The sequence below is a fragment of the Durio zibethinus genome, chromosome 22 (assembly GCF_047325235.1).
Source record: "Durio zibethinus cultivar Kanyao isolate XHJ-2024 chromosome 22, ASM4732523v1, whole genome shotgun sequence".
Classification (NCBI taxonomy): domain Eukaryota; kingdom Viridiplantae; phylum Streptophyta; class Magnoliopsida; order Malvales; family Malvaceae; genus Durio; species Durio zibethinus.
This window is the reverse complement of record NC_143183.1, coordinates 19,764,738-19,835,641: the sequence shown is the minus strand read 5'-3', so window position 1 is coordinate 19,835,641 and position 70,904 is coordinate 19,764,738. Positions and strand designations below refer to the sequence as shown.

Here is a 70,904-nt window from a genome sequence, read left to right as displayed (position 1 = left end):
ATTAATTTGATGAATACAAGTTTGTATAAACATTTGATTAACATCAAGACGCAAAATCTCCTTGGGCTACCCACTTGCTACCTTACGAACTAGCAAGTTTTTGTTGGGCCATGGAATTAACCATTTCTATTCAAATCGGGCTTATCGATGCCACTTGAATTAAGCGTAATTGATAGAAAAAAAAATCAATATTTGATTATGTTATACTTAATAGCACCAATGGAATTAAATTGAAAATTTAATATTTAGTTTAGTTAATTCATATAATCAAGGATATATAATATTTAATATTTTTAAATTTTAAATTTTAATATCTATAATTTTTTTTTAATTTAACACAAAAAAATCATCATCATATAAAAAGAGGCAGGCTTTTTACTGTTGTTTTCTGTAGCAGATAATTTCCCACACCTGTATTTTGAAGTTGTAAGAGATTTTGTTGATTGATGACAATGTCTGAATTTAAACATAACAATTATATTACAATTAATTAGAAGGTAATAATTTCTTCCAGAAAAAAAAAAAAAAAAAGAGAAGTTAATTTATAACTGCTGCTATGTACTATCTTATAAAAATAAGTGTGTGAGGCTATCTTAAAAAAAAAAAGTTATGATGAAATTTGCTTCTTTCAAAATCTAATTAAAATGTGTAAAACCTGCTTGCTCTCCTCTCCTATATTTTCCCATCTATCAAATTATATCTCCATTTCTTCTAACAATTAGTATTTCTTTTCTCCTTGTTTTTGTCATTCTTCTAAAAAATGTCTTGATGAACGGTAAAGATCATATGGAGCCCACAAATGATCAACCACACATGGTTTCCTAGAATCTAGCCTTAGCCATGGTTTCCCTTTCCCACTCCAATGGAGAAGGCTAATCGGACCAGGGTGAAGATTCCTACATTTGCCTTCAAAGTTATCTCCACCCAACCCATGTTGGTTCCACCTGTGATTCACTGCCTTGATGTTCCCTGCCAAAACCAGCAAAAATGGTGGCAAAGAACCCAAGTGGTATATCCTCTTCTGCTTCTGTAATTCCATCCACTCCTCAACTTTCTTCGTATACCCTCCTTTTCTCCATTTATCTACATCCACCACCATTACTCCTGTGTTGAAATAGCATGGACTCCTTCCCTGGAATGTTTTTGACAATATTGGATCAGACCAAAAAGCATTGTTGAAATATAGAGTCAAGTTCACATGACAATATTCGGGTGCTCCTAACACCTTGTCTTCCATGTCCACATCCCAAAGCTTTCCTACATCATCAACAACAACCAGGTCTGAGTCCAAATAAATAACCCTTTTTACATCAGCTGGTAATATATCAGCTAGATAAATCCTTGCGTAGTTTAATGGTTGGTCCAAAGCCTGTCGAATTGACTTTGATATCTTCCCACGAACAAGGTTTGAATCAAAACGATAGACTGTGAAATTCAGGTAAGGGAAGGTTGATTTAATGCTTGAAGCAAGTTCAGCATCGGAATAAGCACAAAGGAAATGAAATGACAAGTTGTCAGGGCAAGTTGAGTGCTGTAACATGGATAAAACTGCTGCCATTGTGCCACGGAGGTAATTTGCATCGAGGGTCATAGCAATATGAATCCTGTCAACCTCCTTTGATCCACATGAATCACCATTGCTAAATGCTGGAGCTTCCCTAAAAATGGGAAGTTCCATTGGAGAAGGGTTGTGGATGATGGTTCTGGCACGGATGGCGGCAACGGTGGTGGTGGTGGTGGTGTGGTGGAGGATGAGACAGGACAGGAGGCCAAGGAGTGAGGCTATATGGATTGATGACGCTCTCCACAAGGCCATCCTCTGTCTTTGTTGGGGTTCTTTGGGTTTGACTTCAAGGTTGGATGATGAAAAATGGAGCAGGCAATGAGATGAAAGTAAAAAAAAATGGGATTAAAGAGCAAAAACAAAAAAGAAAAAGGGTTTAAAGTAGAGGTTGGTAAAATTTGTTTGATGGTTAAGGATTGAATGAGAGAAATGGCTGCAAATTATACATAAGAGAAAACGAAGGGCCTGTCAAACACGAAGGAAGAAAAATAACATCATTACGAAAGGATAGATACCTAGATTTTTGGAGATATTTTGGGAACTTTAAGAGATTTCTTTAAATTTTTTTTTTTTTCATTTTGAGAGTAGTTTAAAGAAAAATTTGTCAATTTTTAGTGATTTTCTCTTTGAAGAACGGTGGAGAGTCAATTTGAGAATGCATATATGGATATAGATATATTTGTTTGGTTTGGTTAATTTAGTTTTCTGATCAACTCTCATTCCCACGTCCACTTGGGTCGACTTTGCTAAAATAAAAAGGCGTTTTTTTTTAGTTTTGTGAAAAACACTCCATAGTTAGCTATGTCGCATATGTCGTTGCCCGCCCGTGCACACCCGAAGTTCAGGCACGCTCAACAGGACCAATAGGATATTCATTATTTGGTTTTAATTTAATTAACCGATTAAATTAATTTAATTATCAAATTAATTTTAATTAGTTACCAAAAATAATTTTAAAAAATTTTAATTTTTAATTAATTCAATTTTCAAATTGAATTAATCGAAATATTATAAAACCTTTATAAAAAACTAAAATTGTATGAAATTATCTATTTTATTTTAAGTTATTAAAGTTTTTAAATTAATAATTTGATATTTAAATATTTTTATAGGATAATTTTATTTAATTTTTTACATATAAAAAAATAAAAATTTAAAATATAATTTAATTTAATATATTTTATTATTCAATTAATCAAAAAATTAATTGAACTAACTGAATTAATTTTGATCGATTAATTTTTAAAATTAAAAAATTTAATTTGATTAATAAAATTAAAAAATATCATTTGATTTTGAATAATTTAGGCGACCATATTACACGAAAGAGTACCAGGTCACACGTTCGAATCACACCGAACACCCCAGAGCACGCAAAGACAATAGACATGGACGTGAAGCTTATATAAGGCCCCAAAAAGCCCTAAGGCACGGGCCTAGAACCTTTTGGGTCCCTCTTAACACTCTTGTCTGACGCCCAGACTCAAGCTTTGGAAGGCCTTGGCTCTAGACTAACTTAGGCATGCTAAAATACACTCTTAAGGCGGCATCAAGTGCTAAGCTTAAAATCCAAGTCCATAATAGTCCTGTTTAACGCCGAGCTATCGGAATAAATTTGGAGAGTCGTTTGAAAGAGTTTGAATAAATAATTAAAATTTATTAAATAAATTTGAATATAATTTTTAGATTCATTTAAATTTTAAATTAGATTTTAGATAAAAAAAATTTAAATTTTGAATTTGATTTGACTTAATCTGAATTCATGTATATACAAATTTTTTATTTTTATATATATGTAAATTATATAAAAATTAATTTACATATATATAAAAATAAAAAATAAAAAGTATATATATTTTTTAAAATTTAATTGTTACTTTTATATAATTTTTTAAAATTTACATATATAATTTTTATTTTTTATTTATATATGTATGAATTAAATATAATCTTATTAAATTTAATTTAATCATATATTTTTAATTTTATTATATAAATTAAGTTTAATGGATGAGTGTGAAATTATTATTTTTTATTTTGCGCTAAACATGAAACAATTTTAAGATTCAAAAATTTGAGTGAAATCGAATCTAAATAAATATATAAATTATTAATACTAAATATGAGCTTAGTTTGAATCAATCCATAAATACCTTTATTTACAATAAATCTAATAATTTAGATACGATTTAAAATGATATAAAAAAATGAACACAATTTAAAGAGACAAAAAATGGATATGGGTTATAAAAAAGCTTTTGTTTTGATGTTATTTTGACATAATTTTAACACCTCTAATCCAAATTTTTTAAACCTGAGAGAACCGGTAAAAATCAAAGTAGAAGCTGAATACAAGCATGGAAATTGAAAGCATTTTGTTATACACAATTTTTATAAAAACAATGAGTAAGAAAATGGGATAATCATATAATCAAAGATGTAGTGGGATTGTTACTGTTTACTTATGAAGGAAGAAAGGGGGAAACTGATGGAACATGATTCTCTACACTTGGCATTGAATTTTTTAATTAAAGGAAATAAAATTGTTAAGTGATGCCTGCTGCTGTATCATGCATGCCACATTAAGCATATAATCCACTCATAACAATATCAACATTATAATCATTATGTTACATTTTTAGTAGGATAGACTTCTTTTTCTTATCTCATTTCCCTTTCGCTAGACTAATTGATTCTTTTGTCTACCAAGACAGCCTCATGAAACCAGTTGGTGGGCTCCCAAAGGGCCTGTTTGGGACGCAAGAAAATCCTTAGTACTCGAGGAAAATGTTGTACTTTTATCTATGCCAAATAATCAATTTACACCAATAAACAAACCAGTTTAGTAAACCTTACATGCAGGTAATAGATTTCATATCAGATTTTCTTTTTAATTTCGAGAAAGAAGATTTGAATGATATGCTATTTAAAAGAAAAAAAAAAATCATACATCTTCAAATATTAAAAAACTCAAAACGTTTATTCTTAAATAGACATAAAATGTATGCTTGAAGTTGATAAGTATTCCTAAATGAACAAGTAAAAAATGATTTTTTTAAGGGGCCAAACAAGGGGAGAATCAAGTAACAATGTTTGCAATGAGATATGCTTTGACAACATATCTTAGTTAAGGCTTTGAAAAATGGAAGGTAATCATAAGTGGTACACATTTAGAATCTAACATGCTGTCCTAACCACTTAATAGAACTAGTATTAATTAGAGTTCCAAGATGTCGGCAGTGCTTTCAATCTTTTGGACCACTGTCCCAAAAGCCTAATCACCATATCACATAACACTTTGCTCTTCCAAAAGCTCTCTCATTAGGGGAAAGTGAGAAAACCTGTAGGGAGCTTTTCAAAGAGATTTGTGCAGATAAAAAAATGTTGAAAAGGAAGGTGGGTTTTGGAGTCAGGGATATGTAGAAAAGTTGGGTTTAATAGGTTTAATAGTAATAACCAGCTTTTTCAAAGAGGGCAGAGAGTTTGGAACAGAGGGAACATGATGGCCTCCATGTTTACATATCCATGCCTGACCCCCTTGGCCCCAATTTGCCATTATCAATGGCATCAAAAACAAGTGTTTGGGGTCTCTCTAAATTTTATGAAATCTCTTGAAATTCTCTCACAATGCAGTAGTAGCAGACACTGGCAGTAGAATGAAAGAAAGAATGCACTTTCTCACTCACTTTTATATGGGTCCACTTACTGTTTTTTTTATATTTTTATATTTTTTCTAATCTGGGTTGGTCCAATTTTGGCAACCAAGCATAAGGAATGACGCATGGTTATGTCATTGATATTGCAGCAAAACTCTCATCCTTATCAGTTGAGTTAATCGGATATTTAGAAACTAATCCGTTACAGCTAAAATTAAACTTTTAAAATTTGAAAACATAGTATGTGATTGTCAATTAAAGCTTGAATCCAATTATCATTGGAAGCATGTTAAAAATTACAATCCAAAACTTTAACAAGGTTAAGCTTCAAGGATTGAATTTCTTGCAATCTCACCTTGGGATATTGACATGTTATCCAAAATATTAAGAGTCCAATGCTATTTAAGCATTAAAAATCTCACTTATCTGCATCGGAAGTGATTAGGTGAATGTTTGGATACAATTACACCTTCAATGAAGTGTAATTAAACTTTAATCATTATCAATTAAATTTAAATATTAATTAGAGTGAAATTTATTTAATATAAATTTTTTATTAAATTTATTTTTTAATCATAATTATTATAATTATTTAAAATTATTATTATTATTTTTAATTTCATCGAAATTAATCTCTGTATAAATGAATTATAAATAGCCGAGAACAAAAAAATCTTAGCAGGTAACATCCGAAATGGAGGGGCTGGGTTTCCATTGTCTCAAATGTAAGGAAAGTAGAGTAAAAATTGGAACAGAGACAGAGCAAGATTGGGTGGGACTGAACAACTCCTGTACAGTACAGCAGACTTGAACTGTTGGGGAAAGGAACCGAATAAGACAGGAGAGGCTTGAGACAGTACAGTAGTAATAGTGGTGTAAAGGCATGGGCAATTGGGGTAAGAGTCAGAGTGAAGTGTCACACAGGAAAATGATTCTTGCGTGGAGCAAATTCATTTTAACAGATAGGCACAAAGTTCTGCATATCTTTGGGGGGACTGTTTTAATTTTCCACAAGATCAAGCACGAGGAATGATGTGGCATGTATGGGGCTGAGGTTGATGGCTTGGAATATTGAATGCTCTATCTTTGTCTATATTCCATATGTATTTGATCTCATCCTTGTTGGTTGGATAATTGATTTTGCCTTTGCTTGCCTGGGGCTCGAGGCATGTATTTTCACTCATTTTCATGGGTGAGTGAGAAAGTGAGCAAGAGATTGTATTTTCCTTCTTTTTTTTCTGTGACTTTGTGGGGCTAACGTTTACAAGATTATGTTATGGCCACTTAAAATCTCTCTAACATGTCTTGTTTGCCTCAAAAATCTTAGCACCTACGAGGTATGATTTCTTGTGGGAGCCATATCCAACTAGATTAGGACAGTTTTCACTTTCAGCATCAAATTTTGAGGGTGTTCACTTCAAGCTACATCTTTGTCAACAGTGCAAAAATCCCCATTTATATCCCCCTTCTGTGACCACTTATCCACATAAATATATATCTTTCACTAGTGTAATTCAACCAAACATTACCCAAAAACTTGATTAAAACATGGACGCGCATGGTAGTTAGCTATTCCATTGCAATTTCTTCCAATATTTGATAAAAAAAAAAAAAAAACACTTGGAAAGGACTCAATCCCAACAAAAATGAATGCAATCAGATCATAAAACTGCTATATGCTGCCATGGAAGATTTGGTTTTTGACAAGTGAAATGTAGTCCTAATGTAACGTCATGTAAACTTAATGCAAAACCAAAATATCCCAAGTTTGTGACTTTGTGTAAATCAGGAAAGTGACCAATGGAGGTTAAAGAGAGATCCTAATTAAGAACTGACACCATTCAATCCTGATGATATATTCTTCACCCCCCAAAAAGAGCTGCTTGATAAGTTCAAAGTGATATATATCACAATGAAATGAACCCCAAAGCCTCACTCCAAGAGCATTTAGGCACTAACTTATCAACAGTACAGTGGAAGCACATTAAAAAACAAAAGAGGTGGTGGGCCTTTTGTACAATTTTAACAAAATTTTGTGCGCATGTTACAGTAGCACTCAGCGAAGGCTCATTCATTAGTGCTCCCAAAGAAAAAAACTAGCCATTAAGTTGTGGGTAGCATTTGCACAGTATTGATACATGTGTGGCGGCTAAAGGCAACATGTTTAATGCCCTAGGAAATGCAGATGTCGACCAACCAAGGACCCTACGGGGCTATTTGTCTAATAAAATATTCAAGGCTGGACCCTTGTGTGCTCAGATTTTAGGGCACATCTTAGATGATGTGTAGTTGCAATGGGGCCTGGCCACGGTGGTTGTCGGGGGGCACATTGAACTGATGAGTGGGACCAACCATGGAGCTTAGCTTAGGCTGCATGATTTGGGTTTGGGGCTTAAGTTTTTTTTTTTTTTCTCCTTGTCCTTCCTTTTGGCAAGATCCTTTTCTTTGTCCATTGAAATTACCCAAGTTCTTCAAAAGATAAATTAAATCCTAACAATGAAGATTTTGGTTGCATCTTTTGATGTCAAAGGTGGGATTTTGTTGAGAGTTTGGTTGAAACTTTTTAAGTAAGATTTGATTTCATTAAAATGGATATTATTGTTGGAAGTGTTTGACCATTTTTATTGAAAGAGACAGACAAAAACCAAAAACCAAAAAAAAAAAAAAAAACTTGAAAAGAGAAAATTTGAAAAGAGTTGGGGTTGATTGGGATGAACTTTTGTGTGCTTGAGATGAGATCGGTGTCTGAGTTTGGTGGATGCGCGTGCAGCTCAAGATGTGGGATTGTGGTCATAATGGTGGCTGCCAGCCACCCATAAGATTTATTCATGACGCATACATTCTGAATCATTCCCTCCCCCTTAAAACTGCAAATTTTGATTCTAAACTCACCATTTTCCATCATTGCCTCTACCAACCCCTTTTTCTACCCATTTCTTCTCTTCATTTTGTTGTCCTCCACCCTTTTTATTCTTCACAATTAGATTCATATATAGGTACAAGTAAATTTCTAAATTCATTAAAATTCGATCCGAAAAATCTTTTTGTGAAAATAAAAATCTTGAATGAATCATATTGATATGAGCGAATGCATTCTTAGTCCAAGCAAAATTCGAAAATATCTTTAACGATATTACAAAAAATATTAAATTTGGAGCAATCTATCTTTGAGATAATTTGTATTTCCCTTTGCATATTCATGTATCTGTCCTGTATATTTCTAGAGGGAAGTTTCCTTTGAGCTTATCATGTTGAATTATTATTATTTGTAATCTTTGGTGTAAACTGTGAAGTCTTGAATTAAAAGCCAAGACTAAAAATGTCAAGAGGAAGGTAGTTTAAGTCAATTAGGAAACTACTTCCAAAAGCTAGCCAAAAGGCACTAATTGCCTCCATTTTCCATTATTTTAATTCATGTTTATTTGCTAGCCTAGGTTCATCTTCATTAAAGCTACACAAAACACTACACCATCACCATTTTCAACTTTCTATTCTGCTTAATTGATCAAGAAATGTAATAATTTATGACCAGCAAAATTAAAAAATTGAAAGGTTGGAAGATTGGAGATTTAAAAACATGAGAATATACCTGTATTATCACAGTTCAAATTATGTTGTGACAAACTGAGGCATTAACAGGGAAAAGTTGTCAAAAGATTTGACAACAAATGGTGATTATGGACATAATTCAACCTTTTTCAAAGCTTAAAAAAGTGAAAAAACTATAATGTTTTAAAAGAAACAGCTTCTTAATCATAAGATTAATCTAATTCATTTACACAAGATCACTCTTAAAAAATAACGTTCAAAAAATCTGAATTCAAATTCCAATGCTTCAATTTCATCATCCAATAAATATGAATTCAAATCTATCTATAATTTTTTCCCCGGACTGCTATCTGTCTTGTATTACAAGAAAAACAGCTTCTGATTGAATTAGGAATATGGTTAAGAAGAATGCATTAAGCAATGCAAAAGAAGAAATGATGATAATGCCTAGCTACATGAAATTTTGTTTTTTCCTTTTTGGGTTCATGGAGAGAATAAAAATGATGTGAGATTGCTTTATATTTTCACGTACAGGGGCCTCCCCTAATTCAAGGATATTCTCATTATTTAGTTGCCACGCCTGATACCCTTTGTATTTTTTTTTTCTGTTTCTGCAAATTTGTGGTTTGCATAATTATTATTTTACCCTATAATATTGATGATATTTTTGGCACGTCTAGCTTTTCTTAATCAGCATAGATGCCTTCTCTCAGATGGACAAAGATGTCCATTTAACCTAAGTTGCTCTCATGTTTTCCTACTATAGTTTCCATTGCAATAAGCTATTCTATACCAAAAAGATTTATTTACTCACTAACAAGGTTTTATTAAAAAGATAAATATATCGATGAATGATTTATCAACCCACGAGTATTAATCTAGTTGGTAAGGATCCGATCTAGAAATATCTAGAAAATAAAATCTTGAATGCATAAAATTAATAATTCACCGTTAAAATCCGTCGAAAGAGGAAATGGAGTCACTGTAAAATTTTGTAGATTTTTAGTTTAGTGCAATAAGTTTTGTGTTCTGTTCTTGTCCTGTTTTATCTGGTTTGCTTGCTAATCCTGTAACTATTTGAAAATATCTATAACCAGACATTTCTAATTTGCAAGGCTGATGATTGTTTTCCTTGAATTGGAACATTTGGTCCAGCCTATGATTATATTGCTGTTCTGTAAAACTCCCATGCCAATGACTTGGAAACAGTTATTCTCCATAAGTTTTGACTCAATCCACATCAAAATTCTTTTTCTGAATGGGTTTAGTTTTGCTCTTCAACCCCCATTTTGACAATTTTTTTTTCTAATTAAAAAAATCGCGTACCAAAAATCTTTCAATGATTTGATGATCCCATGCTAAATTCCCCAGTTTGTTGGCTAATCAATGTTTTGTTGGCTGTGAACAGTAGAAACTTTCTCAAAATACAAAACTGGTCAATTCCTCCAATTTTGCTGAAGTAAAAAGAAAAAAGGCAAAACACTGAACTGCTAACTCATCTTGTTATGTTTTTTACTTACCAATGAAGCCGACAGTAAGAGTGTTAGAACAATTACACGTATGCATGTGAACTAAATCTGAGACAAAATTCTTAGTCACTCTCACAGAAATGCTCATGAACAAACAAGGATTATGCTTATGGTTACTGTGCTATGGTCTCTCCATTATATATCAGTTCTCCCCAACAGCATCATTCTTAAATTAGTACCAAGAATTATTCAATCGAAACACTTTGAAACGGATGAGCTAAATCACGTATAAAAAAAAAAAAAAAAACTACAAATCCTTTTGTATGCCTTAATTGTTCTTCCATAACGATCCCAAATTCATCAAAATCAAACGGTTAATGAATCTGATTGTAAATTTGAGATTATCAGAGATAAAAAACAGTTAATGAGATTGTTTCTGAATGGATACAAAAAACATTACTTCTCCTTTTACTGATTCAACTAACGTTGTGATTAAAGGATAGTAGAATATGGTAAGAACCAGAAGCAGTATGTTAGGGCTTCTTCTGCTCCACAATTGAAGAGATAAGCTAAAGGGCCGTTTATTGGTACTCATGAGTAATGGAAGAATAGTGATTCGAACTGACTGGGAGAGCTGCCGGGAGTGAGCGAGTGCATGAGCATGACAAGAACCTGAAATGCATGCGCGTGGGCATAAATCCCGTTCCATTGTATTCCTTTGTCTCATGAAAGATTTCTGATTTTCTTCTTTGAAAACAAAAGAAAAAAAAAAGAAAAGAAAAGAAAAATTTTTTACAACATATCATCATCTTAGTCACTTCATTATGCCTGCAATCATGATTCTTGGTTGCCTCACCCGCATGCCCCTTCTCTCACTTCCCCTTCCACCCTCCCACTCTTTCTCTCTCAACCCACCTATAAAATCCTATATGCTCCCACTTCTCTCTCTCACCTGTAGTTCTTCAACCACCATCAAATTTAGCTACCCTTTCTCTGTCTTCTCTCCTTGTTCCCATTTCTGTTTTCAAGTTTCTGTCTTTGGGTGTTTGTTGTTCTGTTTTGTCAAGGTTTAGAAAATGGCTGTTTCAGGGTTTGAAGGGTTTGAGAAGCGCCTGGAGCTCCATTTCTTTGGGGATGATCCGGTTACTGTTGACAAGATGGGGCTTAGGCTGCTTGATTTCGAATCACTAGAGCATGTTTTACATGCTGTCCAATGCACTGTTGTATCAGCTGTTGGAAACCATTTCTTTGATGCTTACGTGTTATCAGAATCAAGCCTGTTTGTTTACCCCACCAAGATCATCATCAAAACCTGTGGGACTACCCAACTCCTCAAATCAATCCGTCCATTGATTCACTTTGCAAACAATCTTGGCCTCACATTATGCGGGTGTCGGTACACCAGGGGCAGCTTCATTTTCCCCAAATCACAACCTTTCCCTCACACCAACTTCAAAGAAGAAGTCATTTACGTTGAAGAAAACCTCCCCAACAATCTTTGCTATAGAAAAGCCTCGGTTATGCCTTCGAAACTCCCTTCTTATTCATGGCATGTTTTCACAGCTAGTGATCAAACTCAACTGCCTTACTTTGCCTTGAAACCCCATTCCCCCGACGTGACCTTCACTGTTGAAGTTTGCATGACAGAACTCGACCGCCTTCTCGCACGTAAGTTCTACAAAAAGGCTGGGGATAGCAAAACAGGGGACTCAGCTGGAAAAGAAATGACAGAGTTAACAGGAATCGACAACATCAACCCTGGAGCTTTCATTTGTGACTTTGCATTTGATCCCTGTGGCTACTCCATGAACGGCATTGATGGTGACCGTTACTCAACAGTTCATGTCACTCCAGAAGATGGCTACAGCTACGCTAGCTTCGAGTGTGTTGGGTCCATTTACGATGACCAAGATGACATTGTTGAAACCTTGAAGAAAGCTGTTCAAGTTTTCAAGCCAGCAACAGTTTCAGTTTCAACAACAAGCAATAGCCATGAAGTTTGGACAAGGGTAGCACATGCCATGGAACCACTAGGACTCAAATGTCGGAGTTGTGCAATGGATGAGTTCCCTGCAGCTGGTACCATTGTTTTCCAAACGTTCACGGCCGCTCGCCGGAAATAACATCGGAAAAAAAAACCCAAAAAGAAAGGTAGATAAAAAAAATGGGGGGAGGGTTTTAAAAACTTTAAAACAGTCAAGTAGAGAGGTTTAGTTGGGGAAAATTTTTAATTGGAAAAAAAATCAAAGGGTTAAAATATATGATGATGTGGAGTGATTTGATTGGTTGCAAAGGGTGTTGAATGTGGGGTTGACTATTAAAAAAAGAAAGGGGCTTTCGGAGGGATGACGTGGCAGTACAGAAAGGTTGGGGTTGAAGATGTGGGAAATTGGAATCACCATGATAATGCACCCCACTTGGGATTGTCACGCCTACAGATTTTTGACGTTTATATGTAGTGGGGGATAAAAAAAAGTTCTCATGGTTTTGGAGGTTTATATGAAAACTTTCTCTTCTTTTCTTTTCTTTTCTTTTCTTTCCATTCCCTCCCTTTGTCTTCTATATTATGTTTTAGAGGATCAAGAAAACAAATTACACCTTTTTTTCTTTTTTTTTTTTTCTCTCTTCTTCAATTGTTCTTCTATTTCATGTTGTTCAGTTTGTTTAAATACATAACCTTAAATCTTAAATGAAAAACAATCAAATGAATGGGACTTAAGAATGAGGAGTAGAATGATTATGGTAATTTGCATGAGTACTTTCATAAAAATTTCTTTTCTAAGATTACGTAGCTCGCGTGAAAGTCATCAGATATTTTATTATAGCAAAGATTTTAAAATAAAATTTTTTGTCGTTTGCTATATAATTTGTACGTGATCATAATTTAACGTGAGTTAAATTGTGTTATCAAATAATTTTATGATAAAAAAGAGAAAAAGAGAGAACAAGAAATATGAAAAGATAACAACAAATGCAATTGCTTGCAATGTATGTGCATTTTTGGTTTGTTAAATGTACATTTGATAGTTTGAAATACAATATGATAATATAATATTAAAATTATACGAATAAAAGATACGGAGATAATACGACTTAAAATTTTTTTTAAAATCATAAATAAATTTAATAAAATCAAAAAATTAAATTTTGTATTTTTGTGTCGACATCAACTGTGATATATAATTTGTGTAAAATAAATAAAAATATAATATTTTACATAACATAATAATATAAATTGCAAGGTCTAGCTAAATACACAAAATTGCTATATACATCAAGGGGTTTTGCTCAATAATTGAAAATTCCCATGACCATTTGGTAATATTCTAAATTTCAAATTCCAGACTCCTAGTGAGTACCACCCAACAGTTATAATCCAATCAAAAACACGGCCCATGCCCTTTGAGAGGCCCAAATCCAATTGAGAAGCCCATTGTTTGGTCTTAGCTCTAAATTTTTGGCTGCCAGTTAACATGGATTGGGGATTGAGAACCAGCAATGCATAGTATATGATTAGTGAGTCAATAGTTTATGATTTATTACCCTAAGCAAAGTAGATTAAGGACACTCATGGCGCAGTGAGAATCCTTCCCATAACGCATCCAAATAAAACATAAACAGATTGAGATCAGTTTCGGCATGCTTCTAAGTTTTAACCTGATTTTGGGCTTGAGCAAATTTTTTTGTTAGAAACTAAAAGCCCAGTTCAAATGATAAAATGAAATGCAATAAATAGTGATGTGTTCATCTCAATCTTCAGTGTGCAATATGCAAGTACTAATCCCAAGTGAATCCTTGGCTTGGTTTAAAAAGAGGACTGTAAGAATCCTTTTCAAGTATTTTCTCCTAAAAAAACATGGGTGTAATTTGAAAGTAATAGTAAAGTTTCACAAATGTGATTGTCATGTCAACTTATATTTCAGTTAAGGTAACTTTCATCAGAAACATTCTACATCATGATTTACAAACTTTTCTACTAATGATTTTGACTGTGAAAGGAAATTTATGTAAGGTAAAATATGGTGGTGGTGGTGAGATTTTCTTACCATATTGAGGGGAATAAACCCTTTGATCTGCAGAGTCTGTTGCTGATATTCACAATCAAGGCATCAAGCTCATCAATTTGGATGCTTCAAATCAGATACCAGAAAAGAACATTTTCTGGTAATGCCTCTGTTCTAAATTGAATTCTCATACCAGAATCAAAGTTTATATAACTAAGAAATATTGAAAGAACTGTTATGGTAGGTATAAATTGATTTGATAAAAAAGATTGAAAGAATGTAAATGTCATGATTTATATTAATTTATGAGATATTATTTATTTTAATTCAATAAATTTTACGTTTTACAATTTAAAAATGATTTAAATATTTTTTTTATAATTGATTTTAATATATAATCAATATAAAATTCATGATCTTTTTCTACTAAATCATTCAATAATCATGACAAAAAAGCTATTGAAATTAAACACGTGGCCTAGCAGTCTAACGCAGAGTTAGTGGGGATTAATCACCTTTCGAATTAAACAAAAAAAAAAAAATCTCACTTCAACTAATTTTGTAATCATGATTTCTCTTGCTGTTTCTATTAAAAAATTTTTGTTGGAAAGAGGGCCCGGAAAGCTCTTGTATTGTAGCTTTATAGCTTTATAAATTGCAAGGTGTAGCTTGACTTTGCGTACACTTTTGAGCTTTCTGAATGCTGCTTTTATGAAAATTGTAAAAGTCAGGGCATGAATTAATTTCAGATACATTCTGGATAAGCTGGTTTACTCTTTGCTTCTTAACAAATGCAATTTTCTAATGTCAAAGGAAAGCAAATCCCTAAATTTGAGGTCTAGGGCTGCAATTTTTTTTAATCCATTTTTGGTCCGTCTTATGATTAAATATCCATGCAGAAGAATGGGTCTAGGAAATAGTAGAAACTAATCTTTGAGATTGACTTGGGATTCTTTTGGATGTATAATGGATCTACGGCAAGAATTCTTTTCACCGCACCATGTCACGAGTGCCATTTTATGATTGTATTATTCTCTCTCATCAGGTATCCAAATGAAAAATTAAATAATAATGTCTAATTAATGAAAATATGTAAGTAGATTGATTTGTAGACAATCTATTTTTCGTGTTTTTAGTAGAAGGAATTTAAAGATCAATTCATTGGAAAGAAGATATTGGAAGAAGAGAGAATTTTCATGGGGAGCAAGAGATAAAGAGTGGGGATATGCTGCCTAATAGGTGAAAAGCCTTGTCATTTACTCATCCAAAAGAAACATTAGATCAAAACATATGACATATCAGAAGTAAACGGAAAGCTTCTCACCTATACAATTCTGTACTATGTTACATTTCTGCAACAACTGGCTTAATCTATCAGTTTCTTCTGTTCCAGTCACCACTATTTTACCATAACTGCTATTTGATTTATTGGTTATACAAGCAATGTTATCTGCAATAGCTAATTCATGCGTCTGTGTAGCAGCCTCCGGAACTTCAATGTTGAAGGCTGTCTCTAATTGAGAAGGCTCTGGATCCAAGCCAATCCTCTGAGACTCGAGGGGACTAGAGTCAACTTCAATTATTTCATCTAGAGATGGATGGCTCAAACAATAAGGTGAAGTGTCAACCTTCAAGCTGTAACTTAAGTAAATCTCTAGACTTCGGATCAACATGATGGCACTGTAAAATATAAGATGAAGAGCAGGTCCCAGTTGATCAACCCATAAGTCACCAATTGTGATCCAGTTTGGCACTAGATTGTAGATCAAGCAGCACAATTCAAGCCATGTGTTTCTTTGTAGCATCGTAGACGTTTCTTTTGTAGCAAGAGGAATTCTCATCATCTTGCTAGATTGTGTAAGGTATTCTATCAAGCACTTTTCGAGTAGCAATCTGTGGTTATCAATATCTTTCCCCATCTTGGAACCTCTTTGCAACCATGATATGTCATCAGGAAAACTGGGAAGTCTACAATCTATCTCTCAATGCACATTCAAGTGGTGCAGTTTTTGCTGTTGAGCTCGACCCCAAACTTGGTAAGAACAACTTCACTGCTAAAAGCTCATCGCTAGAATCTTTCAGCAACATGGTCTCAAGACAAGGCCAATTGGTACAATTTGCTTTAACAGCAGCAGCAATTTCTCCCAATGACCAATCCAACGCTTCATTGAAGACTGAGATGCAGTGATTTGGACCTACTTCAGAATCACTCATCTTATCCAACACCTCCAATAAAGGACTCAAGTGGGACAAAACAAGTTCACATGTCTTCACACTACTAAGAACAGGTTGTAGAGGTGATTCATTGCCCAGCCACTTCAGTCCTTCCCTTAACTGTTCATCACTGAAAAACCCATTCAAGTGTTTCGGATGTTGCTTACCGACAAGGAAAAGAACCAACAAGCCACTTAATCGTGATTTCTCAATGTCATGCAGCCCCAATTCATTAACTATAACTGAGGAAGGATCTGAACCATCTACATTATAAGAACCACTTGAGACCAGCAGAGGTAAGCATGAACCAGGAAGAATTGGTGTCAGAAGATGATGAAGTTGCACCTTTTGGAGCTTCCGTGGTGTCAGATACAAGGAACAAAATTGCACTTGCTCCAGATACTGCCTCATCCAGATTATCACAATTTGCATCCTTCACAACAGACAAACAGCAGGTTAGATCCGTACCATATAGGCTGGGAACCCGTTTCTTCCATATGGACAAACCAGGAGACGTGACTGCTAAATCCTCATCACTACTATCTTCTGTGAAAGGCATGATCATAGAGAACAACCATGGGCCTGTTGCCAAATGAGTAACCTGGCTCTTCTGCATCAGTTGATCTCCTTGTTTGCTCTCAGGAGAACATAAAATAATTTTCCAGCATAGGCATTTCGCATCTGGGTTTCTTTGACCCAATATACCTGACACTACGTCTGAAACATTCAGCCTTGACCATGAGCTTTCATGTTTTTCACATCTCTCCCTCATTACATGATCAAAATCAAGCTTACCAAATGTGCCCCATAGCTACAAAGGATCAATAAAAGAATAAGAATAAATAGAGTGAATGGACAGAAAAATTTTGCCAACTAATGCAGTATGAATACACACAATCATAGAAATATGCAAGTAGCAATTAAAATGAATAAATATCACATCCACCAGCAATGGAATCGAAACTATCCTTTTCAGGAGGAAAGAGGGGCTGTGGTTCAATGTAAATGCCTCAAATAAGAAATGGCAACTGGAAATTAGAATTACTTGCACGGTTAATAATAAGAAAAACCTAGAACTATTTATACATTCTGGCAATTAAAGTAGAATAAGAAAAAACTCTTACATCAATGTTCTGCCGAACTAGTATTCCCAGTGGTAATGAACTTAGTGCAGCTTCAGCAGCCAACCGCCTTTGTTCACATAATTCTCTTTGCTTTGCAGCAAGTCAGCTCCACAACCTGACAGGAGAGATGCCAGTAAGAAAATATAACACTATGTAGCAGCCAAAACCAGATTGACAATGTTACAGACCTCAGGATCGACTTGAGTTTTGCTTCAGCAACTTCCTTATGTTGACCATTCACTACAATTTCCTGATTCTCAATTTCTAGATGACTATCCAGAAGCTTTATCTCCTAAATAATTAACAGCCATTCCTTGAGGCACCAAACTTTCCAAAGTATAACAATATTCATCACTTGGTCTCTCTGTCAGGGATTTTAAGTCACTAATAGCCATAGTTTGAGGTACTGAGTTCGTTATAATATAATCATATTTGCCACTAGGGGATCTCACTGCCACAGATTTTACATTATCAATAGCCATACTTCGAGGTATGGAGTTTTCGACGGTGCAATTGAATATACCACCAGGTGCTCTCTCTGGCTGAGATGCTTGCAACATAATTGGCAATGGAATTTGCTCCATGCCAGAAGTGATTGTTCTCTCTGGCAATACACTGAAAAGAGCATCATTGTTTGCTTTCTCCATAACCACAACTTTAGCTGGCAGTGACCTAGGGGAACTACGAGCCAAAGAGAAATTAAATGGTTTGGAGGCACCAGACTTGATAAGTCCATCTTGGAGCTGTGGGACATCTTTTGATGTCTCAGTCAGTGAATGCAGTTGCACACGATCCTTTGGAGAAGGAACAAGTTTAGAATCAGGCATTTCTTCATTAACTGCAACATCACCAGCTATTGTTCTTGATCTTTTTTGATGAACCAGTCTTGAACACTTGGTAGGATAGTCATTTTCAGCATTAAGAAATGAACCTTCCTTCACCATATATGGCTCTTCAAATTCCTTTATCAAAAAGCCATAGTAGTCTAAAATGCTTTCTATGTCCTCTTCCTAAAATTCACCACCAGAAGCAGATAAGATAAGAAGGAACTTAACATGAAGATGAAAAAACAAAATGTACTTTCCATTTTAAGCAAGAAACATTACCTCAATCCCAAGCCACCTGGCAACATGGGTAACAGGGAGGCTGCTGTTGTTCTGGAGACTAGAGTGTAGAGAAGCAAAGGCCTGGGTTCGCAACTGATCAAAGCACCATAATTTATCACCCAATGATTACAGAAAAGAGAAAAGAACTAAGTGTTATGCAGCACGGAAGAGTGAATGTCACAATTTAAACTTGAGAGGACTTGCCTTCCATAAATAGCACAAAGTAGTGAGACTCTAATATGGCAATGGAATGTGATATACAGAAAAGGCATTTGCTCCTGCAGGCATGATCCTTCCAAAACTGCTTTTGCTGCCAAGAAGCAAAGCAAGGAAAAGGAAGGAATAGGAATATAATATAGGATGGACACAAAACAAAGAATTTGAGAGATTTCTGTTGTCGGAGGGGGAGAGGTGGGAGGAGTGGGAATAATTCCTCATACTTAGCTTTTAAAAATGAGCATGCATCAAGCATGCTTGAAGGTAACTTGCCCTCCTTGCAAGTCTAAAGAAGGCAACAAAATTACCCGTTCTGCAAGCCCTAGAAGTGCCAAGAGTTAATAGTTAAACCAAGTTTAATACCACCCCAGTGGGAATGAAAGTTGAAGGGAGGTAACAACCTAGCAGCATCACAAGCAAATAGCACTTCTGGCTTTTGTCTTATCTCTGGAGTCATCTTAGCAAGCTCCAATGGGAGCTCCGCAGGTTCAACATGATGGGGAGTGCTTATTTTCAAAGCAAAGTTGAAGTTTGTATAATTAATTTACCATTTGTATTGACTTACTTTATACCCAGGATGCTTGTCAAGTTTGAGTGCATAATAACCTCTAAACTCCTTTTTCTTTTAGAACATTAATTCCTTTCTTTCTGTGATCACCATACATTTGGAATAACTGGACTGATGTTTTGTTCGTCTGTTCAATATTTAGATGTGCATCAAATCCCTCAGAGAAGCCCCTCCTTTGGTGTATTCTCATAATTCATACACGGCAATTATGTGAAGCCTTATCTGACAGCCACAGTGACCAGCATCACTAATTAGTCTAGAGAACAAATCAGAGCATGACTTAGATATTTGTCTCCAAATGCAACAAATTACAGCTTGTGCTTCAGGTACTGAGGTAAACATGGATGAATAAAAAATGTAGGCAAGATCATAAAACAGCTATGTTTGTTTGTTCATTCTAAATATAAGTGGGAACAATTTAAGTATGATTGTCATGTAACTCATGGAAATAAAAAGGTCAGAAGCTTTAGCGGCAGCAGTATCATGCTACAAAATGACGACACATGTTGTGTGTCTGAAAACCTTCCTGCAGCAGCAGCAGCTTGCAACTTGAATTGGGAAAATAAAAAGATAACAAGGGGCAAGAATCAGAGTGGCGGTACTCATTTAAACGCCCAACAGGAACAATTATAATGTGCAATTTATCAATGATTTATGCAATATAAACAGGAGTACTTTCCATCAATCCATATGAACTACAATGAACTTTTTCCGATAATATTTTGTTGGATTGGTTTTTACCCAACGTGCATAAGTATCAAAGAGTCACCATAATGGGCCAATAGATAAGAAAGACACAGTTGCAAGGACATACCATTTGCTCTAGCATAGTGGTAGCCCCTTGGTCAAAGATCTGCTGCATCCTCAGATCCATTCAAATTGCTCTCATCCTATCCCATAGGAAGTTATATATTCCAAGAAACCTGTCATCATATGGCTGATCTAGCAAATTCAGTAGATAATCTATTGTCTTTTGTAAAACTGGCATGGGCTGTATCAAACTTGCTTCTCTCTCAGCTGTCCTATTGTACTGTATAGTAAGTATAAGCATATCCGTCATTCCTTATCACAAACAAATCACAGAGAACAGCTGTTTCGTTTTAAATTACCTTCTTAACAGCAAGGGATTTGCTTGTTTGATTTCTATCACCATCCAAGCGTTCATACTGGTCCAGATCACCTTTTCTTTCTCTTTCTGCCCTTTCTGACAATGAAAATTCAAGCAAGAATTGGAGCACATTAACAGAGAAACTGCTGTCAGCTAGACAGCTCTTTCACATGTAATAGGATAACTGCTTTCACATGTAATAGGATAACTGCTTCACATGTAATCAGATAACACTGAAGCTTAAGAGATGAAATATACAATGGGACTTTCTTTGTTTCCAAGAATGGAAGTTTCTTCATCAACATTATAATTAAATATGTTTCTCAAAGTTTATTTCAAGCATTGCTGGTTTCAGGAGTCCAGGCACATTCCTGGACACATATCTGGACATAACCCAATGATAACTCTAGATGTTTCCATGCCCTCAAAATCAGATAAAACACAGTCATTCAAGAACTCCCCAGCTGAATCTGTAGAATGTTCCCCAACAAGTTTCTTCCTCTCTTCCACATTGTGCTGAAATCTATTTGCAGACAATCTTTGATTTGCAATATCTGGAGGACTCATCTGAACAGTTTTGGTCAATTCAGCTTAGAAACGAGATAATCGTTTTGCTTTGGCCTGCAATTCTCTGCAATCATGTGGAAGATTAAAATTAATAATAAAATGATCTCTATAATCAACTGTTAACATTAAATTTTTCACTCTATATTAAATTTTACCATTCAGTATCATCTTCAAAGGGACTGGAGTTTTCCTGAAATTCATCATGGTAAATTAAAGGAGGAGACCTTGTTCCTTTAGAAACTGGAGGCCCAGTGTTTATCACTGCAGGAGAAACAACACCATTCCCAGAAGGCAAGGATCTCGGACGAATTAGAACATCAGAGCCAGAAGAAAGACTATTTGACTTGGCACCTAACCTTGGAGGAGATCCTGAAGGCTTGCAAGAATACATAACTGAGTTAATGAGATGGAAAAGGAGGAGGAATGCACAAAACTACATGCAATCAAAATGGCAAGACGGTAAAGAAATATGTATGAATGAGCACATTATCTCCCAATTCCAAACAAAATTTTGAGCGAACCCCACCATACAACACTGCCGGTTTTGACTTTTAACACTTTATCAAGATAGTGTCCTCATGCTTATGCAAGAAAATTGAGGAAAAAAAGAAATCTTTTACCTTTTCAGATCATGGCTGTCAAACACATAAAACGAGGAAAAAAATTATTTATGTATCCGCTAAGATTGCATACTCACCTTTTAGAGCCATTGTGAGCAAACTGATGATGCTCCTGAGTAAATTCATCAGCAGGCTGTGGGGTAGGCAGCCTGCCTTGTTTTGGAGCTTGCATATCAGGCACTTCATTCACAATGCTTTTCCTGTTATCAGAGAGACCAACATGAGGTGAGACCACAGACCGGTCCTGATGAGCTGGCAAATTGGGATAGGTGGCTGGCAAGTTGATTGGATTGAGCTGCAAATGGGGATGAAAAGAAGGCCTGCATGAAAAATAAAACAGCAGTCAAAACTAGTTACTTCAGGGGATTCAGCATGAGGAGAGCACATATAAAATAATCCTTACAAGTGCCCGCATAAAAATCTCAACCATACAAAGCAAACATCTTCAATGAAAATCCAAGACCATGACTGAACACAAATAAGTAAGAGAATCAAAGATGTCGATGTACTAGGGATTGTATGAATGAAGAAATGGTCACTCTGGATTTTTAATAAGATAGTAATGTCAACTAGGGTCAAATCACATTCAAGCCACACGGCTTAAGATGGGTTTAAAAAGTGGATAGACGACAGTTTCTGAGACATCTTGATAGACACCCTTCTATAAGGTAGAAGGAACTATTACAACAACAACTAAAAAAAAAAAAATGGAAGTCATCTTGAAAAGTTTCTAGTAGAAAAAGGAATAGAAAAGGGAAAAACCAAGTGAAGATGTCATCAAATTGCACCACTCCATATCCAATATCAGGAAAAAGATGACACTATCTCATGCAAGAAGCTGAAAAAGGACAGCATGAACATGCCTTTGGATGATTGTTTGACTGGAGTTTCTTGGACAGTGTCATCTATAGATAATGATAGAGGTGATTCAGTCCTCTTTGACTCTTGAAATCGAGCAATCTTAGCTGTAACACTAGTTCCAGAATTCCTTGAAGCAACATATGAAGTGACTGCAGGTGGCCTGAGATGAGCTTGGGCATCATAATCGTTTAAGGAAATTTGCCCATCAGCTCATTTAGGAGGAGATTCAATGGGCCTGGAAGAAAATAAGAACTATCAAATCAGCATTCTAGGACAAATAAATTGCGATATTTCATAATAATAAAAAAACTGCCACATGAAAACAGATATTAGACAATACAATATGACATGCAATTTTCAACTCCTGATGTAATTTTCGATAGCAAAAACTTATTTATGGGTCATAGAACTGATATAAAACTGTCCCTCAAAGGTTGCATGGTACCTAACTGTAGTCATATCACCATAACAAAAGAAGGCAATTTGAGCAATGAAGAAAATGAACAGCAAATAAATAGATAAAAAACAAAGTTACAAATTAGCATAGGTTCTTACCTTTGGACTCCACCATACTGATATAATCTCATGGCAGGACTGGAGTTCTTAATAACTGATGCTGGTGAGTGAACTCTATCTACAGCTTCAATTCCCCTATGATCAGAACAAAATCCATAAGTTTTAAATCAACAGGAAAGGAACCAAATTTGCAACTAAAGCAGTGAAATGCTTCTAGATTCACCCCAAAAAAAGTAACTTCCACCTTCCAAAAGCCAAAATCATCCACCAAAAATAAAAAAAATAAATAACTCAGCACCTCCTTCCCAAATAGTATAATTGGTATAAAATAATTTAAATTTGCAGTCCAATTAGCAGTTTAAACCCTAATAAAGAATCATAAAGGTTCATCCTCATTTACATTCTTTGTTCCTTCCTTCAATGCAAATATTCTCCTAAAACCCCCAACTAATAAGAAACCATTAGAGAAGTACAAAAATTTAAAGATTTGAACTTTGAACACAGACAGATCAAATTAGAGACAGCCTATAAAAGAACAAAGTTTTAAGCACAATACCTAGAGGTTCCTATAGGGGCAGTGGATGAAGGAGGAGGGCATTGGAACTGAAATGGGTTTGTGGATTTTGGGGCAGTTGTTGGACCTGAATGCTTCCCAAATCCTGACATTCTTTCTCCTTCCTTGTTTCTGTGCTTTTAAGACATATCAAAAATTTTCAAAACATGGGTATAATTTACTGCTTTGGAGGTGAAGAAAGGATCTTCGTTTAATATTGGAGCTCAGTGATGTTTGTTTTATGAATCAAACCAGAAAAAAATTTCCTGTATAAAAAATAAAGTCATCGTTAAGTATTATCAGGCAAACTAATGAATAATGATAGTCCACAAGAAAAGTATACAAGGACATCTTTGATGGGAAATACCATAATGAAAAAGTACCAACCAAAAGGCATTGACCCACACCACACATGAAACTTCTAAGTGCATCTTTATCCAAAAGCCTTGAACCAAATTTTGGAACATCAGATCAAAGAGTTCACATCACAGCAGCACCAGAGAGTGTAGAAGATGCAACAGATGCAGCTACTGGTTTTGCCCTTGATGAGAATCCTGATATCCCAATACTTCACAACCCACCTACTGATGGTGATGCACTTACAAACACATCAGGCTCTGCTACATCCCCAGTAACTATATCACCAATGGCATGAGCCACCATGAATGCCCTGCAGCATAAGAAGAGAAAGAACTAAAACAATAGGCCATGTCCCTTTTCCCTAGTAACAGTGAGGATGCAAAATTGTGTAATGAACTTAAATATGATGAACCTTTTAAAAAACAGAATTAAGAAAAAAACTCTAGACAAGTTCTGTTTCAGTTAAAGTGTGAAACAGTTCTATGACGAATTCAAAGCACCAAACAAGCTGAGCAACAAGTTTAGTCACAATTACAACAGAAAAAATTACATGATAGGAAATTTGTGATGGCTTTCTATTCCATACGAGACATTTTACAGAAGGAACTGACAGGATGCAGGACAGAATCATTCACATTCATTCACAGCTATTTCTACATTAAAGATGCATAAAGTGATACAAAACAAGAAAATATAGAAAATGACTGTGAAAAGCCAGCTTAAAATAGAGGTGGTGAACAAACAGAATAGATAAGTTCTTCGCAGAGGAAAATGAAGAAACAGAAAGAGTTGTAGGGTTCTTTTTTTTTTTTTTTTTTAATTTGGGGATAGTCTGCCAGGACTATGTTTACTGAATAATATCGCAAGTAACTTAAAATACCCTGTGATGGATGGAAGATCAAGGAGTAAAGAAGATAAATATTCATCAGCCATACAGCATTTCCACAATCAGATCTCTTACACAACCTTGTATAAGCCTTTACATGTCTGGGCTCAACAAAAGGCAGTAGAAGAATGCAATAAGGACCCTTTATCTCCTTCCTCCTCTTTGTTTATGCAAAGGCCTACAATATGATCCGTAATTAGATCATCAACCCATGAATCCGATCCGGGCTCAACAGAAGGCAGTATAAGAATGCAATAAGGACCCTTTATCTCCTTCCTCCTCTTTGTTTATGCAAAGGCCTATAATATGATGCGTAATTAATTAGATCATCAACCCATGAATCCGATCCTTCTATTGACTGCATCATATGCATACCAAATCCACTAACTGAAGCCTCCCTATAAAAGACAGAAAAACAAGTCAAAATTAACAAAACACAGATATCGAAATTGAAACTAAAAATTGAAAAGCAAAACAATTAACATCATTAAAGTAGGATTATATCACATAGCTATATTTGGTTGTTACTTTTATAATATCTTTGTTTTCGAATCCAAATTCATTCTTTTAGTCTATGCTTCAAGAGGCAAAAATTAACTAGCAAAATAACAAACAAATGGAGCGTTAACTATAATGATTTCATTGATTTCTTTTTCTGCTTCTTTCATCTTCAAAGAATTCTTTGCATCGATCTTTCAGGCATCTATAATATGCAATTTAAGCTTAAAAACGGTAATCAAATAATAGAAGTTAATGTTCATGTCACTAACGAAAGAGATTTGAAAAGAGATGGTACAAGATTAGCTAACCTTATCTTTTTTCTCAGAGAACGCGGCAGCTAACTCTGAATCAGAGGTAAGCAATGAAAATACAATCCATTTAGCAGGATCGCCGACGGAGCTCTCGTTTTCACTATGGCAATCAGCTCGCCACTGCTTATCCACCACAGGAAACCTCCTGAACATTAAAATCAAATCAAATTTATATATTTTAAAATAATTTGGACCTTGAGCATTTCTCGAAGTGATGTCAAGCTTTATTTCCAAATCTTAAAACAAAAAAAATAGAAATCCCAAAAATGTTCAGATAAATGATAGATTTGAAATGGAAAACGAAATCCGATTAAACCTGGAGAAAACGACAGCTTCAAGATTGCTGATGATCCACAAAGCTCCGATACCGCAATCGTTAGGCATGGTTTTTTTTCTTTTTTTGCGAGAGAGAGAAATTGACAACGGTGAAACGAATGTGCCAAGAAAAAGGGCGGCTCTTTTGAATCTGGAAACCGTCAATGCTTTGCCTATTCTCAGGCACGTCGTTTACACCATCACGAGTCGACAAGTAATCGACAAAGCAAGATTTGCTTATTCTCTAAACACGCCGTTCTTGTTCGAACTAAGGGACGTCGTTTGCTTCATCACGACCGGGTGGCGACCAAACAGGAGCCCTCATTACCAAATTAAAATCACATTATTTTTTATTTTTGGCCATAGTACAAATCCCATTTGCTTGATGTCCATAGAATTGGAAAAAGAAAAAATTAAAGGAAAAAATAATTAAAAAAATTCAAGCTAAATGTTTAAAATTGAAAAAAAATAAAAAGAAAAGAAAATCCAATACTTATTTAGTGTTGAACAAAACTTACAATATCAAAAAACATCTAAAATTGCATAAAATTATTGCTAAAATTTCTATCACTAAAAATATATACAAGTTTATTAAAAGAAAACGCATAAAACAAGAACCCTGATACATGGAAAGTGACACCAAACAGGGAATAAGCAGGCAAGGCATTAGACAGACTGTTTGAAATGTGGACAGCTTCATATGCACAACTCCATGTCCTAACTATAGGTCCACGCAGAGATAGGAGAGGACCGAACCGGCTCTTCTTTTGGTTCTAGGGCTAACCTTCCATTTCTCCACCAGGACCTTCTTTATGTTGGGGCAACTAGAAACCACAGTAGCAACTCCGGCAGCAGTTATGCTTGGGCAGTACACCATGTGGCAGGACTCCAGCATTTGGCACTTTTTAACGAGATGGGAAAGACCGACGTCGGTTATTTGGTGGCAATGTGACAGCACTATATCCTTGAGTAAGGGACAACCTTCTCCTAACTCGGCCAGTGCCATATCCCCCAAATTCTTCCGTTGAGGAATCAATAAGCAAAGCAAGTATTGAAAAGGAATCCAAAGCAAAGTAAATAACAATCAGATTGAAGTTCAGTTGAGATTCAGAAAAGAAAATATTTTTATCAGAATACGGCATCAGAAGGAGCCACATAATGACCAGAACATGCAAACCAAGTAGAACAAAAGCACATGCGCATAGAGAAGCAAAGGCAAGGAGAATGAGGGGGAGAGCACACCTGGAGAACACTCACATCTAGGTAAGTGAGTTGAGGGCATCCTCTTGCAATGGCTAAAATTCCAGCATCACCAATTTGGTTGCAGCCACTGACATTTAGATGTTGTAAGGGGCATCCCTGACCTATGGCAATAAGAGCTTCATCCCGCACCCTAATAGAAAAAGGCTAAACTTAGATAAAATACCAGTAGGTGCACCATATTTCAGATAAAACAAAAATCACAAACAGCTGAAAACACGAAAGATGAAACAGCATGGAGAAATAACATTACCACACAAACTAAGAAGGAAAATACAATGATACACACCTATCACAAAATCGGAGACTAAGATCCGTGAGAGAGTGACAATGCTCACCAACAGCTATGATTCCCTTGTTTCCAACCTATCGACAATGAAAAGAATACAAGTTACAAATTTATATCACATCTAGTAATTGCTGAAACTGAAAAAGCAATGGCTGAAAGAGTATCCAAAAGAAATCAGCAGGTCTACACACGACAGAAACTCAAAAGATGAAGCACTAAATCATCTGTAAAATTCTTACTTCTAACATTTCTCAAAATATTTGAAGTTCAAACTACATTCTTCAAATAACAAACCACCCAATTGCCATCTTACATAGAATAGAAAAGAATCATGCATAAGACAGAATTGAGAGAGAGGGAGAAGAAGGAGAGGGGGGGAGCAATTTCATTAAATCTGGATGCACACATTTTCCCTATTCCACTCAATAGGCAAAAAGATTTTCCTGATGCAGAACGGGAATAACCCAGGTAAGTCAATAGTAATGGTTGAAGCATATTAAGGGTGAAGGAACACCTCCATCATAGAGAGAGAGAGAGAGAGGGAGAGAGACCTCATAACATCTCCTAATATGAAGTTTCTTCAGATTCCTGCAACCTTTTGCTATACTGCAAATTGCTTCATCTCCGATGCTAGAACAATCTACCAAGTGAAGAGCTTGCAAGTATTTACAGCCCTTTCCAACTTCATGAAGAGCAAAATTACCAATCCTTTGGCAGTACAATAAAGCCAACTCAGTAAGGCGCCTGCAAAGAGTCAAGAACTTCAGAATTGTCATAATTCTAAATTTTCAAGAAGATAGAAAGATGGGAATGTTTGATTAACTACAGTAAACAAGCCCAAGAATGCACAACAATAGGCATTGGGTATAAGCTCTAGCTCCTGTTAAAGCCTGGGAGTCTTGCCCCTAAAAAGGTGAGTAGCAGGGGAAAAAATAAAAGAGGAACATACGGGCAAGATTTCCCAACAGACTCCAGACCAATGGTTCCAATATTGAGGCAACCATTTACTTCAAGATGTGTAAGTTCAGTGCAGCCGGTAGCAATTGCCTCCAGACCCTTGTCACCCAGGAAATTGCAATCACTCAAAGACAGATTATTTAGCTTCTTGCACCCTTTCCCAATAGAGCGAAGACCCCTAAGATAAAAATCAAACTTATACTTCAACAATCATACCATGTATCAAAAACATAGTAATACATAGAACATAGAATTAGACAACAAAAGTTTGAAACAGCTCCACTTTTTCATTCCAAAAGATAGAATTAGAGGGGTGCTAGTTGATCAAATAAACTTCAAGTATCCAATTCAATTAGGGTGATATTTCTTTCATTGTGCATAAGAAATAAAGGAAGGGTGACTAACTCATCTGTAAATTGCTGGAAACTGCGTAAGGCCAACATTTCCAACGACAAACAAGAAACTCCCACAGCTATCAAAGCCCTGTCTGTAACATTAATACATTGTAACTTCAAGACTTTCAAAAGAGGACATCCTTGGGCAATAGCAAGGATCCCTTTATTGCGGATAAACTCTGAATCCAGTGACAAGTTCTCAAGAGATTTGCACTGAGACCCCACAGCTTCAAGTGATTTATCAGTTATTCGGGCACAAGCAGCCATACCAAGAGATTTCAATGATTTCCCACAACCAGTGACCAAATCAACCAATCCTGCATCAGTTAAGCTTTCACAGAAACGCAAATTTAAGTCCTCAAGTTGCTTGCAACACTTGCCAACAACAGCTAGACCTTGATCTCCAACATAGCAACCCTAGAGAAAAACATCATAAGCAACTGAAGTTTATGTACAGCATTACTTACAGAACATGACAAGTAAAGATTTGTAAAATATGGTGATGCTGTTTAAGCACTAAGGACTGAGGATGGACACTTGAGAGCGGTGTATGTACATCACTTGTTATTATAAAGAATTATTTGTTGAAAGAATAAGCGAAACAACCAAATTGAGCTACATCATAGTGAAAAATATCTCTACAGTCTCTACTCGAAAACAATGAATTACCTGCAAATCCAAGGATTTCAAGAAAGAGCATTTCTGTGCAAGGGACATTATTCCCAAACTTGTAACATTTGAACACCAGATTAAGCTCAACTTTTCTAGTTTAGAAAAGCCATCAGCAACCGCAGTCAAACCAGCATCTGTCAAACAGAATGATTCGCAATCCTCTTCCTCAGACCCACTTTTTTCAGCCGCGTAGTGCAACTTGAGAGATGTCAGCGAGTTCTCATCTCTGCCACGCCTTTTCCCCTACACCAACAACTTAAACTACCTCATTAACTGTCTATCATTTCGTCTTTGCTTTTACTATTTCCTTATTGCATCTCCACAGAAAAAGCAATGTTTTTCTGAAAATTCCAATATTAAAAATGTATTTAAAAAAAATGAATGATATTCCTTTTACATGAATTGATTAATTCTATTATAATCGAATTTAAATTTTAGTCATTCGTTCTACAATTTGCTAAGTAAATAACAGAAGCGATAATCAAACGAAGTATTTAAATATTATAATAATTAGCATTTTCAGTGTGCATAAAATGCCAAATTTATTAAAAAATTAAGCAAAAAATTCAGAAAATTAATCTTAAGTTGACGAATTTGAGGTTTGATTACCACGTTGACAGGTAAAGAAATGGATAATCGCTCGTCAATATGAACGGCTTTGACATTGACAAACCGTTGAGCGAGGAGCATGACGAAGAGGTCGGGGCTTCCAGAGGCGCCGATTCGGAGGGTGGTGCGACTAAGCCGTTCGAGACGAAGCCAGCGTTTGCAGACGAGCGAACAGGAATCATGGCTGGCTTTGGAATCCACCCGGCGTAAGATCTCCAGGATGAGGTCGTCGGGAAGACACGTGTTGATCCAATCATGACCACGCATCGGATAATTCAGAGCCGTTAGGTCTGGAAAAGAAAAACAATGAAAATTATCTGTTTGTTAAATGGAGAAAATGAAGGAGAAGAATTGGATGTTTTTTGGGTATAAATTTTTGGGCTCTCGGTGGAGTCGGCGCGCATCTGGGAATCCCCCTTCGTTTCCTTTTATTTCCGCTAATGCCCCCCATTTTATTTTATTTATTTTATTTTAATTTTCCGGTGGAGTTGTAATTAGAAGAACTTTAGGATTTTTATTTGGAATTTAAGGCAAGAAAGTTAAATATAATTTTTTAATATAATAATTTAACAATCATTAATCAGACTCAAAAATATATATAAACGATGGAGTAATAGTTTAAAAATAATTAGATTTGAATGGTAAAAAATAAAAAAAAATGAAAGAAAAAAATTACATAATTATAAAATTATTAGATTGTTTTTCAATTTAAAAATAAAATTAATTTTAAAATATTTAAAGTCTCACACTAAAAATATTTTAATTATTTATTTTATATATTTATTATGATTTAATTTGGGAGTGAAATAATGTAACGCGACTTCCTCACTCAAAATTCACCGTAGAAAAACAAAAATAGTATATATTGATTAAAAATAAAAAAAAAGGATAGTATTATAATATGGAAAATTATATTGTTTTTTTAGATAAAAAATTAGTTGTTTGCATTTTTTTTTTTTTACTTTTTGAGAATTTCTGTTTTTCTAAAATTCTCATAATTTCAACTGAAAAAAAATGTGAAAAGTCTCCATGATTAACAACAGATCAACCGATCCTTTTACCTTTTCTCAATCTACAATTCCTTCATCAAAGCGAAATTGAGAGAATTGAATTTGGGTCATATCATTTCAACATTTGATCGATCATGTCCTTCTCGTTCTTCAAGCCGTCAAGGCCCAAAACCCCGCAGGAGGTAACCAAAGCGATCAAGGACAGCCTCATGGCACTCGATACCAAAACCGTTGCTGAAGTTAGAGCCCTTGAAAAGGTCTTTTTTTTTTGTTCTTTTCTTTCTGGGGTTTTTTTTATGCTTGTGTTTGGTGTAATTTCATGCATGCTTTGAATTTTCTTTGGATTTGGATTAAGTGAATAAGTCTCAAATTTGTTGTAATATTGAAATTATGAAATGGGTTTTAAGAATTATTTGATTTGGTGATTTTTTAGCGTTGATTTTGCTGGTTGTTTGAGATATTTTACGTGTTATGTCATTTACTTTGCTGTTTTTCCCATATCTTTGGTGCTCTTTTCTTTCCCAACTTGAATGAAATGCTACTGACTGTCATGTATGCAAATGTCAATAGAAACAAAATGGTTAATAATTTGCTACTTTGTACATATGAAAATCCATTGCCCTTTGAGCTACACAAATGGAGGTACCTCTCCCATTTAATAATTCCATTAACATAAGACCTCCAACTGGGATATTCAAGTTCTAATCCTGTGGGAAAAAAAGGTAATGCTTGTCCGGTGTCCATGTCTGCTAATGTTGTCTCATGGGATTAATGCCAGTTAACCTACTTTTCAATGGCAATGTAGATAAAATAATAAGTTGGTCCGAGTCCGAGGATGGACGATTTTTGTTTTAGCCTGGAGTGAAAATTTGGGATTTAGTTTCCAATGAGGTTTATGTTCTGAAATTAAATCAAGAATTGGCTGCAGTTTAAGAATTTGGATATTGATAGGTTTTTTAATATTGTCTTAGGCTATGGAAGAAGTTGAAAAGAATTTTGTGACAATGAGATGCATGCTATCTGGAGATGGGGAGGTTGAACCAAATGTGGATCAAGTCTCACAGTTGGTACTTGAAATTTCTAAAGAGGATATTATTGCTCTCGTTATTCACAAGTTACCCATACTGGGATGGGAAGTAAGTTCTTGATATTCTACTATTTTGGCTCATATTTGGTTATTTAATAAGCATGCTAATGTAATATATGTTTTTGCAGGCAAGAAAAGATTTAGTACACTGTTGGTCCATATTGTTGAAGCAACAAATTGACTCCAAATATTGCTGTGTGGAGTACATTGAGAACCATTTGGAGTTACTCGACTTTCTTGTAGTTTGGTAGGTTATGAATGCCATTTATACATTTATCTGTGTCCATGCCCTTTTTTTTTTTGCTTGAAAATCTCTATCATTTGTTGTCTATAACATGTTTATCAAATACGCATAAGTCTGGTTTAATGTGACTCTCTCTCTCTCTTTGTTGTGTTTAGAATGGGTTGTTTATCTTTATAGGATGGCATTGACCAGTATGTGTACTGAAATAAGTTGGACAAAGCCATATGTGCTATTGAATCATTAAAGTTGGGTGTGCAAGACTTATTTCTATCTTTTGCAAGCAGCTATGATAACAAGGAAATTGCTTTAAACTGCGGAAATATGTTGAGGGAGTGCATCAAATTTCCAACACTTGCACAGTAAGAAATTCGAGCTTTATGACTTTCTTTCATATGATTGAAGTACTTAATGCTGTTGCTAAAATGATGCTTTGGCTAAAAACGTTGCTTCTTCCTCAATGATGATTTCTGAAAAGGAAATAAATGTATTTCTTGCTGTACATAAGCTCTGTAAATTTCTTTATTGTATTCTATATTGTCTAAATTTGTGGCCAGCTTTGCATGTTTCCTTGATTGCAATCATCAGCCACAGTTGTATACTCTTTTCCCACTATGATTTCAGGTGTCTAGTCTCTACTAAGGATTATACACTAGACTTACTTGAGGTGAGGTAGTGAAGAAGCAGAACATGCATGAAATATGTTGCTTTTGGCATACCATTCAGATACAACTCCGGTTCTTAGTAGACTGAGTAATCACTTTCAATATCTTACGATGATGTTAACTTGAAAATTAGGTTCCTGGAGATAAACTTCCTTTTAATATTTAAACTGGGCTGCTTTAAAAGATCAAGTGTAAAGCATATTATGAAGGTTTCAAGTAAAAGAACCTTGCATACTGGATAATTCAGGAGCTGGTGAGGTATAGAGATTGGCGACCCATAACTTATTTTAGAAGTGCCAGTTGCTGCTCTTGTTAGATGTCAAACTCTTAGCTGGTTTGTGTCTATGAAATAGTCCAAGTAAACTAAAGGAGGAAAAATTGGCCGCTAGGACACTTTCTTCATTTTAAATTCGTGTTTTTGGTGCAAATTTTCTTTACTAAAAAGCAAGTTTCACTTTTTCACCAGTTAAATCTTGTAGTGATTTTTCAGATACATATTAAAGTCTGCTAGCTTTGTGTTGTTCTTCAAATTTGTGGAGTTGCCCAATTTTGATGTTGCTTCTGATGCATTTTCAACATTTAAGGTTAGATCTATTAGTTTTAAAGTCTTACTGGTACTTTAGTTTAAGTAAATACGTTTCCAGGCTCCATGCTTTCTTCCTCTTACGTGTCATTGATTGAAATTCCTCAGGATCTTCTTACAAAACATGGAACGCTGGTATCTGAATATTTGAATGCTCATTATGATGAGGTACGTTTACATACACTTTACATCTCATATCTTTTATGACTCCTAAATGATCTAGGTGGAGCCCAATTTTGCTTTAGGACTTTATGTTGATTGCATTTTCAACCTAGATGATTTGCTCGGTTGAAAAACTTCTTCGAGAATGTTTTATATTGTATGTACCCTTTTGATAAGGGACATCAAGTGCAACTACTCCTGATCAATCTGCATGTTGAAGAGCTGTGATGATATCTTTCTTCATAAGTTTGTGGAAATATTCATTTTCTGTTTTCTCTTTTTGCTTATCTAATAAGATAATGTTGTTCCAGTTCTTTGATCTATATGAAAAACTCTTGACATCTTCTAATTATGTGACAAGAAGGCAATCTTTAAAGGTTGGTTCTGGCTGTTTCTCTCTTTTCCTTCTAGTTTTGCTCTGTTGCTATGGCGCTTGGTAATGCTGCAATGTTTTTGGTTTAGCTTCTATCGGAATTTCTTTTGGAGCCTCCAAATTCCCATATAATGAAGCGCTACATTTTAGAAGTTCGGTATCTGAAAGTCATGATGACATTGCTGAAGGTGCTTCTTATTAACTGTACTTTTTCTCCTTTACGATTCTTTTGGTTTCAATTGGGTTGAATTATCCATTGGCAGTCCTGATGTGTTATTCAAATGACTTATAATTTACATTCAACCATCATACAACCTTGCATCTTCCGCTGTCCATTATTGGGCCTGAAGAGATATGAAAGATGAGTTGATGTGATAGTGAAAGCCAAGAGTGTAGGATGGTATATTTGTTTTATGGAAGCTACTTCAACTTATTATATCTTATTTTGGCTATTCAACTTTTAATAGATTGGACCTAGTGCAACCTTTTGAGCCGTCTGTTTTTTCTTGAATGTCTGATAAGATTGTCCCAGTTTGCTTCCTTGGTACATTAAATATCTTAACCGTTGATAAGAACTTGTTTGAAATTGTCGGTTATATAATTCAACTTTTTTATTTTCTTCTCGTTTTGTGTCAAAACAGGATTCAAGCAAAAACATTCAGATTTCTGCTTTCCACATTTTCAAGGTGGTTTTTCCCTCTCTCTCACTCACACACACCCACACACATCCTTTTTGCTAGTCCCAGCACAGGCCTATCCACAGGCAAGCACATTGTTCAATGGAGTATTCTTCTGTTTTATTTCCAAAGCCAATTGGCTCTCATTGTCATGAAATTACTTGGACTGTTGGATGCAAATTTCTTATATCACCTAGATAAAAAGAAAATAAATTTTACTTCATAAATTGCTTGAATTGTTCTAATTTATTGTTTTCATTCCTTTGCTACTCACATGCAGGTTTTTGTTGCTAATCCTAACAAGCCAAGAGAAGTAAAGATTATTCTGGCAAAAAACCATGAGAAATTGCTGGATCTGCTTCAAAATCTCTCAGGAAAAGGTACTTGTTCTTTTGGCCATACATTTTTCTGAAAGAAAAGGCACCAGAGAAGTGGTTGGGTTATAAATTTTCCATTTGAAACCTTTATCTTAGCTGTCCTTGTACTCACCTGTTAAGAAATCGTTGTCATCATAGGTGCTGAAGACGATCAATTTGAAGAGGAAAAGGAACTAATTATCAAGGAAATTGAAAGAGTGTCCCGGTTGCCAATTCTTAAATGCTAGTTTCCTTCTACTTGTTGTCTACTTCTTCTGTTAAATGCTAATTCTGAGTGATGATCTTCCATGGTGTGAGAACTGTTTGCCGAGGAAAGAAATTTGCATCGAAGGATTATCAGAGCTTTGGTATAAGAGAATATATGAGAAATAGTAAGCCCTTCTAATATCTTGCTAGGAGTGTCATTGAAATATGGTATTGTTGTACAAGGCGTGAAGAAACATAACTAGATTTAATTTTCAAGTCGTGAAAGATGATTATATGAATCATCTGCCAATCTTTCTGTTTTAGTTATATCATAATCATGTTGTATGGCCTTAATTCGATCCCTGGATCCGGGTGTGTGGCATTATCGGAAACATTTTTCCCCCTAACAAAGTCAATGTTTGGTTTGTAAGTCCTTTAACTTCTTTTGTCCTGAATCCTTGGAAAAATTTTCAGTCATTGGACATTAACATGATGGAATTGCTGCAATGTTAGTAGCTTTTCTAAGAGTGAGTATTAAACCAAGCTGCTTGCTATACAAAAAAACTTGACAGCCTTCCTTTTTTTGAGGTAAGGACTGAGCATTTGGAACGATGGGATTTGGTTCAATTCAAATTAGGTTATTCTTTTCTCTTGGTTCTATATATAATATTTATTTGAGAAAAGATATTTTCAAAATATATAAAAATGAGGTCAATAGAAAAAAAAAAAAATAGTTTGCAGAGATTAAAAATGTTATTTTTTTTTTACAAAAGAAATTATAATTTAATGGTAAAAAAAAAGTTATAGGTATTAAGAATTGAAATTAAAATTTATTAAAAATAAATTTTTAAAAATGATTATATGAATTAATTAAATTAAATTATTTATTTTTTTGAATCCTATTTTTATACATCATACGTTAATCACATTCGATCAAATGATTGAATGCTAATTTTCCGTTTCTTAATTTAATAACTTATACGACTTAATAAGTTAGTTTAAATTATTAGAAAAATTTTTTTTACCAAGTAATCAAATAAATATGATTAAAATTTTAATTTTAATTAATCAAATAAGTCTGAATAATGTAATTAGAGACGTATTTATAAAAGCTGACGTGTCCCAACAAAAAACACCTTTCAAAATCGGCAATCCCTATCTCCTTCCACCGCCATGACATGATCTCAACATCCCTCCAAAAACCCTAATTCACATTATAAAACTGAAGAATTAGAAAAGAAAAAGAAAAAGAAAAGAACTTTTTTTTTCCTTTTCCAATTGAATTGTGCAGGTTCCAATGGATTTCTTTAAATCTGTATTCTCGGACGATGTCCAACCCCAATCCTCCGATCCACCCACGGATCCGACTCCGAACCCGGGATCATCCTCCTCGTGGAGCTTCGGCGGCCTAATGAAAGCCCTTGCGGACCGGTCGGAATCCGTGATCGAATCCTACCGAAAGGACCTCCAGGAATTCGGGTCCGGGTTAAAGAAGGAAACCGAGATTATCAAGACCGTAGCCTCACGTGCCGTCAACGACTCCCTCGAGGTCGGCGCTTCCGTTGCTCAGGAAAAGCTCGAGTCGGTGGGACAGGCTATTGATGACATCGGTAGCTCCGTTTGGAAATCAACGGCTCAAATCATCTCTCACGGTAAACACACGTTCTTATCACCGCCCGACGGTGATAATTATGATTCTGAAAATTCTAATAATACAAAATTAAATGTTAGTAATAATAGCATTAATGAAAAACGGTACAATCGTTTTGAGATGCAAATTCGAGCGCTTCAATCAGATAAAAGTACATACTGTATGGGACCAGAGGATTTGGAGGATTTTGAGAATTGGAAATTAGGGTTTAATTTGGAAGAGAAAAAAGGGGAAATTGAGGATTTGTTAAATGAAAATTTAGTTATTCAAGATATTTTTAAAGAGGTTGTTTCTGATGAATTAGAATATAAGAGATATTGGAGTAATTATTTTTATAAGTTGAGTAATCTAATAAAAACAGAGGAGGCGAGAGCTAAGCTTGTTAAACGCGCAATTTCGGGGGAGGAAGAAGAGGATTTGAGTTGGGATATTGATGAGGATGATGAGGAGAGTATCGGGAATGTAGAGAGTGAGAAGAAGAGTTTGAGTGAAGATGGTGGTAAATGGTCAAAAAATGATGAAGAGAAATCAGGTTCATGTAAGGATAGTGATGTTTCGGTAGTTTCAAGCCAGCTGTCTATGCCTGAGGAGGAAGGATGGGATGAGATTGAGGAGATTCAGAGTAGTGTCGACAATAAAGGGGAAGATGTTGGGAGTGCTAATAGAGCTGATCTGCGTAAGCGGCTCAGTGTTGCGGAGGAAGAGGATTTGAGTTGGGATATCGATGATGATGATGAGGATCAGCCTGTTAAAGCTTGATTTAATATTGATATCTGAAGGGAAAGAAAATCAAGTGTTAAATATTAGTAGTATCCAGGTATTTTTAAGATGATTTTTTTTAAATTAAAATTTTATAGTTTACATATAATAAAAGATTACCTAAACATTGTAGTCCATTTGTAAATAATTCTCAGTGATTGGATTCAATTATATAAGTCTTTTTTTCTTTAAATGTTCATAAATATACATCAGTTCTATGTGAAACATTTGCAGAATTGTGTTTGTTCATAATAGTAATTCTATAACTTATGTGTTTGTTCTAAATATTAAAGGCTATGATCAATAAACGGTGAATGTGGTATTTGATTTTCTTTTTCAAGTTTTTTTTTGGTTATAATCTGTGCTTTTGGTCTGTATTTGAACAGAGTTGTCTATGCATTTTATTGCACTTTCCTTTGTGGTAATAGAGATTAGATTGTTTTCATATGAGCTATGGGCTAATTCCGAGAACTTATCTTGAATCTTATTGCCTCACTCCTTGCTTCAGTCACTTGAATATAATTATGAATGTCCATGTCTCTTCTGTGAGATCTTTCTGTCATTGCAGTGTTTGTTTGCAGTTGGGGAAATGATTGTGTGCTAGATTTATTAAGTACTTTTATATCAGTTTGGTATTTTGATCATTAAACTTTACCTTTTTGTTGTGAAACACCAGAGGCAGTTTTTGGTGCATTTTGGATATTTATCTTTAGGCTGATCATACCTATTCCCCTCTACACCGTCTCTCTTCCGATGTTTGCGTTATTAGTTCATAGGCAAATTTTACTTTTTATTCATTCATTCTCTCTTTGTTCTTCTTTGGAGATTGCTGTTTTTGTCTCTCTCATCAGGGGATGAGACCCTTTGTTTTTCCTTTTGGCCAATCATTTTGTTGGTCAAAAGCCTCAAACATCTATCCTTTCTTATATCTATGATTCTTTTTTCACCCTTTCTTTTAATCTCCTGGAAGTGAAGAGCGGGAGGGAGTTTAGGGTTATTCATTGATAAACAGCTTGGAAAACAAATGGTTGGGATGGTTAGACATAGGTTATTCCTGCTATGGCCGAAGTTCCAGGCTTTTCAACAGGTTGCCATTTCATCAGCGTAAAAAAGGGTAGCCCCCGGGTAATTTTGCAAGGAATCAGGTAGCTTCGGAATCCTTGTCTGAATGATTTAAGGACAGAAGTAACAACTGGGGACTCTTCTAATTGCAAAAACCCAGCGTGGCCGAGGGTTGTAAGACTAGAGCTTGGTCCGGCGGAGGAGAATGGAGTGATCCGAGTCTTGGCACGAGAGTAAGGGTTTGAAGGGTGAGATCATAAGGCTAGGAGCAATAAGCAGAGGAAGTTAAGGCTTCGGTGTAGAAAGAAATTAGGAGAGGTTGGTAATTGTGAATTTAGATTTAGGTTTTAAGTTTTTTTCTTGAAAATAGCAACAAATAGTTACTTCTAAAAACGAAAATCAATAGAATGTTAGAATTTCAACAAAAATAGAATATATATTCAATCAAAAATAAAAGATATTAAAAAAAGTTATATTTGATGCTATTCCATACATAAGAAAAGTTATTTGAAATTTGAAATTTAAAACAAAATTTAATTCAATTGTTCGTAAAATTCATTTATTTAATTATCTTAAATAAATAACATTCAATAAATTTAAAATTTAAAATTTAAATTTTAACACTTTTAATGCAACCTTTACTTTTGTCCCAAATTTTGAGTATTATTTATTGAATGGTAAAAGCTTTATTATAATTTTCAACAAAATTACTTAGTTTAAACAAAATATCAAATTAAGAAAACAATTGAGAGATTAAGAAAACAATTGAGAGATTTAGATATAACATCCCAAACTCGGTCTTACATGATGGAATCCAATTTCAAGGATCATTACATTCGAACGGACACATCACGAAAATTGCCCGAATAGAAATTGCTGATCCGTTGCAAAGCATTAAGCAAACGCTACAGCCATCACAAAATCTAAGAAACTTGTTTACGTTTCATTTCTAGATCCATTCACAAAGCAGCTTCATGAGCAAAATTTATTAAGAAAATAAGATGACTATATTGAAGAAGAGAAGCAATCATAAAGTTGGGATAATTCCAATTATGCATCCTCGTATCACAACTGATCCGGGTTAGAGAAATTGCAAATTGGGGCAGCCATCTTAGTGCTGGTAAAAAACCACAAGGAAAAACATACTTACGTAGACAATAATACTTTACCTACTCTTCACACAATAATTCAACCACCATACATCAATTTCTTGCCAACCCCACCACGTTGAATGAAAGATTGTGCAACTAATTATCCCCAGATCTCAAAACCCGCAGAATGGAAATGAACAAGTTAAGGATGTCCAAATAGAGTGTGGCGGAGGCCAATATGTAGTCATCATAAGTGAAGCGCTTGATCAGGTTGTCAGTGTCATAGATGATGTATCCACAGAAAATCAAAGCACTAATTCCACCGTAGACAGCAGTAGATGTTGGGCCGAGCGGGAAGAACATCTGCATGATAATAAATCATATATGAAGTCAGACGAATCCTACTTTTAAGTATGTGGAAGCAAAAGCACTCATATAGCATTGAACTACCAACTGCATTGATAGATAACAGAGACATCTCACCTGGATTAGACCGGTTAGGATGAGGACAATAAGGCTGGTGAACAAAATTGGCCCAAGATAGCTGAAGTCCTTGCCCTTCTTAGATGCCCAGAAAGTGTAGCCAGTAAGAGATGCAACCACAGCTGCTGTCAAAATTAGTGCTTCCAGCACAATTCTTCCTGAAATCAAACAAATGTGGATAGTTAGTATAATTCTAGATTTATAACTAGATCTTAAGAGCATGCATCAATTAAGATACTAACCATCAGTATTAGCACAGCTCACACCAACTGTGAGACTTAGTGACACAGTGAAAAGGCCAAGGATAACCAAGTTCACAGGGTGCTTTTGGTGATAGACATGCAAGGGCCACAACACTGCATGGTTTAAGTTTTATGGTTAAGATAAAGCATAGTAAAGTGACACAAGAAATGAAACATGACTCCATAAGATCTTAAATAAATGCTTGGGAGGAAAGGAGGTTTTTATGACTCAAGCTAGTAGAATACAAATTAGGCCATTATAGAAGGACACAATACCAACTCTTAAGGTCTAACTTTACAAAATTATAAGACATGAAAACTAATAACTTCCAAATATTCCAAACCCATTATAATCAACCAAAGAGAAAGGTAAATTGGTAAAAGTTACGGGACAGCTCAAGAGGCACAAAGGAGAGCATAATGGTTAGTCGTCTGAAATTGATCACATTATCCAACTGCAAGACAAAAGCCAGTTAACTTAACCAAAGTAAGAAAAACTCACACAAAAGTACAGGCTATTATTAACAGGCTTTTCTTTATTTACTTTGATTTCAAAGTCTTAACTCTCTACATCTCTTTATCCTATTCTGACATTCAAATCATTAAAGCAAACAAAAAGATCTCCAGTATTAGGGTACATTAAGACCACCACACACCACCTTATTAAAAACCCAATATAACATAAATGCCACAAAATGAGAGACAGTTACAAGTTCTAAATCCATAAATTCCCCATGAAAAGCATCCAAATACAGTGGAGAACAGATAGAATCAATATATAGAGACAATGGTAGAACGCTGTCTTTGTTTAGGGAACCAAACTTTTGTCAAATCCTTTACTCAACCTTTATACTTTAGGATGTGTTTGGTGCACAAGGTTATGACAGAATATGATAAGATGATATTATAAATAAATCAGATTAAATAATTTCATCTTATTTTATGTTTGATGTGTGCAAGGATTAAAATAAGATAATTTTATTTATTGATCATAATTATCCTTCTTAAAAGTTTATTTGGCGCACAAGGTTATGACAGAATATGATAAGATGATATTATAAATAAATCAGATTAAATAATTTCATCTTATTTTATGTTTGATGTGTGCAAGGATTAAAATAAGATAATTTTATTTATTGATCATAATTATCCTTCTTAAAAGTTTATAAAACTTAAATTATTGATGTAATTTTTAAGAGTATAATAGAACATAGTTCAATCTATGGATTAAAAATAATCCTCTCCACTTTGGAAGTATTGAATCATCTTATGCCAAGAGAATGATTAATCCTCCTTGCAATCATATCCTTCTCTTTAACTCTTTAAATACAAACCAAATATGATATAGGATGATTATCAACCTATGCACCAAACATGACCTAAGAGTCTAGTCTAAACAAAAATCCCATCGCACCCCATCCCTTTCTTCCTAAGATTCTCTATCTTCTTATTAGGCATCATTTATTTCAATTATATTTTAGTATCATTTTTCAATAACTGAGTAAACCAAAATTTTGTTCATCCATAAAAAAATATTGATTATAGAAACAAATTTGGTTGAAAATTAAGGTAAAAAATGGATAAAATCTAATCTTAATCTAGCGCTTGAAATAGACTAACTTCATAATAAACATTGAAAAGGGCCTAAATAACATATAGTAGATTTTAAAGGAACCCTAACGAATATTTCTTTCACAAAAATTTAAAATTTACCACGACCAAAGCGCGTAGAAAAGAAAGGGTCAAAATTCCAAAAAAAAAAAAAAGAAAAAGGAGAGGACTTTACAGATGAAGGGGATTAAACAGAGGAAGAGCAAGAGGCCAGAGTTTCCACGGAGGAGATCGTTGACCGGAGCCGACAACACAACGAAGGCGGAGACCACGGTGGTCAGCACCAGCTGTGCCGCCACGATGCCGTAAACCTTACGTATAAAGCCCCATCGGAGCTGGTTCTCACCGTAGCTGAGCCCGGGGTACAGAGTCTCCCCTGACTCTAGATCTATCTGATCCGCCTTGCCGCCGCTCGTGCTGTTCACGCGCTCGTATCCGTACATATTTGTTCTCTCTCCGGTTTCTTTTTTTTTTTTTTTTTTCTCTCTCTGAAAATGAGAGGGGAAGAAACCGTGGAAAAATGCCTGCGGCTTATGTATGTATACATATATATATATATATATATATATATATATATAGATAGGCAATAAAAATGGTTGGGGTCAACGCGTTTTCTATAATTTGATTGGGAGTTTATAACTTTTAAAATTTTTTAATTTAATCCAATTAAAAAAAATTTTTAAAAAAAAGAAAGACATCTTGTTTGTGACGCTTTAGCCTAGTTGTTATAAATTTCTATGCATTATTTTGGATGTTTAAAAAAAAATTAAAAAAAAAATTTTAAAGTTTTTGAATTCATTTTTTTTTTTTCAAATTTACCTCAAATTCTGTATACAAAAGTTAACATTATGATAATAATTTTTCTTTGTTTTGTTTCAAGTGAGGAAAATTGGGAGAAATTGCAATTGTATTGATTTTACCAACCCAAATATATATTATTAGAATTCAAAATTTAACTCAATTTATTTACATAACCATATTTAAAAAATAACATATGATCGCAATGATAGTCTCAAGATGATTTAACGATAGTTGGCAAAAGAACCAACATGGGTTCTCTTTGCTATTTCATTATTAATAAGATACAAGCATTACAACAAAGGATTACTGGAAATGCTTTGCTTAATTCATTTCTAGGACCTCTCTTAAATATGATTCAACAAAATGGGCACTCCCTTCGCAAAACTTGGCAATCAGGGAATGGCATATGCTTATTTTAAGTGCATAGCCTATTCTAAACATAAAATCTAAAACAAGTAAAGAATCATCTAACCTATCACTTCGTGAGAGACACTGAAGCAGTTTCTCAAATGTGTTCTGTTGAGGTTTCAGTCCATTTCTCAGCATTTCTACCAACAGTTCCATTCCCTCCGCAGCATATCCTTTCTCACACAATCCAGTAATGACATGATCATGAGTATAGACATCTGGCTCTAGACCCCTACTTAGCATATCATTCAACAAATTTTTGGCTTCTTGCATGTGACCCACCCGACGTAGGTTTTCGATTATAGGTTTATAAGAGGAAGCAGATGGCTGTAAACCCTGTGCTAATAGTTCATGGAGCAGATTTAGACTCTTAGCAATATTCCCTTTGATGCAAAAGCCACGGATCAGACTATTGAATGTGATCAAATCACGAACAATGCCCTTTTGAGGCATTTTTTCAAATAAATCATAAGCCACATCCACTCTCCCATGTGAACAAAACCATGCTATCATTATATTGTAACTTACAGTGGTTTCACCATAACCTCTGTCAAGCATCTCTTTATATAGCTTTTTTGCCTCTTTGAAGTCATGGACCTTATAAAGCCCATAAAGCAGTGCATTGTAAGTATATTCATTTGGGAGCATTCCCCTATTAATCATCTCAAACCACAGCTTTCTGGCTTTTCCAAACCTCCCCATCCTACATAGACCATGAATCATTGTTGTATACATGACCCTATCAGGTGCATACCCTCTATCCTTGAGATCATTGAAAATCCTGTAACCTTCCAGGCACTTTCTGTTCTTACAGAGTCCATTGATGACTTCCTGATATGTATAAATATCTGGAGCACGATTCGTTGCAATCATTGTGTGAAGAAGTTCAGATACTCTACCATAATTCCTTGTCTTACAGAAGGCAGCAATCAATTTGTGAAAAGCAACAGTATCTGGCACCAATCCATCTTCCAAAATCTGTCGAAGAAGATCATAACCTTTCGAAGCTTCCCCATCATTACAAAAGGCTTGAATCAAACACCCAACAGTTCCAACATCAATATCCACCACAACACCTGAATCTATCATATCCTGATACAATTTCCACAAAAGATCATTCCTGCTAACCTTAAGACAAGCCAACAATGCTAAATTCCATGTTGCTATGGATGGACAGTAGCCATTCTTATTCAACAAGGAAAACAAATCAGCAGCTTCCTCAACCAATCCATCGTCACAAAGACATCTTAAGTAACGCTCTAAAGAACCCGGCTCAGGGCTAAAACCCGTCAGCTCAAGAAAATTTCTTGCTGCTTTACAGGCCTTAGCCTCCACAAGCTTATCAAAAAGCACATTACAGGAATCAAGGTCAGGCGAAAACTCATATTCAGACCGCAGCCAGTGAAAGAAACTCAGAGAGAAAAGCACACTCTCTTGCTGTCTCAAAAACTCCCGAAAAAACCAGGGTTCCGAAAAATTAAAAGATGGGAAATTTGAGAGCAAAGTTTCCTCCCACCTGGGAATTGTTCTTGTAATCTTGCAAACTTGTTTTACAATGTCTAAATTTGGTTGGTTTATAGCACCGTTGACTAGTTCTTTACTTTGATTTTGATTCTCACCAAATTCCCTGTAAATAAAATTGGTTTCTTTGGAATCTACAGTGAGATTTCTGATGTGGGTATTAGCGTTTTGGGCAGTTCGAGGGTTTTGCCTAAGGAAGGTTATGATAAATGGTTGAACTCTAGCCATGGAATATCAGTTTTTTGACTAAGTTTCATCAATGGGTATTTTCCATTTAAGTCGAAGATTGAAGCAAAGAAACAGAATAGGAAATGCTTGGATATATAGAAGAATCAGAAAGGAACTTACTGAGACATGAGATTTGGATTTCCGAGCAAAGTTGGAAAATTGGAGAGTGAAATCGTAGCCAGCAGATGAATTACTTTGCAAAGATTGAGAGTGAATCCCACCGCTGCCTGGTGGGCGGCGGCCTTCTCTCTGTTTTTGAAGCTAATATAGAGTAAAAGTTGTAAAATAAAAGGTAATACTAGTAGGATAAAATAAAAAAAAATGAAAATTAATTAATAAATTTTCATGGAATATAGAGATTGATAAAAGCAGCAAGTGAATTACAATCTGATAACATTAATTTAACAATATGACTATATTTTTCTTGAATTTATAGTCCTATTTTTTCATGTTTTATATGCTCTAAGAATGTGTGAGAAAGAGTGATTTGGATTAATAGTTTTTTATTTATTTTAAAAGAATAATATATAATTTTATAAATAAAATTTAAAAAATTGTTATATATTTTTTTATTATATTAAAAAATATGTGCATATTAATTTTATTTGTGAAATTTAAAAATTTTATTACTAATAAATGTAATAATTTATCTTATAAATTTCAATTAAATTTTGTGTCAATAAATATAAAAAAATTATGCCATTAATTATTAGTGTAGAAATAGTATTTATATTAAAAAGATACATAAATCAAAAGAAAATTAAATTAAAAAAAAAAAAAAAACAGAAATAGAATAATAAAAAATTTGTATACGCATAAAAAAATATTAAAAAAGAAAGGCACGATGGGCTGTAGTAACTTTGCTATAGGAAGACAGAGCAGAGGGAGCCTAAAAGCTGAAGAAAGCGGTCGATGGAACCAACCTTTTCTTTCTCTACTCCTCTTTCAAAAACCCTTACCCTTATTTTTCCAATCTCTTTTTTTCACTTTGCCGCATAATTTCCCGCCAAAAAAAGGAGACAAATCAGAACCAGAATTTACAGATTTGTGTATTTTGACCCTAGACCTAGATATGGGCATTGATTCAGGATCAAGCCACTTCACAGATTTCAGAAGGTAATTTTTTCACTTTTTTTTTGGGGGGGGGGGGGGGGGGGGAACCCCTGATTTTAATTTCTGTTTGATTTGCCATTGATCCGGTTGTTATTTGTTTAAATTTTGATGCATTCTTTGAGCTCTCTTATCTGATAGAATTTCTGGGTATCTCTTCTTTTCTTCATCAAATTCTTGTATATGTTAAATTCCCAACCCTAGTTAATTCACATAGAAGTAGAACCAAGGGCAATTATTTTCTTTTTTAATCTGAATTTATTTTCATTTGGGTTTTAAAAGTGCAGGTGAAATTTTCATTCTTTTAGCTTTAATCTGTTAAATTATGTATGTTAACAAAGATATCAATCGATTAGAAAAAAATTTGAAGAAAATTCACAACCTCAGAAAAAGAAGTAAGAGTAGGATATTTGGAGTTGCTGAGCTAGGAAGATCTAAACCATAGTGGGTGGTGTTCTTCTAATTATTTGTTTTTAATGAAGGCAGCTCAGATACTAATCCTAACTGTGGAGAATGTATGAATACTATGGTTGTGAAAGCCTACCCTCTTGGCGTAGCGCATATGATCAATGGCAATGTAGATGATGATGGAGAGTCTAGAATGGAACTGGCTGTGGGTTTGGAGTTTGATTCAGCAGATGAGGCACGTGAGTTCTATGGTCTGTATGCAATGCGTGTGGGGTTCAAAATTCGAACTGGTCAGCTGTATCGCTCAAGAACAGATGGGTCAGTTTCATCAAGAAGATTTGTGTGCTCAAAGGAAGGGTTTCAGCTGAATTCAAGGACAGGTTGCCCTGCTTTCATTAGGGTACAAAGACGTGATTCGGGGAAGTGGGTTATTGACCAAATTCAGAAGGATCATAACCATGAACTTGGGACTGCAGGGGAAAGCAGTTCGCCCATTTTGCTGCAGAAACCTCCTGTTGTTACAAAATCATTGGTTGAAGTGTTGCATAGGCCAAAAGTCAAATTGCTGGGACAAATAGATTATGGAGGACCAAGTCCATCTGGCGTCATTAATTTCAAACGGCAAAAACGTGGTGGAGATGGAGGGCAATCTATAGCTCAACCATATATAGGACTAGAGTTTAATACAGCTAATGAAGCATATGCATATTATCAAGCATATGCCGAAGATACTGGGTTTAGAGTTCGGATTGGTCAGTTGTTTCGCTCAAAGAATGATGGGTCAATTACTTCCCGCAGATTTGTTTGCTCAAAGGAAGGGTTCCAGCACCCTTCAAGAGTAGGTTGTGGGGCATTTATGAGGATTAAGAGGAAAGACTCTGGCAGTTGGATGGTAGACCGTCTTCGTAAAGATCACAATCATGATCTTGAAATGCATACGGTGTACCAGAAGAAACTTTCTACAGCTTCAAAGAAATTCATAGAGGAGGAAGCTGGTGGCATGGTCTCTGTGGATCTAGGTGAAATGAATAATGGCAAACTTATCAGAAGAAGCCGAGAAAGCAAAATTGGAAATGATTGGTATTCTGTACTTTTAGAGTATTTTCAAACCAGACAAGCAGAAGATACTGGATTCTTTTATTCAGTAGAGGTTGATAATGGTAGTTGCCGGAGTGTTTTTTGGGCAGATGGCAGGTCTAGATTTTCATGTAGTCAATTTGGTGATGTCATTATTTTTGATACTTCATACAGGAAAAGTAACTATGTGGTGCCATATGCCACATTTGTTGGACTAAACCACCACAAGCAGCCAGTGCTTCTTGGATCTGCTTTGATTGCTAATGAATCGAAGGAGTCTTTTACTTGGTTGTTTCAAACTTGGTTTAGGGCAATGTCTCGGGGCCATCCTAAGTCAATTATCGCTGATCAAGACATTGCCATTCAGCAAGCAGTTGCTGAAGTCTTTCCTGGGACTCATCATCGTTTTTCATTGTGGCAGATTAGAGCCAAGGAGCAAGAGAATTTTCGGTCAATGCCTATTGAATTTAAACATGAATATGAAAAGTGCATTTATCAAAGTCAGACAACTGTTGAGTTCAATACCACTTGGAACTCTCTTATCAATAAATACAGCTTGAAGGAAAATGTTTGGCTAAAATACATGTATGAAAAGCGTGAAAGTTGGGTTCCATTGTATTTGCGGGGCAAATTTTTTGCTGGGATTCCTATAGGTCAAAGTTTTGAATCATTCTTTGGTACGCAGCTAGATGGCCAAACACCCCTTAGAGGATTTGTTTCACGATATGAGCAAGGACTTGAGCAACGTCGTGAGGAGGAAAGAAAAGAAGATCTCAATTCTTTTAATTTGCAAGCTTTTTTGCAAACAAAAGAACCAATAGAAGAACAGTGTAGAAGGCTCTATACTTTTACCATCTTCAAAATATTTCAAGATGAGCTTCTACAATCTTACAGTTATATTGGGATAAAAACTTACGAAGAAGGGACTATTAGCAGGTATGTGGTTAGACGGTCTGGGAATGAGAATGACAAACATGCTGTTACCTTTAGTACCATCAACCTCAGTGTTAATTGTAGCTGTCAAATGTTTGAATTTGAAGGGGTGCTGTGCAGACATGTCTTGAAAGTGTTCAAATTGCTGGACATAAGGGAACTTCCTTCTCAATATATCTTATGTCGGTGGATGAGAAATGCTGAGTATCGTATTTTATGTTGTGCTGAGTCAGGGATAAGCTCCCAAGAGCTGAAGGCTTTTATGGTCTGGAGTTTAAGAGAAACAGCCTGTAAATATGTAGAGTGTGGGACGGCATCTATAGAAAAATATAAACTTGCATATGAGATCATGCGTGAAGGTGGAAAAAAGCTTTGTTGATTGAGGTAACTTCTTGGAATAACCTCATTAGGCTAAATCCTGTATGTTAAAAACCTTCAGCTTGGATTATATGTGTTTAAAGAACCAACTTTGCATTTGATTGGGGTTACTTGCCCAAGATGTGTTTCCAGTTTACTCTTTTTTGACCAATGTGTTTCCTTTTGACTTGAACGGTACTTGTTCTTTTTTTAAGAGAAAAGTAGGGGGAGGGAGATCAATTTATCTTGTTTTAAGGCTGGCTGAAATGTTCAATTTTCTTGAACATTGTTTGATAGTTAAAACTAGATCTAATAATTTTAAACACAATACAAAAAAATATGAAAACGATATGGTTTTAAAACTAAAAAATGTAATTTGTATTTAGTATATCGAAATGAATTGTTACACTTCATGCTTGTTAATGCAGTCTCTGATGAGATTCGAGAGTGATTCAAGGGTCTCCAAGTCATGAAGCTCAATACTACTACTGTTCACTTTATCCGGATAACAAGACTGATCTCAGCCTTGAAGATACAAATGTTTATAAAATGCAGCAAACAAAATTTCAAAGAGACAAAAGTTAGTCGAGCACATTGAAATGATCAATCAAATCAGTTTAGCTAGAGCTTTTTCTCGTGCATCTCTAAGCAATCTGAATCATATTCCTAAATGTACCAAAATGAAGTGCAAGATATTTGTGGGATTTCCATTTTGATGATAACACTCACACAAAGAAATAGTGTTAAAAGTAGGGACAAATTAAAGTCACCCTATTTCAGAAAGTTTGACATGTGCTCTAGCATAATCGTGACAAAGGTCCAGGTCCTTATTACCCTAGCGGAATGGAAAACGGGAGAAAGGTGAATTGGGAGTTGATGAAAGTTATATATAGACGTGTGTGTGTGAGAAAGTGGTAAGTTGATGCTAACCGAGGCATACGAACGAACCAAATCCATCAGGTGCTTATCTTCCAGTAAAGCCTTCCAAGATGGCAAGAGTAATAGACGCTGTCTGGTTCTTGATTTCTGTTCCAGCTTTCTTTTGTACCAAAGGAGAGGGAAAGGAGATGCATAACAGACTTGATGAACTAATTCACTATTGATGATGCACTAATCAAAGAATTAACAGGATCTGTGGTAATCTTACTTGAAATATGTATTACCACCAAAGAGATTGCAAAAACTATCTTCAGCAGAACAGCATGTAGCAGTAGCAATCCTGCAGCACTCTAACTGAAACATCAATTAAATAAAGACTAGTTAGTAGGATGATTCTGTTGCATGTTACAAATGAAAGCTAAATTCGAGGCAAAGCATTAGGATTTCAGAATACCATATGGAAAGACATTGCATGCCAAGCATGTTTGTACGTAGTAGATAATGACGCATAGAGGCACAAAGAGAGGAGATTGACACAATCATGTCGCTTTTGCTACTCATTTTTCTCTAAGCTTGTAATAAGTAACCAAATGATGTTAAAGGTTGCCAATCCAAAATTTTCATACAAACCTGAATGCCACAATGAGAACCAATTCTCTGTCATCGAATCCCGTTTCTCTGAAACTATGCTTCAACTGATTAGCATCTGCAATAATTTTGATATGTAAATAAGAAATTACTCAAATACTACAACACTTTCTTTTTTTTTTTTCTTTTTAAATCCAAAATATTTCTCTCTGTTTTTCCAATTCCTTTCAGACACTAAATATGTGAAAAAAGAAACAATAAGCACTAACCAATAAATGCTGAGATATATATATATATATATATATATAAACAAAAACCAAACTAAAATTCAAATAAAAAAAATCAAAATGACTTACACGAACATGATTATGAGTGGAGCGAGAACCTTATCAATAGATTTTTCAAGCATTTCCCTCCTCCGCTTTACTTCCTCAACAATGTCATCGGAGGGGACAGTGCCAAACCATTTCTTCCACTGTACAGGTTGCTGCAACATTATTTAAAACTCAGATTTATATATTCTCATAATTTTAAGTTAAAAAACAAATGTTATAAACCCTCAAACGCTTTGAACTAGAATCCTCCGAGGACAAAACTTGACTTCTGACCCACAAATAAACAAAATAGTAAAATTAACAAAAATAAAGAGAATAAAAGAAAAATCTGAAGACGATAGAGGCTAGAAATATACAAAGCATTACAAATAACTTATTAATTACCTCGGTTAACAGCACCTGACAATCCATGAAGGACCCAAACTTGGTATCGACAGATAATGTAAATGAATCCAAAACTTCAACCTGGTCTGCATTTTCATTAATTTCGACTTTCAGAAAATTAACGTCGAAAGAGTTATGTAGAGCTTCCTCACCTTCTTCTTCCCACATAATCCCTAATAAGTTTTCTCCTAACCTTATAATGCTGCGGTTTTTTACAACTTTCACAACTCTGCGTTTTTTCACCACTTTCAATGGAGGAAGACGATCATCTAGAAGTTCAGTTTTGCGGCATCTATATGTGGGAATAACTAGGATGCAAAATCCTTTATTGAAATCCCAAATAAAAGCAAAATCTCCCATCACAGTAATGGATCCAAGAAAAACTAGAGCATAGCGAAATATGTGTTTCCATTTAAATGTGTTTGTATCAAAAGATAAAGCTGTGAATTTAGGAAATATGATGACGCAAGTTCCATCTTGAGATAATGCAGGGCCGAATACTGGAAGGTCTCTTGTTCTCGTTAGAAATGGACACCCAGGTGTTTCAATTTCAACGCCAGCCATTGATGACCCACTTATGTCAAAAACTTCCGCCCAACTTCCTTTAGTTACGTCTTCTCGTCCTCCCATCAGTAAAACCCAAGGACACATCACGGCGGCTTGGCACTGGTGTCTAGGAGTTAACAACCTTAAAGGTTGTTTTACGAACTCAGAATCTCCCCCATTTTCTTGAATGCCATTATGCCTGATCCAAACTTCAGATCCCACGGTATAACAAACTTGTGGAATGCCTAACTCGTAGTAGAAAAGAAAAACTGTAGAGCGTGGTGGAATACTCAGGCAAGGAACAAGAATTGAAGATTGAGATTGGGGTTTTAGAATGAAACCAGAGATATTGGTTTCATCACCGCATCGCATCAACAAGAGTGGTTCACTCATTTTCTAAGAAGATTTGACAGAGAAAATTATTGTTAGTTGGTGGGTATGGACAAAGATAATAGGAGAGAAACGGCTCTTGATGGTTCTTGGTTTACGAGAAATGCTTGTTGAATTTTTGGAGAGCATAGTCTTACCGATGTAAAAAATTTTTCATATATTAACGTTTTGTTATACCGGTGATCAAATTACATCAATTAAATAAATTTTTACTAATAAATTTTTAATATCGTCAAAATATATCATATTTATATTAATATTTTATTTAACCGTCAATATAAATAAAATTTTTTGATGGTATATAATTATTCGTCAATATAAATATATTATATATTAATGATTATTAATGTAACCATAAGTATAGACTAAAAAAAAAGTTATTGGCTTTTATTTAAGAAAAAAAATTAGAGGACATTTGGTAATGTAACCATCAGTATAGGCTCAAAAAAAAAAAAACTATTAACTTTTATTTGAGAAAAAAATTAGAGGCATTTGGCAAGAGATTATTCAAAGCATTTTTTAGTCAAAAACGACTTGAATAATCCCTTACAAAAAATTAAATAGAGTTATTCAAAATATTTTTGACTAGAAAATACCTTGAATAATCTCCTTGTAAAAATTGAATGGGGTTATTCAATTTATTTTTGATAAAAAATACCTTGAATAGTCTTTGAAAAACCCAAAAAACATTAGCAGAAATGATCAAACCTACAATTTTATGGTTAACAGCTATATGTTTTAACCGATTGAGCCAAGAATAATCATTTTCCAAAAGGAATTATTCAAGGTGTTTTTTGTCAAAAACACTTTTAATAATCTCCTTCCTTTTTTTAAGAATATTCAAGGCGATTTTGACTAAAAAACGCGTTGAATAACTCCATTCAATTTTTTGTAAAGAGCTGTATGCTCTAATCGATTGATCTACTCCAATTTTTTATAATTAAAAGGTATTATTTAAATTAAGAAAAATCCCCTCATAAAGGAGATAATTCAAGGCCTTTTCTAATAAAAATGCTTTCAATAATCTTCTCACTTTTTTTTTTAGATTATTCAAGGCATTTTCTAAGGCAAAACACTTTAATAATCAATGTATTTTTTGCTAAAAACGTCCTGAATAATCTCATTCAATTTTTTATAAGGAATTATTCAAAGTATTTTCTAGCCAAAAATGTCTTAAATAATCTCTTACGAAAAATTGAATAATGTTATTCAAGACATTTCTAGCTAAAAACGCCTTGAATAATTTTCAAAATGTTTAAATCATTTTTTTCCTCCACCTCTTGCCGACTCTACATACTTAAATCTCCACCTCTCACCAACTCTCTCCATTTGTCAGTACCCATAGCCTAATCTCTATCTCCCACCAACTCTTTCTACCTCTCACAGACTCTACAATCTTAAAGCCATTAGCACCAATTTGTTTGAAAGCTGAATCAAAGTTGAAGCATGAAAACTCTCATCATTTTTTTAAAATTATTTTTCATTTTCTTCATTTCAATTTTGTCATCGAGCATGCCTATTTCTTTGTCCTTCTACTGGCGTTGGCTTTGATGATTAAATGTTTTGTGAAGAAGTGATAGCTTAGAACGATTGAATGGTTAAAGCTCACACAATTTGTACAAAAAACACATAAATCTCTAAAAGTAATGACTCAACACATTTACAACCTTAGTTCAGGTATAACAAAATAGTAAATTGCATTGTTTAAAAAATATTTCTTGGAATTCAGTTACTAAATTATATTTTTTTCTGTATGTAGGTAATGATAATCAACTTATGAAAAAAATCATAGATCCATTTTATCTAGATAGTAGGCAGCAGCCTTTTAGAGACATTCAAATAGTTTTGAAGAATTCAACAACTTTAGTAGTAACTTAGGTTGGTGAAACAGGCAGAGCCTATTTTGGTGGATAAAATCTTGTCAGCAATTCATTTGTTTATAGTTTCTAGTATGCTTGACTTGACCTTAAGAATATTTCCTATGTTAATTGACTGGTAAAAGCTTAATGTGACATAAAATTTTTTATTGGTTTTACTAATTAAACAGATATTTGGACGAACTTGGGATGACATCATCTTACTTTAGGGAGTTGTTTTATTTACTTCGAGCACCTTGTTTGTAAACATTCAATCATAGATATTAATGTTTTTTTTTTTATTTGGTACAATGATGATACTTCTTGACTTATTTTAAATTTATGGATCACAAAAACAATTTGGTTGTCATTTTATTTTAAATGTTATTAAATATTTTTATTTTTTTTATGTATTTTTACTTTATATGAAATTATATCATATTATGATTATAAATAAATTAATAATAATAATTGAAAATATAATTCAAAAAAAGTTTTTACTGACGCCTTAAAATTTATATCGATGCATTTTACTATTAAAATATATCAAGCTATACTGACAATCATCACGAACCGTCGGTAAAAGTTAAAACACATAAGATTATATTGACGAATATTGATCGGTGATAAAAGAGATATACTAACGAAGACATCTTCAATATAAGTTGAAAACATTAAAACATATGAATCTATACTGACGAAAATAACTATTAGTAAAAGATATAATGTGAAAAACATATAGTTGATATACCAACAATTATACATGTAATGACAGACTAAAATAGTTAATATATCTTTGTTATATATTTCGACAGTTTAAAAATCGTCAATATAGATTTATACCTATAAAAGATATATGATGGTTATAAATTTATCAAAATAGATATTTTGACCATCAATATGAGATTTATTATACTATACTGATGAATTTTTTAAGTTTTATTGATGATTTTTTTAACATCAATATAAAACAATTTTTTTATAGTGTACGGTTGTTAGCCGTTGAAAGAGGAATTACAAAATGAGGGATGGCCTAAGAATATTGATTACTTGAGTTACCATAATAAAAAGTATTTACTGAAAGAAAAATACTAGTTGTAAAATTGACAAAAAAAAGTTTTACTTTTTTTTGGTAACTCCAGTCAGTAACTAAGAAAACCAACCAAGTTATACTTAGGGATTGTAGCTCATCCTGTTCCTAGCGAATTTCGACTCAATAGGATTAATTTTTTTTTTTTAAATAGGGTTTTGGGTTGAGACAGGTGATAATAATAATAAGTTAAAGATAAAATTTTAAGTAAATTTGATCTGATACAATATATATATATATATTATTTTTTAATTAATTAATTAATTATTATTTATATATTTTTATATATATATTTAATTTTATATTTTATTAATTTTAAAACGAATTAAATATAATTTTATATAATATTAAATTAAATTCATGTATAAAAAAATTTTATTGAACCAAATTTAAATATTATAAATATAAAATCTAAGTTAGATTCCAGGTAAATAAAAACCTACCCGATCCTAATTATACCCTCAGCAGTTGCTGTCATTATCGGGGTGAATGAGAGCCATCATTTTAACCTCTAATTTATTAATTGGGCAAATTGTATCCGTTGTTTTCGAATTTTGAGTTGTACATTCTTTTAAGTTTTATATTTTTAAATGTCACTTATTAGTCCCCAAACTTTAATGTCATAAGGAAATAACCTTTTCTTTAATAATCACGTTGAGTTTGACTTTAAATTTTATTTATTTTAAATTATTTATTTGATAAAATATAGTAAAAACAAATATTATATTCAAAATAAAAAAAAAAACTTAATGAAATAGAAAATTTTAAAATTTATTAATTCAAATTATAAAACTATAAAATATAAAAGTATATTATATTTAAAAATTCAAAAAAATAAAAACTTCCTAAAAATAGAAATGTTTAAACTTTATTTATTTTAAACAATGAAATATGATAAACATTATATTCAAAATTAAACAAAAAAAACTTACTAAATCATAAAACTATATAAAATGTTATATTATATTATATTTAAAAATTCAAAAAAATCCTAAAAGTAGAAAATTTTTAAATTTTATTTATTTTAAACAATAACATATGATAAAATCTTAAAACTATATTATATTTAAAAAGTATTAAAAAATGAAAATTTGAATTTATTTATATTAAATAATAAAACTAGATAAAATATAAAAATATATTACATATAAAATTTTTTAAAAATTCTTAAAGCTAAAAGATTTTAGAATTTTTTTATTTTAAACTATAAAAGTTGATAAAATATATTAAAACTATTTTATATTTAAAAATAACAAAACTTATAAAAAAATAAAATTTTTGAAATTTATTTATATTAAATTATAAAACTATATAAAATACAAAAATATAGTATTCCTAAAAATTTAAATAGAATGAAAACTTCTAAACTTAGTAAATTTCAAAACTTAATTATTTTAAACAATAAATTTTAATGAAAACTATTAAAACTACATAATATTTAAAAAATAAAAAATTCAAAAAGATAATTTTGAAATTTGTTTATTTTAAATTTCAATATTCGATAAAACATATTAAAAATATATATTATATTTGAAAAAATAAAAAAATTCTTAAAAACAAAAAATTTAAAAACTTATTTATTTAAATAATAATATTTGTAAATATATTAAAATCTATGTTATACTTAAAAAATTAACAATAAAACATTGAAATTTATTTATTTTTAAATTAAAATATTCGAATATATTAAAATTTAAAAAATACACATTTTTCCTTTTTTTTTTCTTAAGTTTAAAGATTAAAACGGTATATATCTCAAAATTTAGAGATAACTAATGTCATTTACCCAACATTTAAAGGTAAAGTTAAGTGATAATTTGAAGAAAAGACTAATTCATTATGATAGTCGACAACAAGGATCAACAAAATGCTTTTTAAAATTTAGAGAGTAAAACAATATGCATCTCAAAATTTGAAGATCGCAGATGTTATTTATCTTTAATTTAAAAAGTAATTTGTCTTTAAATTAATCTATGTTTATCTTATTTTAGGAATATTAATCTTATTTATACCTAATAGGGAATTCGACTTTTTACTCGAATGAACATGGAAATGGGTATTATATTATGGGTATGAGAACGAGAATGAGTATGGATATGATTTTAAATTTTTATTGGGTATGGAGATGAGATGGGGATGGATAATATAACACTTACTCGTACCCATACCTACAAATATATATTTAGTAAATAAATTTTTTATTAAATAATATAAATTGTTATTTTAGATTAATTAGAATTAATATATTTTTATTGAAAAAATATATTAATATATATTTATAAGAAATTATCTAAATATACTAGATAAAAATAAAAAAAATTTAAAAATATATTTTTTATTTTTATATTTTTTTAAAACTAAGGATGTGAGGATTATCTATACCTATTAAATATTCACGGGAATAAAGATGGAGATAAATTTAAAATCTTCATTGGGTATGAGTACATGGATGGATATAATATAAAAATCCAAAAACGAAGATATAGAATGCTCAACCCTTCTCATACCTTAACTATTGACGTCCCTATCTTCTTTGGTCATTAATTAATAATTTCCTTTAGAATTCAATTTGTATGCATTTTTTTATAAAATAAAAAACTATATATTATTAAATTTTATTAAGATTTTTTATTTCTAAATTTTATAAGAGAAATTAGATTGTTATTATTACATATTTATTTAATAACTATTTAATTTGTCAAATTTCATAAATATATTATAATAAATGTCAATATTATTGTGGATCCATTTATTTTGTTTTTGTTTTTGGATATTAAAAAATGTTAATATTATGAATGGTTCTTTAATTATAATAAAATGTTTAATATGATATCTAAATTTTAAAATTTTTAATATAATATATGAATTATGAATTTGTTAATTAATATAATTTTCACTTTTAACGTAAATAGCACCAAATGATAACAATTAGCACACAAACAACTTTCAAGTACCATATTAATTAACAAATTCATAATTCAAATATCATAACATATATTTTTAAAATTCTGATATCACATTAGATATTTTACCATAATTTAGAGATTATTTATAATATTAACCCTTTAAAAATAATCACCAATAATGTATAAGTAAGATAATCATTTATAATAATTATCAAAATATAACTGTGCAATGTACATATAAGCTTCATTGTATGTGCTTGTCACCGTAAAGATATGTACAATGTTTGGCCAAAAATAGGATATGTACAATGTGTATGGTTTATAAGTACATATAAATTTGATGGAGAAAATACGTATAATATGATCTTGACTTAATGGCAATAAAGTGGGTTTTAAATGATAAATTTTAAATTCAGTTCTCACCATGTGTAGGTTTATTTCAACTTTATATTGAATTTATCAAATTATGTACTAATTAATTTATTAATTTATTTATTTGATTATTCAATTATGTAATACTTAATTATAATTGTATTTTTTTTATAATTTCAAAAAAATACAAAAAAAAAGTTTTATTGTGATATTCCTAATATGTTGCTACGAGTAAAAAAAAAAAAGCATCACAATAAATTTGTACCAACATTTTTAGCAAATTTCATTTTAATCGCTGTTTTATTTATAATCGATAGCATTTTATACATATATTTTCTCAAAACGTTAGTACCATTGTATTTTTTCAGTCAAATTTTAATTTTTTTAATTTATGCATCAATAGAGTTTCATTTGAACGCATTTGTTGATTTGTTCACATTAGATATTATTTTATAAATATTTATCACTTGTTTATACAAAATAAAATTATGAGAGGATGAATTTTTTTAGTTTGTTTAATTTTAGCCTTTAGGCTTTTTAAAATCAATGATTGAAAAAATTGTTAAAATTTTGTAGTTTTAAATTGTCTGCTCTTTTTTTTAAAAAAATTTTAAAACTTTTAAAGTACTCATTGCTTAAAGCAAAAAAATAAATAAATAAATAAAAAAGAAAAGAAGTTGATTCCTAAACAAAAAGGGTTTACTATAGTCTATGCTATAAAAGCCCTGCAGCCTTTGGCAAGCATTCAAAGCAATAGTCTCCGTGGAAGAAACCTATCCAACCCTAATACGAAGAAGACATGACAAAGCCAAATTTCCCTCAAGATATTGTAGAAGAGATACTCTTACGATCACCTGTCAAAGCCCTGTTTAGATTCAAATCGGTTTCGAAGCCATGGCGTTCTCTGATCTCAAGTTCCTCTTTCGCCAAATTGCACTTCCAACGAGCATCAGAAGACCGTAGTATCAAGGCTCAAAACGTTCTTTTATCATCGCCTAATGATGGCCTCAAGTTCTTCAAAGTATCGGACACATCTTTAGGCGATGAATTAGCATTGGTAGGCCTTGATTTTCCACCAAAAGGGCGTATTCAATGTTCCAAAATTCTTGGTTCATGCAATGGTCTGGTAGCTTTAGCCCTGAACAATTTTTTCTTTATTTGGAATCCATCAACTGGAGACTACAAGAAGTTGGGAGAGCCTAGTCCTTCAGCTCTCGCCCATCCTTATCAACGTTTTTCTGGTTTTGGTTATGACTCATCCTCTGACGATTACAAATTATTTTTTGGATTTTCACCAAAGAAAGCTGAAATTTTTTCACTGAGAAAAAATTCATGGAGAATGATTGAAATCTTTCCTCCGCTTGATGTCTATTACACTAAAGGGTGTGGTGTTTTTGTCAATGGAGCTCTCCATTGGCCATTTCAGTGTTATATGCCATACGACAAAGAAATCACTGCTTTTGATGTAAACAGAGAGATATTCAATAGACTGCCAATACCCCATGGTGCTATCTACCAAATTGGCTTGGGGGTTCTTGAAGATAAACTTTGCATAAATTATCGTATTTTGTCTGCTATCGAGTTTTGGGTAATGGAGGACTATGGCAGTAAGGGGTCTTGGATTAAATTGTTTAGCATTAGATATCTTGGTTTCCTTGAGCCCTTGTGCATTTCAGAAACAACTGTTCTATTTATAAATGAAGGACGTTCCAAGAAATTGATGAGGTGTGACGCTGAAGAAGACAATTTCAAAATATTTCAGGTTTTCAATAATCCGAAATGGCCATGTGAAGGTATTGCTTACATTGAGAGTCTGCTCTCACCTAATTTTTATTGTAACGTTTCTGTGGATGAAACGCACAATGACCACATAGTTAATTAGGAAGAGGAAGCTTGTGTTACTGTTTCAGCAGAATCCCTTCTTTTGTTTCACAAATATATTGGTTTTTTTTTTCTTTTTACTTTTCAGCCTAGAAAAGTGTTAATTCCTCAGATTTTACTTCATTAAACTCGTGGAGCGTAATTGAAAACCTTCCTAATCGGCTTGATATTTATTACTCTTAAATGGTCTCGTGCTTTTATCAATGGAGCTCTCCATTGGCCATTTGATCAGAGTGATATGCTATTTAGCCCAGAATCTCATGAAATCACTGCTTTTGATTTAAATAGAAGATATTCAATAGTCTGCCAATATCCATGCTGCTATCACCACTATCACCACTATTCACTTCTTGAAGATAAATTTTGCATAAATTATCCTAAATACTATTTTGCCTGCTTCTGAATTGTGGGTAATGGAGGACTGTGGCAGTATGGGGTCTTGGACTAAATTGTCTAGGATAAATTTTCTTTATTTCCTTGAGCCCTTAAGCATGTTGGAAACAACTGTTCTATGTATAAATGAATATTCCAAGAAATTGATGAGGTATGATGATGAAGAAGACGATGTCAAAAGATTTCAGGTTTGCAATAATCGGCAATGGCCATGTGAAGCTATTGCTTAAATGGGGAGTCTGCTTTGACCTAATTTTTATTGTAATGTTTCTGTCTGATGAAACGCACAAGGGCATAGTAAAGTGGCAAGAGGAAGCATATGTTACTCTTTTGTTTGGTTCTTTTGTTTCTTTTTCCTTTCTGTTAGGTAAAAGTAACTTTATTAACCAGAAGTTTTGCTTAACTAGATTGTTATTGCTAAGGGAATACAAGCAAATCCATGCTTTGCAAAGTCATATGTTGGTTATGGTGAAGAAGCCATGATCTACTGTAAATGCCTACAACTCAGGCATGCAACTTTAGGAAACATTGAGGAAAAGCTGCAATTAGTTATGAGGTTCTCTTCAAAACCCAAGTGATGCACTAGTCACTGAAATTTTTAGATCACTAAAACTTTGCCAACAGAAAAACACAGAGGTTAAAAGAAACGCAGCCAGTATTTACCCTTCTCTCCATAAGTCTGTCAGAGGAGGAAAGAGGTTCCAACTAAAGGATTAGTAGAAGATAGTATCAGATAAAACGACTTGCATAAAATCATAATGAAAAGGAGACTGTAAGGCTCAATTATACTTGTATCCTGATGACGGATGCTAAACCGGGAAGGTCTGGCACTTACATCTTTGACCTTCCTGTCCAAACAAAATAAAAACAAAATTGAACAGTACAAGTTGTATTTTATTATCATTTTCTGCCTCGAGTCAACCATTTTAACTCAGCTTTTCTTCAACGTATAGCAAAAGGGATACATTAAGCACAAGAACATGAAATATGTAATTATGTATTCCATGGAGCAGAGCTCACAAACGATAATCAAGCTCTGAAGCTACCAAATTTTCACTAAAGCTACCATCTTTACCAATTGATTCATATTCAAGAGAGTATAAATTATGCGAGGAAATGATTACTCTTTTTCTCTGAGAATAAAAGTAATCATTTTTAATGGTTTGTTTGAGGTGGGCTTTGGCTAACAGGGGATCCGATATAAGAGAAAGCCAAAGTTTGGAAACACACCTGAGCTGGAAAAGAGATTTGATAGGTAATCTTGAAAGGATTTCCCCTATGATTTCCTGGGGAAGAATCAGAATTTCAGCTTCTTCTTCTTCAGCTGGTGGCATCTGCTGCATTATTCTTTCTTTTTCATATCTCTTTTCGAAAGAAACAATTTTGATGGAAATATGGAAAACCCAAAAGGGAAAAAGATTCAAAAAGACAGATGAAATGAATAATAAGAGAAGAAATGAGGAGAGCAGTTGGATTTTAGCCGTCTTCTTTCTTGCAAAATTTTGAGTCAACTTGACATACGATCGAGTTAACTCAGCCCCAGCCCCTCTTTTTTATTTGTTTTTATTATTTTGATGAGAAGCCACTGTCCCTAACAATGAAATTGTTAAATTTGTCGTTACAACTCGCGTGTATAATCATTTTGTCCCTCTTTTATTTCACATGTTAAAACTTATTCTAGTGAGATTAAAGTTTTTCATTCTGTTTCATTTAACTCAATTCAATTTTTTTCCTTTTTTTTTTATTTCTTAATTCTTAATAAATAAATAAAAATTACCCAATATACTTCACTTGGGCAAATTTGACTTTTTGATAAAAATTTAATCATTAAATTAATTTTATCATATATAACTTCAAAATCCTATCATAATTTTTTTCACCATTAACATTTATTTTTGGGATAATGTTATAAATGATTTTTAAATCATAATAAAATATTTAATATAATATTTGATTTTTAAAAATCTCTAATACGATATCTAATCTATAAATTTATTAATTAATATAGTATTTAAAAGATTATTTGTTAGATATATTATCATTTAGAGTTGATTACGTTAGTAAAAATTAGCATTATATAAATTAATGAATTCATAATTTAAATATCTTATTAAAGATTTTTAAATTTTAAATATAATATTAAATATTTTTTATAATTTAGAAGCTCCCAATATAGAAATTCCTCATTCCATCCTAGCTAAGTTCAATTGGCTGTGATCCATCATCTTAACATCTCAACATGATGAAGCAATCTTGCCTCTCCCCCAATTTTTATTTTAATAGTCTTTTCATTAATTGTTTGTCCTTTTATTGTAATCTATATACTACATATATATTTTATTATTTATTTGTCTTTATACAAAAACAAATAATATTTTTATTATTAATATCTATGATAGATATACAAATAATATTTTAATTATTAATACATATGATAGATATATAGGAAAAATAATCTATCTTTAATACCATGTGTATTTCTTTTTCCGATATAAAAGAGAAGAGACCGTAAATAAAAAAGTAATTGCTAGTATTGAGATTTGAATGTAAACCTATTAGATGGTACTTATTAATAATAATTACAAAAATTAATTAAATTAAATTTTGAATTAAATATTATATATATTTTATTCATGGTAAAATAGTATTCTTATCCAAAACACCGATCCTATCAAAATATGAAATAGATTATTGAATATATTTTTGGCTAAAAATGCTTTCAACAATCTCTTGAACAAAATTTGAAAAGAATTATTGAAGATATTTTTAACCAAAAACACCTTTAATAATCCTTTGAAAAAAATTTGAAAAAAATTATTAAATGTGTTTTTACTCAAAAACACCTTCAATAATCTTTAATAAAAATTTATTGAGTTAATTATTGAAAACATTTTTGATCAAAACGCCTTCAATAATTTTTTTTTAATTTTGAAAATGTGATTGGATTTAACAATAGTTTGGTGCCAAACACTAAATTAAATTTGATAATTTTAGATACGATATGATAAAAATATAAAAATGATATAGTTTAAAATTAACAAAAATAATGCAATAGTTTCACTAAAACTAAAACTAAAAAATATATTTTGTATTTAGTATATCGGTATGAATTGTTACACTTCATGCTTGTTAGTGAAGTTTTTAACGAGATTCAAGAGTGATTCAAGAGTCTCCAAGTCATGGAGCTCAAGACTACTACTGTTCACTTTTCCGGATAACAAGACTAATCTCAGCTTTGAAGATGCGAATGTTTATAAAATGCAGCAAACAAAATTTCAAAGAGACAAAAGGAAGTCGAGCACATTGAAATGATCCATCAAATCAGTTTAGCAAGAGCTTTTTCTGGTGCATCTCTAAGCAATCCGAACCATATTCCCAAATCTGCCAAAATGAAGTGCAAGAAATTTGTGAGACTTCCATTTTGATGATAAAAATCGAACATTGAAAGTAGGGGCAAAATAAAGTCACCCTATCTCAGAAAGTTTGACATGTGCTCTAGCATAATCGTGACAAAGGTCCAGGTCGTAATCACCCTATTGGAACGGAAAACGGGAGAAAGGTGAATTGGGAGTTGATGAAAGTTATATATACGTGTGTTTGTGTGTGTATGTGTGAGAAAATGGTAAGTTGATGCTAACCCAGACATACGAATGAACCAAATCCATCAGGTGCTTATCTTCCACTAAAGCCTTCTCAGATGGCAAGAGTAATAGACGCTGTATGGTTCTTGATTTCTGTTCCAGCTTTCTTTTGTACCAAAGGAGAGGGAAAGGAGATGCATAACAGACATGATGAACTAATTCACTATTGATGATGCACTAATCAAAGAATTAAGAGGATCTGTGATAATCTTACTTGAAATATGTATTACCACCAAAGAGATTATAAAAACTATCTTTCGCAGAACTGTATGTAGCAGTTGCAATCCTGCAGCACTCTAACTGAAACATCAATTAAATGGAGATTAGTTAGTAGGACGATTCTACTTGGACTGTTGCATGCAACAAATGAAAGCTAAACTTGAGGCAAAACATCAGGACTTCAAAATACCATACAGAAAGACATTGCATGCCAAGTATATTTGTACATAGTAGGTAATTACGTATAGAAGCACAAAGAAAGGAGATTGACACAATCATGTCGCTTTTACTATTCATTTTTCTCTAAGCTTGTACTAAGTAATCAAATGATGTTAAAGGTAGCCAATCCAAAATTTTCATACAAACCTGAATGCCAAAGATGAGAACCAATTCTCTGTCATCGAATCCCATTTCTCTGAAACTATGCTTCAACTGATTGGCATCTGCAATAATTTTGATATTTAAATTAGAAATTACCCAAATACTACAACTTTATTTTTCTTTTTAAATCCAAAATATTTCTTTCTGTTTTTCCAATTCATTTCAGACACTAAATATGTGAAAAAAGAATCAACAAGCAGGCTAAGTGAACTAACCCATCTTAGAATTGGGAATTCGACTTAGTTGCGGTGGATGAGGATTGTCCTAAGATATTAAAAAGAGAAATTAAGAGCACATTCAATATATAAAATATTTAGAGAAAACAAATCTAGAACTTCTTGAATTAACCTGTCGTCCTGGACGAAAAGGGATTTTGGGTCCTCCACAAACTTCAATAGCTACAACCCCAGCCAACTGTTTTTGGATATATAGATCTAAATCTAAATCAGCTCTTGAAAATAACATGTACTTATTTAACAAAAAAAAAAAAAAAACCCTTGTACCTATATATTACGCCATGATTGGTTAAAAAAACAAAAAGTAAAAAATTAAACCTGATCAACCGCTAATAACGAAGTACAAAAGTGGAAAACAAACCCACTAATAAAAAGGGGAAAGTTGGCTATTAATTAGAACCTGAATCAGATCAGCATATGAAAGGATTGGGAAATGCTGATTGAAATCTTCAGCCTGATTAGCAACATCAAGAAGACTACTTGCAGCTTTGGGCAAAATGGTTTTGAACGGACCATTCCTCATACCATAGAAAGTAACAACCGAATGCCATCTAGAATATATAACCAATAAATGCTGAGATATATATATATATATATATATATATATAAAAAAACAAAAACCAAACTAAAATTCAAATAAAAAAAATCAAAATGACTTACACGAACATGATTATGCGTGGAGCGAGAACCTTATCAATAGATTTTTCAAGCATTTCCCTCCGCCGCTTTACTTCCTCAACAATGTCATCGGACGGGACAGTGCCAAACCATTTCTTCCACTGTACAGGTTGCTGCAACATTATTTAAAACTCAGATTTATATATTCTCATAATTTTAAGTTAAAAAACAAATGTTGTAAACCCTCAAACGCTTTGAACTAGAATCCTCCGAGGACAAAACTTGACTTCCGATCCACAAATTAACAAAATAGGAAAATTAACAAAAATAAAGAGAACAAAAAAAAATCGAAGACGATAGAGGCTAGAAATATACAAAGCATTACAAATAACTTATTAATTACCTCGGTTAACTGCACCAGACAATCCATGAAGGACCCAAACTTGGTATCGACAGATAATGTAAATGAATCCAAAACTTCAACCTGGTCTCCATTTTCATTAATTTCAACTTTCAAAAAATGAACGTCGAAAGAGTTATGTAGAGCTTCCTCACCTTCTTCTTCCCACATAATCCCTAATAGGTTTTTTCCTAACCTTACAATGCTGCCGTTTTTTACAACTTTCGCAGGTCTGTGGCTTTTTACCTCTTTCAATGGAGGAAGACGATCGTCTAGATGTTCAGCTTTGCGCCATTTATATGTGGGAATATCTAGGATGCAAAGTCCTTTATTGAAATCCCAAATGAAAGCAAAATCTCCCATCACAGTAATGGGTCCAGGACGAAGTTGAGGATAACAAGATATGTGCTTCCATTTAAATGTGTTTGTATCAAAAGATAAAGCTGCGAATATAGGAAATATGATGATGCAAGTTCCATCTTGAGATAATGCATGGCCGCATACTGGAAGGTCCATTGTTCTCGTTAGAAAGGGACACGCAGATGTTTCAATTTCAACGCCAGCCATTGATGACCCACTTATGTCAAAAACTTCCGCCCAACTTCCTTTAGTTGCGTCTTCTCGTCCTCCCATCAATAAAACCCAAGGATACATCACGGCGGCTTGGCACTGGTATCTAGGAGTTAACAACCTTAAAGGTTGTTTTACGAACTCAGAATCTCCCCCATTTTCTTGAATGCCATTATGCCTGATCCAAACTTCAGATCCCACAGTATAACAAATTTGTGGAATGCCTAACTCGTTGTAGAAAAGAAAAACTGTAGAGCGTGATGGAAAACTCTGGCAAGGAACAAGAATTGAAGATTGAGATTGGGGTTTTAGAATGAAACCAGAGATATTGGTTGCATCACCGCATCGCATCAACAAGAGTGGTTCACTCATTTTCTAAGAAGATTTGACAGAGAAAATTATTGTTAGTTGGTGGGTATTGACAAAGACAATCGAAGGAGAGAAACGGTTCTTGAGGGTTCTTGGTTTACGAAAAATGCTTGTTGAATTTTTAGAGAGCTTAGTCTTACGGTTGTTAGCTGTTGAAAGAGGAATTACAAAATGAGAGATGGGCTGAGAATATTTACTGAAAGAAAAATACTAGTTGTAAAATTGACAAAATAATTTTTTTTTAACTCCCATCAACAACTAACAAAACCAACCAAATTATACTTAGAGTTAGTAGTTCAATTCATATGGATTTCAATTCAATTCGATTTTATAAAATTATTTTTTTAAATAAGTTTTTGAGTTAGAGCAAATAATAATAATAATAAATTAATATTAAATTTTAGACAAATTTGATAGGATATAATATATAAATTATTTTTTAATTATTTATTTAATTTATATTTATATTTTTATATTTATTTTATTTTATTTTATATTAAAAAATATTTTATTAATTTTAAATTGAATTAAATCATATATAATTTTATATAATGTCATATCAAATTCAAATATAAAATTTTTTTATCTAATTAAATTTAAATATTATAAATATAAAATCATGTCATATTCAAAACAAATAAAAACTTACTCCGATTTGACTTGTAACCATCCTTATACATTCCCTCTCCACGTGCTGTCATTGTTGGAGTGAACAGAAGCCGTCATTTTAACCTCTAATTTATTAATTGGGCAAATAGTATCCGCTGTCTTCAAATGTTAAGTTGTTACATTCTTTTAAGTTTTATATTTTTAAATGTTATTTATTAGTCTCCAAACTTTAATGTCATAAGGAAATAACCCTTTTTTAATAATCAAGTTAAGTTTGACTTTAAATTTTATTTATTTAAAATTATTTATTTGATAAAATATATTAAAAACAAAATTATATTCAAAATTAAACAAAACTTACTAAAATAGAAAATTTTAAAATTTATTAATTCAAATTATAAAACTATATCGTATAAAAGTATATTATATTGAAAAATTCAAAAAAAATAAAAAATTCCTAAAAATAGAAAAGTTCAAAATTTATTGTTTTTAAACAATAAAATATGATATACATTATATTCAAAATTAAACACAAAACTTATTAAATCATAAAACTATATAAAATATAATATTGTATTATATTTAAAAATTCAAAAAATTCCTAAAAATAGAAAATTTTTAAATTTTATTTATTTTCAACAATAAAATATGATAAAATCTTGAAACTATACTATATTTAAAAATTATTAAAAATGAAAATTTGAAATTTATTTATATTAAATTATAAAACTAGATAAAATATAAAAATATATTATTTATAAACATTTAAAAACAATTCTTAAAGCTAAAAGATTTTAAAATTTATTTATTTTAAACTATAAAAGTTGATAAAAACATATTAAAATATTTTATATTTAAAAATAACAAAACTTATAAAAAAAGAAAATTTTTGAAATTTATTTATATTAAATTATAGAACTATATAAAATGTAAAAATATATTATTCCTAAAATTTTAAATAAAATGAAAACTTCTAAAATTAGTAAATTTTAAATTTTAATTATTTTAAACGATAAATTTTGATGAAATATATTAAAACTATGTAATATTTAAAAAATAAAAAAATTTGAAAAGAAAATTTTGAAATTTGTTCATTTTAAATTTCAATATTCTATAAACATATTAAAAATATATATTTTATTTAAAAAATAAAAAACTTCTTAAAAACAAAAATTTAAAAACTTATTTATTTAAATAATAATATTTTCAAATATTAAAATCTATGTTATGCTAAAAATTTTTAAAATAACACATTGAAATTTATTTATTTTTAAATTATAATATTTGAAGATATTAAAATTTAAAAAATACGCATTTTTTTTTAAAGTTTAAAGACTAAAACGGTATATATCTCAAAATTTGGAGACAACTAATGTTATTTACCCAACATTTAAAGGTAAAGTTAAGTGAGAAATTGAAAAAAAGATTAATTCATTATGATACTTGACAACAAGGATCAACAAAATACTTTTTGAAATTTAGAGAGTATAATGGTACACATCTCAAAATTTGAAGACCACATATGTTATTTATCTTTAATTAAAAAAATAATTTGTCCTTAAATTAATTTATATATATATTTTAGGAATGTTAATTCTATCTTTACCTAATAAGGAATTAACTTTTTATCTGAAAGGAAATGGGAATGGATATTATATTATAGGTATTGGTATGATTTTAAATTTTTATTAGATATGAGAATAGAAATGAAGACGGAGATAAGTAATATAGCACTCGCCCATACCCATACCTACATATATATATTTAATAAATAGATTTTTTATTAATAATATAAATTATTATTTTTGATTAATTAGAATTAATATACTTTTATTGAAAAAATATATTAATATATATTTATAAAAAATTATCTAAATATACAAGATAAAAATTAAAAAAAAAAGCTAAAAACATATATTTTTTATTTTTTATTTTTTTTAAAACTACATATTTATAGATTACCCTTACTAATTAAATATCCATGGGGAAAAGGATGGAAATAAATTTGAAATCCTGATTGGGTATGTGTACATGGATGGATGTAATATAAAGATTCAAAAATGGAAATGGAGAATGCTTTACCTTTCCCATACCTTATCTATTGACATCTTTATCATTTTTTGCCATTAATTAATAATTTTCTTAAGAATTCAATTTGTATACATTTTTTTATAAAATAAAAACACTATATATTATTAAATTTTTATTAAGATTTTTTATTTTTAAAATTTATAAGTAAAATTAGATTGTAATTATCATATATTTATTTAATAACCACTTAATTTGTCAAATTTCATAAATATATTCTAATAAATGTCAGTATGTTACTGTAGATCCATTTATTTTGTTTTTGTTTGTGGATTTTAAAAAGTGTTAACATTATGAGTGGTTTTTAAATTATAGTAAAATATTTAATGTTATAACTAAATTTTAAAATTTCTAATTTTGCATATGGACTATGAATTTATTAACTAATGTAATCCTCACTTTTAACATAGATAGTTCCAAATGATAACAATTGGCACACAAACAACCTTTCAAATACCATATTAGTTAATAAATTCATATTTTAGATACCATATTACATATTTTTAAAATTCAGATGTTACATTGGATATGTTACTATAATTCAGAGATCATTTATAACATTAACCATTTAAAAATAATCATCAATCATGTATAATTAAGATAATCATTTATAATAAATATCATAATATAACTGTGCAATTTACATATAAGCTTCATTGTATGTGCTCGTCACCGGAATGATATGTACAATGTGTATGGTTTATAAGTACATATTAATTTGATGGAAAAAATACATGCAATATGATCTTGACGTGATGGCAAGAAAAAGGTTTTAAAATCATAAAATTTTAAGTTCAAAT

At 32.6% G+C, this 70,904-nt stretch overlaps 8 protein-coding genes and 2 pseudogenes across 14 annotated transcripts; 5 read left to right on the top strand and 5 right to left on the bottom strand.

Moving 5' to 3' along the window:
* Positions 1-745: 745 nt before the first annotated feature.
* Positions 746-1,909, bottom strand: LOC111307436 (putative galacturonosyltransferase-like 4 pseudogene; annotated as a pseudogene).
* An 8,749-nt stretch (positions 1,910-10,658) lies between these two features.
* LOC111307435 (S-adenosylmethionine decarboxylase proenzyme 4) lies at positions 10,659-12,835 on the top strand. Its single transcript, XM_022905453.2, has one exon. It carries the CDS (start codon positions 11,315-11,317, stop codon positions 12,359-12,361), a length of 1,047 nt encoding a protein of 348 aa, XP_022761188.1. The 5' UTR covers positions 10,659-11,314; the 3' UTR covers positions 12,362-12,835.
* A 2,580-nt stretch (positions 12,836-15,415) lies between these two features.
* LOC111307155 (SAC3 family protein B-like) lies at positions 15,416-26,395 on the bottom strand (annotated as a pseudogene). The gene is made up of 18 exons (XR_016331895.1): positions 26,070-26,395; positions 25,751-25,898; positions 25,022-25,339; positions 24,063-24,365; positions 23,699-23,961; positions 23,182-23,277; positions 22,629-22,861; positions 21,839-22,085; positions 21,301-21,521; positions 20,950-21,209; positions 20,580-20,680; positions 20,285-20,500; positions 19,304-19,692; positions 19,133-19,224; positions 18,687-18,781; positions 17,769-18,590; positions 17,581-17,695; positions 15,416-17,267 (listed from the first exon to the last, which is right to left on the bottom strand). The product of XR_016331895.1 is annotated as an SAC3 family protein B-like (transcript).
* Positions 26,396-26,537: 142 nt separating this feature from the next.
* Positions 26,538-30,650, bottom strand: LOC111306785 (uncharacterized). 4 transcript variants are annotated; one of them, XM_022904696.2, is made up of 9 exons: positions 30,251-30,650; positions 29,639-29,884; positions 29,239-29,386; positions 28,980-29,061; positions 28,567-28,752; positions 28,169-28,361; positions 27,618-27,694; positions 27,311-27,461; positions 26,538-27,086 (listed from the first exon to the last, which is right to left on the bottom strand). In XM_022904696.2, exons 1-9 carry the CDS (start codon positions 30,515-30,517, stop codon positions 26,790-26,792), a joined length of 1,647 nt encoding a protein of 548 aa, XP_022760431.2. In that variant the 5' UTR covers positions 30,518-30,650; the 3' UTR covers positions 26,538-26,789. The 4 variants fall into 4 exon arrangements, with proteins under 4 accessions (XP_022760431.2, XP_022760430.2, XP_089607537.1 ...); XM_022904695.2 differs by having other exon boundaries at positions 28,980-29,386; XM_089751411.1 differs by lacking the exon at positions 28,567-28,752.
* Positions 30,651-31,145: 495 nt separating this feature from the next.
* LOC111306784 (uncharacterized) lies at positions 31,146-36,044 on the top strand. Of its 2 annotated transcripts, XM_022904693.2 has the most exons (11): positions 31,146-31,517; positions 32,232-32,396; positions 32,476-32,594; positions 32,876-32,950; positions 33,744-33,837; positions 33,945-34,004; positions 34,310-34,375; positions 34,461-34,559; positions 35,013-35,057; positions 35,329-35,428; positions 35,564-36,044. In XM_022904693.2, exons 1-11 carry the CDS (start codon positions 31,395-31,397, stop codon positions 35,650-35,652), a joined length of 1,035 nt encoding a protein of 344 aa, XP_022760428.1. In that variant the 5' UTR covers positions 31,146-31,394; the 3' UTR covers positions 35,653-36,044. The 2 variants fall into 2 exon arrangements, with proteins under 2 accessions (XP_022760428.1, XP_022760429.1); XM_022904694.2 differs by lacking the exons at positions 34,310-34,375; positions 34,461-34,559 and having other exon boundaries at positions 31,157-31,517.
* Positions 36,045-36,751: 707 nt separating this feature from the next.
* On the top strand, positions 36,752-38,214 carry LOC111306783 (uncharacterized). Its single transcript, XM_022904692.2, has one exon. The coding sequence runs from the start codon at positions 36,909-36,911 to the stop codon at positions 38,019-38,021; it is 1,113 nt and encodes a 370-aa protein (XP_022760427.2). The 5' UTR covers positions 36,752-36,908; the 3' UTR covers positions 38,022-38,214.
* Positions 38,215-40,067: 1,853 nt separating this feature from the next.
* LOC111306782 (BI1-like protein) lies at positions 40,068-43,036 on the bottom strand. Its single transcript, XM_022904691.2, has 4 exons — positions 42,686-43,036; positions 40,900-41,013; positions 40,658-40,815; positions 40,068-40,537 (listed from the first exon to the last, which is right to left on the bottom strand). Exons 1-4 carry the CDS (start codon positions 42,951-42,953, stop codon positions 40,331-40,333), a joined length of 747 nt encoding a protein of 248 aa, XP_022760426.1. The 5' UTR covers positions 42,954-43,036; the 3' UTR covers positions 40,068-40,330.
* Positions 43,037-43,528: 492 nt separating this feature from the next.
* Positions 43,529-45,730, bottom strand: LOC111307434 (Tetratricopeptide repeat (TPR)-like superfamily protein). Its single transcript, XM_022905452.2, has one exon. The coding sequence runs from the start codon at positions 45,466-45,468 to the stop codon at positions 43,633-43,635; it is 1,836 nt and encodes a 611-aa protein (XP_022761187.1). The 5' UTR covers positions 45,469-45,730; the 3' UTR covers positions 43,529-43,632.
* Positions 45,731-46,324: 594 nt separating this feature from the next.
* LOC111306781 (protein FAR1-RELATED SEQUENCE 7-like) lies at positions 46,325-49,546 on the top strand. 2 transcript variants are annotated; one of them, XM_022904688.2, is made up of 2 exons: positions 46,325-46,584; positions 47,065-49,546. In XM_022904688.2, exons 1-2 carry the CDS (start codon positions 46,541-46,543, stop codon positions 49,373-49,375), a joined length of 2,355 nt encoding a protein of 784 aa, XP_022760423.2. In that variant the 5' UTR covers positions 46,325-46,540; the 3' UTR covers positions 49,376-49,546. The 2 variants fall into 2 exon arrangements, with proteins under 2 accessions (XP_022760423.2, XP_022760424.2); XM_022904689.2 differs by having other exon boundaries at positions 47,061-49,546.
* Positions 49,547-59,252: 9,706 nt separating this feature from the next.
* Positions 59,253-61,656, top strand: LOC111307433 (F-box/kelch-repeat protein At3g06240-like). The gene has a single exon (XM_022905451.2). The coding sequence runs from the start codon at positions 59,499-59,501 to the stop codon at positions 60,579-60,581; it is 1,083 nt and encodes a 360-aa protein (XP_022761186.1). The 5' UTR covers positions 59,253-59,498; the 3' UTR covers positions 60,582-61,656.
* The last annotated feature ends 9,248 nt before the right edge of the window (positions 61,657-70,904 follow it).

Coding starts and splice junctions, on each gene's coding strand:
- LOC111306784 (XM_022904693.2), top strand. CDS start 31,395: ATGTCCTTCTCGTTCTTCAAGCCGTCAAGGCCCAAAACCCCGCAGGAG. Junction 32,397..32,475: donor TACCCATACTGGGATGGGAA/GTAAGTTCTTGA, acceptor ATGTTTTTGCAG/GCAAGAAAAGATTTAGTACA. Junction 35,429..35,563: donor TCAAAATCTCTCAGGAAAAG/GTACTTGTTCTT, acceptor TTGTCATCATAG/GTGCTGAAGACGATCAATTT.
- LOC111306783 (XM_022904692.2), top strand. CDS start 36,909: ATGGATTTCTTTAAATCTGTATTCTCGGACGATGTCCAACCCCAATCC.
- LOC111307433 (XM_022905451.2), top strand. CDS start 59,499: ATGACAAAGCCAAATTTCCCTCAAGATATTGTAGAAGAGATACTCTTA.
- LOC111306782 (XM_022904691.2), bottom strand. CDS start 42,953: ATGTACGGATACGAGCGCGTGAACAGCACGAGCGGCGGCAAGGCGGAT. Junction 41,014..42,685: donor CTGTTTAATCCCCTTCATCT/GTAAAGTCCTCT, acceptor TAAACCATGCAG/TGTTGTGGCCCTTGCATGTC. Junction 40,538..40,657: donor TCCTAACCGGTCTAATCCAG/GTGAGATGTCTC, acceptor ATTATCATGCAG/ATGTTCTTCCCGCTCGGCCC.
- LOC111307435 (XM_022905453.2), top strand. CDS start 11,315: ATGGCTGTTTCAGGGTTTGAAGGGTTTGAGAAGCGCCTGGAGCTCCAT.
- LOC111306781 (XM_022904688.2), top strand. CDS start 46,541: ATGGGCATTGATTCAGGATCAAGCCACTTCACAGATTTCAGAAG. Junction 46,585..47,064: donor CACTTCACAGATTTCAGAAG/GTAATTTTTTCA, acceptor TAATGAAGGCAG/CTCAGATACTAATCCTAACT.
- LOC111307434 (XM_022905452.2), bottom strand. CDS start 45,468: ATGGCTAGAGTTCAACCATTTATCATAACCTTCCTTAGGCAAAACCCT.
- LOC111306785 (XM_022904695.2), bottom strand. CDS start 30,517: ATGCGTGGTCATGATTGGATCAACACGTGTCTTCCCGACGACCTCATC. Junction 27,695..28,168: donor ATATTAGGAGATGTTATGAG/GTCTCTCTCCCT, acceptor CATTGTCGATAG/GTTGGAAACAAGGGAATCAT. Junction 27,462..27,617: donor AGTCTCCGATTTTGTGATAG/GTGTGTATCATT, acceptor TTTTTCTATTAG/GGTGCGGGATGAAGCTCTTA.